Source organism: Rattus norvegicus, chromosome 3 (assembly GCF_036323735.1).
Source record: "Rattus norvegicus strain BN/NHsdMcwi chromosome 3, GRCr8, whole genome shotgun sequence".
Taxonomy (NCBI): domain Eukaryota; kingdom Metazoa; phylum Chordata; class Mammalia; order Rodentia; family Muridae; genus Rattus; species Rattus norvegicus.
Genome location: NC_086021.1, coordinates 119,349,643 through 119,421,731, shown reverse-complemented (window position 1 = coordinate 119,421,731; position 72,089 = coordinate 119,349,643). Strand labels below are relative to the sequence as shown.

General features: G+C 40.1%; 2 protein-coding genes and 1 pseudogene across 2 annotated transcripts; all 3 read right to left on the bottom strand.

The window, feature by feature from the left end:
- Window positions 1–10,306: 10,306 nt before the first annotated feature.
- On the bottom strand, window positions 10,307–11,245 carry Or4f6b (olfactory receptor family 4 subfamily F member 6B). Its single transcript, NM_001000601.1, has one exon. It carries the CDS (start codon window positions 11,243–11,245, stop codon window positions 10,307–10,309), a length of 939 nt encoding a protein of 312 aa, NP_001000601.1.
- Window positions 33,548–34,272, bottom strand: Or4f58c-ps1 (olfactory receptor family 4 subfamily F member 58C, pseudogene 1; annotated as a pseudogene).
- Or4f62 (olfactory receptor family 4 subfamily F member 62) lies at window positions 53,401–54,363 on the bottom strand. Its single transcript, XM_578154.6, has one exon. It carries the CDS (start codon window positions 54,361–54,363, stop codon window positions 53,401–53,403), a length of 963 nt encoding a protein of 320 aa, XP_578154.3.
- Between the last annotated feature and the right edge of the window lie 17,726 nt (window positions 54,364–72,089).

Here is a 72,089-nt window from a genome sequence, read left to right as displayed (position 1 = left end):
AGTAACATATAAAGGCAGACCTATCAGAATCACACCAGACTTCTCGCCAGAAACTATGAAGGCCAGAAGATCCTGGACTGATGTCATACAGACCCTAAGAGAACACAAATGCCAGCCCAGGTTACTGTATCCTGCAGAACCCTCAATTAACATAGATGGAGAAACCAAGATATTCCATGACAAAACCAAATTTACACAATATCTTTCTACAAATCCAGCACTACAAAGGATAATAAAGGGTAAAGCCCAACATAAGGAGGCAAGCTATACCCTAGAAGAAGCAAGAAACTAATCGTCTTGGCAACAAAACAAAGAGAAGAAAAGCACACAAACATAACCTCACATCCAAATATGAATATAACGGGAAGCAATAATCACTATTCCTTAATATCTCTCAACATCAATGGCCTCAACTCCCCAATAAAAAGAAATAGATTAACAAACTGGATAGGCAACGAGGACCCTGCATTCTGCTGCCTACAGGAAACACACCTCAGAGACAAAGACAGACACTACCTCAGAGTGAAAGGCTGGAAAACAACTTTCCAACCAAATGGTCAGAAGAAGCAAGCTGGAGTAGCCATTCTAATATCAAATAAAATCAATTTTCAACTAAAAGTCATCAAAAAAGATAAGGAAGGACACTTCATATTCATCAAAGGAAAAATCCACCAAGATGAACTCTCAATCCTAAATATCTATACCCCAAATACAAGGGCACCTACATACGTAAAAGAAACCTTACTAAAGCTCAAAACACACATTGCACCTCACACAATAATAGTGGGAGATTTCAACACCCCACTCTCATCAATGGACAGATCATGGAAACAGAAATTAAACAGTGATGTCGACAGACTAAGAGAAGTCATGAGCCAAATGGACTTAACGGATATTTATAGAACATTCTATCCTAAAGCAAAAGGATATACCTTCTTCTCAGCTCCTCACGGTACTTTCTCCAAAATTGACCATATAATTGGTCAAAAAACGGGCCTCAACAGGTACAGAAAGATAGAAATAATCCCATGCGTGCTATCGGACCACCACGGCCTAAAACTGGTCTTCAATAACAATAAGGGAAGAATGCCCACATATACTTGGAAATTGAACAATGCTCTACTCAATGATAACCTGGTCAAGGAAGAAATAAAGAAAGAAATTAAAAACTTTTTAGAATTTAATGAAAATGAAGGTACAACATACCCAAACTTATGGGACACAATGAAAGCTGTGCTAAGAGGAAAACTCATAGCGCTGAGTGCCTGCAGAAAGAAACAGGAAAGAGCATATGTCAGCAGCTTGACAGCACACCTAAAAGCTCTAGAGCAAAAAGAAGCAAATACACCCAGGAGGAGTAGATGGCAGGAAATAATCAAACTCAGAGCTGAAATCAACCAAGTAGAAACAAAAAGGACCATAGAAAGAATCAACAGAACCAAAAGTTGGTTCTTTGAGAAAATCAACAAGATAGATAAACCCTTAGCCAGATTAATGAGAGGACACAGAGAGTGCGTCCAAATTAACAAAATCAGAAATGAAAAGGGAGACATAACTACAGATTCGGAGGAAATTCAAAAAATCATCAGATCTTACTATAAAAACCTATATTCAACAAAACTTGAAAATCTTCAGGAAATGGACAATTTCCTAGACAGATACCAGGTATCGAAGTTAAATCAGGAACAGATAAACCAGTTAAACAACCCCAAAACTCCTAAGGAAATAGAAGCAGTCATTAAAGCTCTCCCAACCAAAAAGAGCCCAGGTCCAGACAGGTTTAGTGCAGAATTCTATCAAACCTTCATAGAAGACCTCATACCAATATTATCCAAACTATTCCACAAAATTGAAACAGATGGATCACTACCGAATACCTTCTACAAAGCCACAATCACTCTTATACCTAAACCACACAAAGACACAACAAAGAAAGAGAACTTCAGACCAATTTCCCTTATGAATATCGACGCAAAAATACTCAACAAAATTCTGGCAAACCAAATTCAAGAGCACATCAAAACAATCATCCACCATGATCAAGTAGGCTTCATCCCAGGCATGCAGGGATGGTTTAATATACGGAAAACCATCAACGTGATCCATTATATAAACAAACTGAAAGATAAAAACGACATGATCATTTCATTAGATGCTGAGAAAGCATTTGACAAAATTCAACACCCCTTCATGATAAAAGACCTGGAAAGAATAGGAATTCAAGGCCCATACCTAAACATAGTAAAAGCCATATACAGCAAACCAGTTGCTAACATTAAACTAAATGGAGAGAAACTTGAAGCAATCCCACTAAAATCAGGGACTAGACAAGGCTGCCCACTCTCTCCCTACTTATTCAATATAGTTCTTGAAGTTCTAGCCAGAGCAGTCAGACAACAAAAGGAGATCAAGGGGATACAGATCGGAAAAGAAGAGGTCAAAATATCACTATTTGCAGATGATATGATAGTATATTTAAGTGATCCCAAAAGTTCCACCAGAGAACTACTAAAGCTGATAAACAACTTCAGCAAAGTGGCTGGGTATAAAATTAACTCAAATAAATCAGTTGCCTTCCTCTATACAAAAGAGAAACAAGCCGAGAAAGAAATTAGGGGAACGACACCCTTCATAATAGACCCAAATAATATAAAGCACCTCGGTGTGACTTTAACCAAGCAAGTAAAAGATCTGTACAATAAGAACTTCAAGACACTGAGGAAAGAAATTGAAGAAGACCTCAGAAGATGGAAAGATCTCCCATGCTCATGGATTGGCAGGATTAATATAGTAAAAATGGCCATTTTACCAAAAGCAATCTACAGATTCAATGCAATCCCCATCAAAATACCAATCCAATTCTTCAAAGAGGTAGACAGAACAATTTGCAAATTCATCTGGAATAACAAAAAACCCAGGATAGCTAAAGCTATCCTCAACAATAAAAGGACTTCAGGGGAATCACTATCTCTGAACTCAAGCAGTATTACAGAGCAATAGTGATAAAAACTGCATGGTATTGGTACAGAGACAGACAGATAGACCAATGGAATAGAATTGAAGACCCAGAAATGAACCCACACACCTATGGTCACTTGACTTTTGACAAAGGAGCCAAAACCATCAAACGGAAAAAAGATAGCATTTTCAGCAAATGGTGCTGGTTCAACTGGAGGTCAACATGTAGAAGAATGCAGATCGATCCATGCTTATCACCCTGTACAAAGCTTAAGTTCAAGTGCATCAAGGGCCTCCACATCAAACCAGACACACTCAAACTAATAGAAGAAAAACTAGGGAAGCATCTGGAACACATGGGCACTGGAAAAAATTTCCTGAACAAAACACCAATGGCTTACGCTCTAAGATCAAGAATGGACAAATGGGATCTCATAAAACTGCAAAGCTTCTGTATGGCAAAGGATACTGTGGTTAGGACAAAATGGCAACCAACAGATTGGGAAAAGATCTTTACCAATCCTACAACAGATAGAGGCCTTATATCCAAAATATACAAAGAACTCAAGAAGTTAGACCGCAGGGAAACAAATAACCCTATTTAAGAATGGGGTTCAGAGCTAAACAAAGTATTCACAGCTGAGGAATGCCGAATGGCTGAGAAACACCTAAAGAAATGTTCAACATCTTTAGTCATAAGGGAAATGCAAATCAAAACAACCCTGAGATTTCACCTCACACCAGTGAGAATGGCTAAGATCAAAAACTCAGGTGACAGCAGATGCTGGCGAGGATGTGGAGAAAGAGGAACACTCCTTCATTGTTGGTGGGATTGCAGACTGGTACAACCATTCTGGAAATCAGTCTGGAGGTTCCTCAGAAAATTGGACATTGAACTGCCTGAGGATCCAGCTATACCTCTCTTGGGCATATATCCAAAAGATGCCTCAACATATAAAAGAGACACGTGCTCCACTATGTTCATTGCAGCCTTATTCATAATAGCCAGAAACTGGAAAGAACCCAGATGCCCTTCTTTTTTTTTTTTTTCTGTACAAATGTCTGTGTTTATTCTCATGAAAACACTACATGTTTGTATTTGCCCAGATGCCCTTCAACAGAAGAATGGATACAGACAATGTGGTACATCTACACAATGGAATATTACTCAGCTATCAAAAACAACGAGTTTATGAAATTCGTAGGCAAATGGTTGGAACTGGAAAATATCATCCTGAGTGAGCTAACCCAATCACAGAAAGACATACATGGTATGCACTCATTGATAAGTGGCTATTAGCCCAAATGCTTGAATTACCCTAGATGCCTAGAACTAATGAAACTCAAGACGGATGATCAAAATGTGAATGCTTCACTCCTTCTTTAAATGAGGAAAAAGAATACCCTTGGCAGGGAAGGGAGAGGCAAAGATTAAAACAGAGACTGAAGGAACACCCATTCAGAGCCTGCCCCACATGTGGCCCATACATATACAGCCACCCAATTAGACAAGATGGATGAAGCAAAGAAGTGCAGACCGTCAGGAGCCGGATGTAGATCGCTCCTGAGAGACACAGCCAGAATACAGCAAATACAGAGGCGAATGCCAGCAGCAAACCACTGAACTGAGAATAGGTCCCCCGTTGAAGGAATCAGAGAAAGAACTGGAAGAGCTTGAAGGGGCTCGAGACCCCATATGTACAACAATGTCAAGCAACCAGAGCTTCCAGGGACTAAGCCACTACCTAAAGACTATACATGGACTGACCCTGGACTCTGACCCCATAGGTAGCAATGAATATCCTAGTAAGAGCACCAGTGGAAGGGGAAGCCCTGGGTCCTGCTAAGACTGAACCCCCAGTGAACTAGACTATGGGGCGGAGGGCAGCAATGGAGGGAGGGTTGGGAGGGGAACACCCATAAGCAAGGGGAGGGGGGAGGGGGATGTTTGCCCGGAAACCGGGAAAGGGAATAACACTCGAAATGTATATAAGAAATACTCAAGTTAATAAAAAAAAAAAAAGAAAAAGAAGTGGGGAAGAATCTCGAACACATGTGCACTGGGGAAAATTTCCTGAACAAAACACTAATGGCTTAAACTCTAAGATCAAGAATGGACAAATGAGACCTCATAAAACTGCAAAGCTTCTGTAAGGCAAAGGACACTGTCATTAGGTCAAAACCACAACTAACAGATTGGGAAAAGATCTTTCCTGATCCTACATGTGATAGAGGGCTAATATTCAAAATATGCAAGAGCTCAAGAAGTTAGACTCCAGAGAGCCAAATAACCCTATTAAAAAATGGGCTACAGACCTAAACAAAGACTTCTTAGCTGAGGATTATCGAATGGCTGAGAAGAACCTAAAGAAATGTTCAGTGTTCTTAGTTATTAGGGAAATGCAAATGAAAACAACCCTGAGATTCCACCTCACAGCAGTCAAAAAGGCTAAGATCAAAACCTCAGGTGACAACAGATGCTGGTGAGGATGTGAGAAAGAGGAACACTCCTCCATTGTTGGTGGGATTGCAAGCTGGTACAACCACTCTGGAAGTCAGTCTGGAGGTTCTTCAGAAAATTGGACATTACACTACCTGAGGATCCAGCTATACCTCTCTTGGGCATATACCCAAAAGGTGCTTCAACATACAACAAAGACATATGTTCCACTATGTTCATAGCAGACTTATTTATAGTAGGCAGAATCTGGAAAGAACCCAGATCCCCTTCAACAGAGGAATGAATATAGAAAATGTGGTACATTTACTCAATGGAGTCCTACTCAGCTATCAAAAACAATGAATTCATGAAATTCATAGGCAAATGGATTGAATCAGAAAAATATCATCCGAGTGAAATAATCCAATCACAGTAAAACACACATGGTATGCACTCACTGATAAGTGGATATTACCCCAAAAGGTCAAATTACCCATGATATAATCCACAGACCACATGAAGCTGAAGAAGAAGGATGACCAAAGTGGGGATTCTTCACTCCTTCTTAAAAGGGGAAACAAAAATATTCATAGGAGTGGATATGGAACCAAAGTTTGGAGAAGAGACTGAAGGAATGGCTATTCAGAGTCTGCCTCACATGCGTGTTTCCAGCAAAACTAGACAATATTGATGAAGCCAAAAGTGCATGCTGACAGGAGCCTGATATGGCTGTCTTCTGACAAGCTCAGTCAGATTGTGCCAAATACAGAGGTGGATGCTAGCAGCAAAAACCATTGATCTGAAAATGGGATACCAATTGGAGGAGTTAGAGAAAGGATTGAAAGAGTTGAAGGGGCTAGCAACCCCATAAGAACAACAATGCCAACCAACCAGAGCTCCCAGGGACTAAACCACTACCCAAAGACTATACATGGACTGACTCATGGCTCTAACTGCATATGTAGCAGAGGATGGCCTTGTTGGGCACCAATGGAAGGAGAAGCCCTTGGTCCTGCCAAGGCTGCACTCACCAGTGTAGGGGAATGTCAGGGCGGGGACAAAAATGGAGAAGAGACTGAAGGAAAGGTCAATGACCAGCCCAACCTGGGGTCCTTCTCATGGGGGAGGGGGCACCAAGGTCTGACACTATTATTGATGCTATGATGTACTTACAGAGGGGAGTCTGTCATGGCTGTTGTCTGAGATGCCCTACCAGCACTGACTGAGACAGAAGCAGATATTTACATTCAACCATTGGACTGAAGTCAGGGACTCCTATGGTAGAATTAGGGGAAGGAGTGAAGAAGCCAAACAATAGATCGACCCCATAGGAAGACCAGCAGTGTCAACTAACCCGGACTCCAGGGAGCTCCAAGAGACTGAGCCACCAACCAGGAGCATACACAGGTTGGTCCCAGGCCCTTGGCACAAATGTACCAGAGGCCTACCTGGTCAGCTTCAGTTGGAGAAAATGAGCTTAACCCTGAAGAGACTTGTGGCCCCAGGAAAGGAGGAGACCTGGTGGAGCGCGAGAACCCTCTCAGAGGAAACAGGGAGGAGGAATGGTATGAGGAAATGTGGGAGGGGGACCAAGAGGGAGGGCAGCCCTGGAATGTAAATAAAATAATCATAAAAATGATTACAAGAGGCTCCTTTAGCACAGTGAACACTTCTTGGTTCGTTCTGTGCTGTTGGACTGAGTGTAGGAGGCTAATTTACAGCAACTTTCTTAAATGTGTTTAACAGTTTCATAGTTAGACAATAATTCTTACATATTAGAATTTCTGTTTTCAATAATACTGATGTGGGGAGTTGGGGATTTAGCTCAGTGGTAGAGCGCTTGCCTAGGTAAGCGCAAGGCCCTGGGTTCAGTCCCCAGCTCCGAAAAAAAGAACCAAAAAAAAAAATAATACTGATGTGGTTTGTCTTGTCAAAAATGTCAAGGATGTCAAAGGCCTGCTTTGACTTCCAGGAGATAAATCAAGGCAGTCATTTTGGCATTGGTGATGGGGTCAGTGCTGAAAGCAGACGACAGGAGTCAGAATGAAGAGGGGTTGATGGGGTTAGCCTGTGGCAGCCAGCAATTAGAGAAATTACTCAACAGATTTTCTTTGAGGGAACAAAGCTTGGTTCATTAGGCTTTCACTTCTGTGTCCATTGAAAGCCTCTGAGTTTTTTTTTAAACTCTTAGGGGCTGATAAGAAAGAAACACACACACACACACACACACACACACACACACACACACACACACACACACACTGAGTGGATGAAGCAAAAGGCAGATTCCAATAACTTCACACATACAAATACATACACACATACTTGCATGCATGCTGACAGATCTACAGAAAGACATAAATACACAAAGTCACACATAGAATGACTAAAACAAATTTTTAACAATCATGCTCCAAGCATTTTACACATAAACACACACACGCACATATATATGTATATATACACATATATACATATGCACATACATTCCTGGTGGATGGAGCAAGCTCCAACACTGCCTTTTCTTTCTTGTTTTTAAAAATATTATTTATTTAATGTATGTGAGTACACTGTAGCTGTCTTCAGACACAGCAGAAAAGGGCATTAGATCCCATTACTGATGGTTGTGAGCCACTATGTGTTTCCTGGGAATTGAACTCAGGACCTCTGGAAGAGCAGTCAGTTCTCTTAACTGCTGAGCCATCTCTCCAGCCCTGCTTTTTCTTCCATAGCTTATATATCCCTCTTAAAATTTTAAAGCAATTAAAATAACCATGTGATTACATTCTATTTTTCTTTGAGTGAATGGCTATGAAAAAACAGTGTGTTCCCCAATACCTTTACAAGAAAAACATTACCTTGTACACGTAAAGGTAAAGAAAACACATTATTCCAAAGAACCTATGTACGTTTGTAACTAGGTAACTTGTTATAGATTAACAAAGTGTGAGCAAGCAAGGTAGTTTTCTCAGCTAGTTTCTCTTACCCACAAGAAGCAATTTGTGGTTACAAATAAAGGATTGATTATTTTATTACTAATCTTTAAAGTAATCTTATAAGAATCTTAAAAGAATCACAGATCTAAACTTTTATACAAAAATCAGTCATATATTTTTTAAATCCTCAGTATGCTATCTACTCATCAGCAATTTTTATTAAATCATATTAGAAAGATGAGGGGGAAAATGGGTATAAGAAATCAATCATCACCATTACAGCCTTAGAGAGGCACGTCCCTCAGCCAGTGCTGCCATTGTTCCCTGACATTGTTCTTGTTCTCTGACTTTAAAAAGTTTCTTACTTTAACTATTAAGAGTGTGCCTTCTGGGGCTTGAGACCCCATATGAACAACAATGCCAACCAACCAGAGCTTCCAGGGACTAAGCCACTACCCAAAGACTATACATGGACTGACCCTGGACTCTGACCTCATAGGTAGCAATGAATATCCTAGTAAGAGCACCAGTGGAAGGGGAAGCCCTTGGTCCTGGCAAGGCTGGACCCCCAGTGAACGTGATTGTTGGGGGGAGGACAGTAATGGGGGGAGGATGGGGAAGAGAACACCCATATAGAAGGGGAGGGGATGGGGTTAGGGGGATGTTGACCTGGAAACCGGGAAAGATAATAACAATTGAAATGTAAGTAAGAAATACCCACGTTAATAAAGATGGAGAAAGAAAAAAGAGTGTGCCTTCTGAACTTCAAATTCTTCCTTCAGGTTTCTTTTTTTTTTAGTATTATTTTTATTGGATTTTTATTTACATTTTAAATGTTATCCCCTTTCCTGGTTTTCCCTCCAGAAACCTGCTATTCCAGCTCCCCAAGCCCAGCTTCTGTGAGGCTGCTCCCTCATCCACCCACCCCCTCCCACCTCCCTGCCCTGACATTGCCCAAAACTAGGACATCAAGCCTGGCAAGACTAAGGATCTCTCCTTCCATTGATGCCTGACAAGACCCTCTTCTGCTACATATGCAGATGGAGCTATAGGTCCATTCCCTGTGTTCTCTTGGGGTGGTGGTTTAGTCTCTGGGAGCTCTGCAGTGGGGAGTGGTCTGGGAGTTCTTCAGATTTTTTATATCATAGTCAGTAGCAAAAGCATCTTATCCTTCACTAACAGTTTTATTTGTTCAAATGCTTTCTCAGGGTGGGGGTCATAGCTGACCACTTACACCTCTGTGTTCTTTCCCAGGGTGGTGGCTGAATCATGAATCTGTTCCAGCAGCAATGCCTGAAAGAGATCAGGCACTACTATTGTGAGTGCCAGAGATACTGCCCAGTGAGGGACTGGAAGCCCCTTAGAGCTTTCATACACTTCTCAGATAAGAGGGACGTGAGGGCAGCAAGCAGAGCAGAGCTCCATGACAGCATGACGTCCTCAGGAGTCATCTTTCTCTGAGGCGCAGCCATTGAAACTGAGCTAACTGGTGGGCTGTGTTCCATGAGTTCTAAAGCTTTTTGTTGTTTCTGCCACATGGCCCGCGGCAATGTCTCCTTACTGGACTGTGGAAAAGCCAGGTCATTAAATAAATGTCAGGTAAATAAGAAGCTGAAGGGACAGAAAGTAGATCATCAGGAGAGTAAAATCAGATGAAATAAAAGCTAACGTTTACGTTTAAAGTCTATTTAAATGTAATTTTTACAAATGTACTCTTTAACATTGACCGTTATTGTATTGATCATTATAGTGACATAAAATTATTGGAGAGGTAAGGCTGGAAAAGTCTTTTGTCATCAAGTCTGTTGAATAAACAGTTGATACACTGATATCCAAATCCAATTCAGGCAGAAAACAAGCAAGGGTATATCACATATTAGTACCAGGTGATGTTCTGTTGGATGTAATGTAGTTTACATAGCACACTCCCATCTTAAATTCTACTCTGCATGCTCATATACCTCTGGTATATTTAAGAAAGCTTAATATAATTCATAAACCGAGTGCATAGTCTTTTCATCGCCACCTTCATCTCTTTATTCCTAAGTGTGTATATAACTGGATTTAGAAAAGGAGTAACAATTACATCGAAGATGGCAAGAAATTTATCCAGATGTGATGTTGGAAATGGCCACAAGTAGAAGAAGATTAAGGGTCCAAAGAACAAAACTACCACCATGACATGAGCTGACAGGGTGGAGAGGGCCTTATATAAACTACCCAAAGATTTCTTTTGAACAGTCACCAAAATAAATATGTAAGAGATGATCAGAATTAAAAAGGAGACCACAGAAATGAACCCACTATTGGCAGTAACCATAAACTCCAATGTGTTGGTGTTTATACAGGCAAGTTTAATAAACCGAGGTAGGTCACAGAAAAAGCTGTCTAATTCATTAGGGCCACAGAAGGGCAAGTCTACCACAAAAATCAACTGAGTCACTGAATGAATGAAGCCAATAATCCAAGAAGCAACCAAAATCAAAATGCAGTTTTGTGGGCTCATGATGATCAGGTAATGCAGAGGCTTACATATGGCAACATATCGATCAAACGCCATGGCTATAAGCAGCAGCATCTCAGTGCCACCTACTGCATGGATAAAAAAGATCTGAGTGATGCAACCACCAAAAGAGATGGTTTTGTGCTTTCTCAGAAGGTCAAAAATCATCTTGGGTGCTGTGAATGAGGAACATATCAAGTCAATGATGGAAAGATTGGCTAAGAGGAAGTACATAGGGGAATGTAATTGGGGGTTTGAAGTTACGGTTAGCACAATGAGAAAATTTCCCAACAGACTTGCCATGTAGAACACACAGGAAAAGAGGAAAAGGAATAGCTGGATCATCCATGAGTTGGAGAGTCCCAGGAACACAAACTCAGACACCAAAGAGCGGTTTGTTTTACCCATTGCCTCTGGCGGCTGTGTCAATCCTTATGCTACCTAAGATCGGAGAGTGACAAGAAATTCTGATTTAGGACAGCCATCAGTTATTTGACAAAGTCACAGACCATTTAAATGACCAACATGTCTTTGGAGACAGTGTGAGTAAATATCAATTATTAGTCTACTGGAAAAGGAGAGCTGAGAGCAGGAGAAATAGTTTTCTCCAGGGAAGAGTCCCCCAACTGGTGACCCAATACCAAATGGTCAGCCCTGAGATCACATATTTACAAGCGACACTATATGGATTGAGCAGATTATATTTATGTATTTAAGAATATATATGAATGCATATATACATGGATGTGACATATATATACACACACACATACCCTGAACTTGAAACAAGGTAAGAGGTGATTCATGGAAAGGATTGAAAGGAGAAAAGAGGAAAGTGATGTAATCTTATTATAGTTTCAACAAATAACTAAATATCTCCTTTCACTCCCTCACTTCTTGTCTTCTGCGGCAGGTGGAAGAGCTGGCCTTAGGGTCATGAAATTGAGAGAGCTGACTGCCCCTCACTGGCTGCAGCATTTGGGAGAGTGGCCATTGCACCTCACTGGGGAGCACAGTAGAGCTGACCTTACTGTGTGGTGGGGCACGGCAGAGTTGGTCCAGGCCTCTCTGCCACTTGCTTGCTGTGCCCTGGCATGAACAAGGGAGAGATGCCCTCCCACTTCTTACCCCTTGACACCTAAGGCAGGGGGAAGATCTGGCCCCAAGGTCATGACAGCAGGAAAGCTGGCCCTGTTCCTCATGGGGGGGCTGCAACGCCTAGTGGGCCCTGCACCCAGCCTGGGCAGCACAGTAGAGCTGACCCTGATGGTTCAGACTTTGGGGGCCAGCCCTGAGTGTATGAGGGTAGGAGAGCCAGCTCTGCCCCTTGCTGGCATTGGGTGAGCTAGCTGGTGCAGTGCTGGAGAGCTCACCCTGCTGGTGTGGGTACAGGAAAACTGGTAGGTTAACTGGCTTCCACCCAGGCTCAGATCCACCCCAAAATCTATCCCATTGATGAACTGCTGGATCCCATGAAGGGGCCAGTCCTAAAGATCCAAAGTTGCAGAATCTCCTTTATGCAAAGCATATCTGAAAGAAGTCCTTGTGAGAATCCAGTACTGATAGTGTAGAGGAAGCCAGAAGCCTCTAACTAGACCAATGACTCAGTGCAAGCAAAGAAATGTGGACACAAGGGTGTATTTTGTGGGACAAAATTGGGACATACTGTGATACACACTACAGTTTCCATGAGACTTTTTTTTTCTTTTAAAGGAGAGGTTGCAAGGGTAGAGGGAAGGTACGAAGGAATGTTAAACTAAGAAGTTAAAAAGAAACCTAAAATATATAAGAAAGTGCTTTCTCTAGGTCAAAAAGGAAAAGGAATTCATACAACTCTCATACAGTATACTGAAAGTTAAATCTTTAATGTACTTGGATGAACATATTTGTTATATTTTTAAAAATATAATTTTGTAGGCACATCTTTCAGATGACTCTGAACTAAAAGACTTTTGGATATTAAACGTGAAATTTTAAAGAGACTGTGATTTTCATAATTTGTAAGTTCCTTAGTATATTAATACTATATATGATCATAGTAAAATGCCTATATACATATCAGACCCAGAGATGGACATTTCTCTGTAAACTGAGATGACAAGTTGACAAATGAGGGTGGAGGATGCAGGTTTATCCCACTCACCGTGTGTTTTAGAGAAGTTAAGAAAAGCATGGATACTGTGGAGCAGATTCTGACCGATGCTCGGTGGTTAACAGGCTTCCAATTTCCACACTGAGTTCATTTCTACTGGTTGCTTAGGTTCTCCATATGCTGTATGTGTTCCCACGTGAAAGTCTTATTTTCCTCAAAGTTAGTTTCTATCAGAGGGTTAGAGAGGGGTACAAGGAGAGATGAGATGAGTGGGTTAAAAAGAACAAAGTACAACACACACTACACATGTACACACACACACACACACACACACACATCAATATGAACTTTTCATTCTGTGTGCTAACTAGAGAAAATAATGAAAATCAGCTTCTATCCATCTAGCCCACCTGCATCAGTGTTGGAACGGTCAGGAGTTAGACAACCACCCAAGCCAGCTGAGCTCTAGCCCATGCCATGGCTTGACAGGGAAAGTCAGTGTAACCTCCACAGAGGGAAAGGCAGCTGATCACAGCACTGGAAAGTTACTTCAGTACTGACGGAGAATTCTGAGATTGCCATTCTGAGTCTAGTAGGCCAAGGGAATTGTTTCCAAGAAGCACTGACGTTTGGCCAGAGCCAAAGGGAAAGTGTGGTAATGGGTCACTTGAGGGGAAAGAAGAGAGATGAGGGATTTAGTGTTCAGTTTAGTTTACTGAAGATCTCACAGTTTTACATCCTTTAAATCCCTTTGCCCTGATTTATAAGAAAAGAAACTCCATAAAAATTAAAAAATACTTTCCAAACATGAAAATGTAATTTATCATTTTCCTAAAAAGGTAGGAATGGAGAGATAAAAGTAGTAAAACGTCTTCTTTTAAAAATTTTGATATTTGTTATTGGTTATTTTATTTGTTGACATTTCAAATGTTATCCTGCTTTCCAGTTCCCCTCCATTAAACCCCCTATCCCATCACCCCTCTGCTCCCTCTATGAGGTTTCTCCCCCACAGGTTCACCCATTCCTGCTTCAGTGCCCTAACATTTCCCTACCCTGGGTCATCAAACCTCTGTAGGACCAAGGGACTGGCTCCCTTCCCAGTGATGCCCAATAAGGCCATCCTCTGCTACATATCCAGCTGGAGTCATGGGTAACCCCTGTGTACTCTTTGGTTGGTGGTTTAGTCCCTCGGAGCTCTGGGGGATCTGGTTGATTGATATTGTTCTTCCTATGGAGTTGCAAACCCCTTCAGCTACTTCAGTCCTTTCTCTAACTCCTCCTTTAGGATCCCCGTATTCAGTTCAATAGTTGGCTGCATGCATTCGCATCTGTATTGGTCAGGCTCTGGCAGAGCCTTTCAGGGGACATCCATATCAGGCTCCAGTCAGCAAGCACTTCTTGGCATCAGCTATAGTGTCTGGTTTGGTGACTGCAGATGGGATGGATCCTTAAGTGGGGCAGTCTCTGGATGGCCTTTCCCACAGTCTCAGCTTCATTCCTTGTCCCTGAAGTTCCTTTGATAGGAGGAATTCTGGATTAATATTTTTGAGGTGGTGGGTGGTCACATCTCTCAACTGGGAGCCATGCCTATCCACTGGATATGGTCTCTACAGGTTCTATCTCCCCTTGGTTGGGTATTTTGGTTACTGTCCTCCCTGTTGGTTCTGGGAACCTCTTGGGTCCCTGGCATCTGGAACTTTTTAGTGGCTAGTTCCCCCTCTCCCACTGCTACTCTCCTTTCAAGACCCTGACCCTCTAAACTTCTTCCCCATCTCCTCCCATATCTGAACCGGTCCCCCTTTTTCCCTACCCCTCTTCTCTCCTTCACAGATCCTTCTCTCCTTCTACCTCCCAAGATTATCTTCTTCCCCCTTCTGAGTAGAACTGTAGCATCCAAACTTTGGTGTAGTCTTCTTTCTTCTTGGGTTTCATATGGTCTGTGAGTTGTATCATGGGTATCTTGAGCTTCTTTTTGTCTAATATCCACTTATCAGTGAGTACATACCACGTGTGTATTATTTCTTGTGTGTGTGTGTGTGTGTGAGAGAGAGAGAGAGAGAGAGAGAGAGAGAGGGAGAGAGAGAGAGAGAGAGAGAGAGAGAGAGAGAGAGAGAGAGAGAGAGAGAGAGAGACTGGGTTACCTCACTCAGGATGATTCTTTCTTTTTTTTTTAATTGCATTTTTTATTTCCATTTTAAATGTTATCCCCTTTCCCGGTTTTTCCTCCAGAAACCCGCAATCTCCCACTGCTTCTATGAAGGGGCTCCCCCCATCTGCCCACCCACTCCTTCCAACCTCCCCTTCACCCTGGCATTCCCCTACAGTGGGGAATCAAGCCTTCCCAGGAACAAGGGCTGCTCCTCCATTGATACTCAACAAGGCCATCCTCTGATACATATGCTGCTGGGACCATAGGTCCATCCCTGTGTACTCTTGGAATGGTGGTTTAGTCCCTGGGAGCTCTGGGGAGTCTGGTTGGTTGATACTTATGGGGTTGCATACCCCTTCAGTTCCTTCAGTCCTTTCTCTAACTCCACTGGGGACCCCATTCTCAGTTCAATGGTTGGCTGCGAGCATCTGCCTCTGTGTTTGTCAGCCTCTGGAAGAATCTCTCAGGAGACAGCTATATCAGGCTCCTGTCAGCATACACGTCTTAGCATCCTTAATAGTGTCTGGGTTTGGTGTTTGTATATGGGATGGATCCCCCAGGTGGGGCAGTCTCTGGATGGCCTTTCCTTCAGTCTCTGCTCTACATTTTGCCTTCATATTTTCTCCTGTGCTTATTTTTGTTCCCCCCTTTAGGAAGACCTGAAGCAGGAACAGTTTGGTCTTTCTTGTTTTCTTCTTCTTCTTCTTCTTCTTCTTCTTCTTCTTCTTCTTCTTCTTCTTCTTCTTCTTCTTCTTCTTCTTCTTCTTCTTTTCTTCTCTTCTTCTTCTTCTTTCTTCTTCTTCTTCTTCTTCTTCTTCTTTTCTTCTCTTCTTCTTCTTCTTCTTTCTTCTTCTTCTTCTTCTTCTTCTTCTTCTTCTTCTTCTTTTCTTCTCTTCTCTTCTTCTTCTTCTTCTTCTTCTTCTTCTTCTTCTTCTTCTTCTTCTTCTTCTTCTTCTTCTTCTTCTTCTTCTTCTTCTTCTTCTCTTTACTAAATTGGGTATTTCTTTTTTTCTCCATCTTTATTAACTTGAGTATTTCTTATTTACATTTCGATTGTTATTCCCCTTCCCGGTTTTCCGGCCAACATCCCCCTTACCAATTCCCCTCCCTTCTATATGGGTGTTCCCCTCCCCATCCTCCCCCCACTACCGACCTCCCCCCAAAAATCACTTTCACTGGGGGTTCAGTCTTGGCAGGACCCAGGGCTTCCCCTTCCACTGGTGCTCTTACTAGGATATTCATTGCTACCTATGAGGTCAGAGTTCAGGGACAGTCCATGTATAGTCTTTAGGTAGTGGCTTAGTCCCTGGAAGCTCTGGTTGCTTGGCATTGTTGTACACATGGGGTCTCGAGCCCTTTCAAGCTCTTCCAGTTCTTTCTCTGATTCCTTCAACGGGGGTCCTATTCTTAGTTCAGTGGTTTGCTGCTGGCATTCGCCTCTGTATTTGCTGTATTCTGGCTGTGTCTCTCAGGAGCGATCTACATCTGGCCCCTGTCGGCTTGCACTTCTTTGCTTCATCCATCTTGTCTAATTGGATGGCTGTATATGTATGGGCCACATGTAGGGCAGGCTCTGAATGGGTGTTCCTTCTGTGTCTGTTTTAATCTTTGCCTCTCTATTCCCTGCCAAGGGTATTCTTGTTCCCCTATTAAAGAAGGAGTGAAATATTTACATTTTGATCATTCGTCTTGAGTTTCATTTGTTCTAGGCATCTAGTAATTCAAGCATTTGGGCTAATAGCCACTTATCAATGAGTGCATACCATGTGTGTTTTTCTGTGATTGGGTTACCTCACTCAGGATGATATTTTCCAGTTCCAACCATTTGCCTACGGATTTCATAAAGTCATTGTTTTTGATAGCTGAGTAATATTCCATTGTGTAGATATACCACATTTTCTGTATCCATTCCTCTGTTGAAGGGCATCTGGGTTCTTTCCAACTTCTGGCTATTATAAATAAGGCTGAGATGAACATAGTGGAGCACGTGTCTTTTTTTATATGTTGGGGCATCTTTTGGGTATATGCCCAAGAGAGGTATAGCTGGATCCTCAGGCAGTTAAATGTCCAATTTTCTGAGGAACCTCCAGACTGATTTCCAGAATGGTTGTACCAGTCTGCAATCCCACCAACAATGGAGGAGTGTTCCTCTCTCTCCGCATCCTAGCCAGCATCTGCTCTCACCTGAGTTTTTGATCTTAGCCATTCTCACTGGTGTGAGGTGAAATCTCAGGGTTGTTTTGATTTGTATTTACCTTATGACTAAAGATGTTGAACATTTCTTTAGGTGTTTCTCAGCCATTCGGCATTCCTCAGCTGTGAATTCTTTGTTTAGCTCTGAGCCCCATTTTTTAATAGGGTTATTTGTCTCCCTGCGGTCTAACTTCTTGAGTTCTTTGTATATTTTGGATATTAGGCCTCTATCTGTTGTAGGATTGGTAAAGATCTTTTCCCGCCTGGTCAGGTGGGCACTCCTGAGGCTGCAGAGCGGAAGAGACCACCAACACTGCTCACTCCTGCCCACATCCCTGGCCCAAGAGGAAACTGTATAAGGCCTCTGGGCTCCCGTGGGGGAGGGCCCAGGAGCGGCAGGACCCCTGCCAGAGACACCGCCGGACCCTGAAGGAAACAGACCGGATAAACAGTTCTCTGCACCCAAATCCCGTGGGAGGGAGAGCTAAACCTTCAGAGAGGCAGACAAGCCTGGGAAACCAGAAGAGACTGCTCCCTGCACACACATCTCGGACGCCAGAGGAAAAAGCCAAAGACCATCTGGAACCCTGGTGCACAGAGGCTCCCGGAAAGAGCAGCGCAGATCTTCCCGGTTGCTGCCGCCGCGGAGAGGACTTAGGCAGTACCCCACGAGCAAACTTGAGCCTCGGAACCACAGGTAGGACCAACTTTTCTGCTGCAAGAAACCTGCCTGGTGAACTCAGGACACACAGAGGCAAAATTCCTCTAGGACCGGGAACTTCCTGTGTTTACCAGAAATCCCACACCCGCGGATCCCGGCCCGCAGCAGCTCTCTGCTCCCAAACCCCATGGGAGAGACCTCACCGCCTGGCCAGGTGGGCACTCCTGAGGCTGCAGAGCAGAGGAGACCACCAACACTGCCCACCCCTGCCCACATCCCTGGCCCAAGAGGAAACTGTATAAGGCCTCTGGGTTCCCGTAGGGGAGGGCCCAGGAGTGGCAAGAGCCCTGCGCCTGAGACACCGCCGGAACCTGAAGGAAACAGACAGATAAACAGTTCTCTGCACCCAAATCCCGTGGGAGGGAGAGCTAAACCTTCAGAAAGGCAGACACGCCTGGGAAACCAGAAGAGACTGCACTCTGCAAACACATCGTGGACGCCAGAGGAAAACACCAAACGCCATCTGGAACCCTAGTGCACAGAAGCTCCGGGAAAGGGCGGCGCAGATCTTCCTGGTTGCTGCCGCCGCAGAGAGCACGTGGGCACCACCCCGCGAGCAAACTTAAGCCTCGGGACCACAGGTAAGACCAACTTTTCTGCTGCAAGTGACCTGCCTGGTGAACTCAAGACACAGGCCCACAGGAACAGGTGAAGACCTGTAGATAGGAAAAACTACACACCCGAAAGCAGAACACTCTGTCCCCATAACTGGCTGAAAGAAAACAGGAAAACAAGTCTACAGCACTCCTGACACACAGGCTTATAGGACAGTCTAGCCACTGTCAGAAATAGCAGAACAAAGTAACACTAGAGATAATCTGATGGCGAGAGGCAAGCGCAGGAACCCAAGCAACAGAAACCAAGACTACATGGCATCATCGGAGACCAATTCTCCCACCAAAATAAACATGGAACATCCAAACACACCAGAAAAGCAAGATCTAGTTTCAAAATCATATTTGATCATGATGCTGGAGGACTTCAAGAAAGACGTGAAGAACTCCCTTAGAGAAACACAAGAAAACATTAATAAACAAGTAGAAGCCTACTGAGAGGAATTGCAAAATCCCTGAAAGAATTCCAGGAAAACACAATCAAACAGTTGAAGGAATTAAAAATGGAAATAGAAGCAATCAAGAAAGAACACATGGAAACAACCCTGGATATAGAAAACCAAAAGAAGAGACAAGGAGCTGTAGATACAAGCTTCACCAACAGAATACAAGAGATGGAAGAGAGAATCTCAGGATCAGAAGATTCCATAGAAATCATTGACTCAACTGTCAAAGATAATGTAAAGCGGAAAAAGCTACTGGTCCAAAACATACAGGAAATCCAGGACTCAATGAGAAGATCAAACCTAAGGATAATAGGTATAGAAGAGAGTGAAGACTCCCAGCTCAAAGGACCAGTAAATATCTTCAACAAAATCATAGAAGAAAACTTCCCTAACCTAAAAAAAGAGATACCCATAGGCATACAAGAAGCCTACAGAACTCCAAATAGATTGGACCAGAAAAGAAACACCTCCCGTCACATAATTGTCAAAACACCAAACGCACAAAATAAAGAAAGAATATTAAAAGCAGTAAGGGAAAAAGGTCAAGTAACATATAAAGGGAGACCTATCAGAATCACACCAGACTTCTCGCCAGAAACTATGAAGGCCAGAAGATCCTGGACTGATGTCATACAGACCCTAAGAGAACACAAATGCCAGCCCAGGTTACTGTATCCTGCAAAACTCTCAATTAACATTGATGGAGAGACCAAGATATTCCATGACAAAACCAAATTTACACAATATGTTTCTACAAATCCAGCACTACAAAGGATAATAAATGGTAAAGCCCAACATAAGGAGGCAAGCTATACCCTAGAAGAAGCAAGAAACTAATCGTCTTGGCAACAAAACAAAGAGAAGAAAAGCACACAAACATAACCTCACATCCAAATATGAATATAACGGGAAGCAATAATCACTACTCCTTAATATCTCTCAATATCAATGGCCTCAACTCCCCAATAAAAAGACATAGATTAACAAACTGGATAGGCAACGAGGACCCTGCATTCTGCTGCCTACAGGAAACACACCTCAGAGACAAAGACAGACACTACCTCAGAGTGAAAGGCTGGAAAACAACTTTCCAAGCAAATGGTCAGAAGAAGCAAGCTGTAGTAGCCTTTCTAATATCAAATAAAATCAATTTTCAATTAAAAGTCATCAAAAAAGATAAGGAAGGACACTTCATATTCATCAAAGGAAAAATCAACAAAGATGAACTCTCAATCTTAAATATCTATGCCCCAAATACAAGGGCACCTACATACGTAAAAGAAACCTTACTAAAGCTCAAAACACACATTGCACCTCACACAATAATAGTGGGAGATTTCAACACCCCACTCTCATCAATTGACAGATCATGGAAACAGAAATTAAACAGTGATGTCGACAGACTAAGAGAAGTCATGACCCAAATGGACTTAACGGATATTTATAGAACATTCTATCCTAAAGCAAAAGGATATACCTTCTTCTCAGCTCCTCATGGTACAATCTCCAAAATTGACCATATAATTGGTCAAAAAACGGGCCTCAACAGGTACAGAAAGATAGAAATAATCCCATGCGTGCTATCGGACCACCACAGCCTAAAACTGGTCTTCAATAACAATAAGGGAAGAATGCCCACATATACGTGGAAATTGAACAATGCTCTACTCAATGATAACCTGGTCAAGGAAGAAATAAAGAAAGAAATTAAAAACTTTTTAGAATTTAATGAAAATGAAGATACAACATACTCAAACTTATGGGACACAATGAAAGCTGTGCTAAGAGGAAAACTCATAGCGCTGAGTGCCTGCAGAAAGAAACAGGAAAGAGCATATGTCAGCAGCTTGACAGCACACCTAAAAGCTCTAGAACAAAAAGAAGCAAATACACCCAGGAGGAGTAGAAGGCAGGAAATAATCAAACTCAGAACTGAAATCAACCAAGTAGAAACAAAAAGGACCATAGAAAGAATCAACAGAACCAAAAGTTGGTTCTTTGAGAAAATCAACAAGATAGATAAACCCTTAGCCAGACTAATGAGAGGACACAGAGAGTGCGTCCAAATTAACAAAATCAGAAATGAAAAGGGAGACATAACTACAGATTCGGAGGAAATTCAAAAAATCATCAGATCTTACTATAAAAACCTATATTCAACAAAATTTGAAAATCTTCAAGAAATGGACAATTTCCTAGACAGATACCAGGTACCGAAGTTAAATCAGGAACAGATAAACCAGTTAAACAACCCCATAACTCCTAAGGAAATAGAAGCAGTCATTAAAGCTCTCCCAACCAAAAAGAGCCCAGGTCCAGACGGGTTTAGTGCAGAATTCTATCAAACCTTCATAGAAGACCTCATACCAATATTATCCAAACTATTCCACAAAATTGAAACAGATGGAGCCCTACCGAATTCCTTCTATGAAGCCACAATTACTCTTATACCTAAACCACACAAAGACACAACAAAGAAAGAGAATTTCAGACCAATTTCCCTTATGAATGTCGACGCAAAAATACTCAATAAAATTCTGGCAAACCGAATTCAAGAGCACATCAAAACAATCATCCACCATGATCAAGTAGGCTTCATCCCAGGCATGCAGGGATGGTTTAATATACGGAAAACCATCAACGTGATCCATTATATAAACAAACTGAAAGAACAGAACCACATGATCATTTCATTAGATGCTGAGAAAGCATTTGACAAAATTCAACATCCCTTCATGATAAAAGTCCTGGAAAGAATAGGAATTCAAGGCCCATACCTAAACATAGTAAAAGCCATATACAGCAAACCAGTTGCTAACATTAAACTAAATGGAGAGAAACTTGAAGCAATCCCACTAAAATCAGGGACTAGACAAGGCTGCCCACTCTCTCCCTACTTATTCAATATAGTTCTTGAAGTTCTAGCCAGAGCAATCAGACAACAACGGAGATCAAAGGGATACAGTAGGGAAAAGAAGAGGTCAAAATATCACTATTTGCAGATGACATGATAGTATATTTAAGTGATCCCAAAAGTTCCACCAGAGAACTACTAAAGCTGATAAACAACTTCAGCAAAGTGGCTGGGTATAAAATTAACTCAAATAAATCAGTTGCCTTCCTCTATACAAAAGAGAAACAGGCCGAGAAAGAAATTAGGGAAACGACACCCTTCATAATAGACCCAAATAATATAAAGTACCTCGGTGTGACTTTAACCAAGCAAGTAAAAGATCTGTACAATAAGAACTTCAAGACAATGAAGAAGGAAATTGAAGAAGACCTCAGAAGATGGAAAGATCTCCCATGCTCATGGATTGGCAGGATTAATATAGTAAAAATGGCCATTTTGCCAAAAGCAATCTACAGATTCAATGCAATCCCCATCAAAATACCAATCCAATTCTTCAAAGAGTTAGACAGAACAATTTGCAAATTCATCTGGAATAACAAAAACCCAGGATAGCTAAAGCTATCCTCAACAATAAAAGGACTTCAGGGGGAATCACTATCCCTGAACTCAAGCAGTATTACAGAGCAATAGTGATAAAAACTGCATGGTATTGGTACAGAGACAGACAGATAGACCAATGGAATAGAATTGAAGACCCAGAAATGAACCCACACACCTATGGTCACTTGATTTTTGACAAAGGAGCCAAAACCATCCAATGGAAAAAAGATAGCATTTTCAGCAAATGGTGCTGGTTCAACTGGAGGGCAACATGTAGAAGAATGCAGATCGATCCATGCTTATCACCCTGTACAAAGCTTAAGTTCAAGTGGATCAAGGACCTTCACATCAAAGCAGACACACTCAAACTAATAGTAGAAAAACTAGGGAAGCATCTGGAACACATGGGCACTGGAAAAAATTTCCTGAACAAAACACCAATGGCTTACGCTCTAAGATCAAGAATGGACAAATGGGATCTCATAAAACTGCAAAGCTTCTGTAAGGCAAAGGACACTGTGGTTAGGACAAAACGGCAACCAACAGATTGGGAAAAGATCTTTACCAATCCTACAACAGATAGAGGCCTTATATCTAAAATATACAAAGAACTCAAGAAGTTAGACCGCAGGGAAACAAATAACCCTATTAAAAATGGGGTTCAGAGCTAAACAAAGAATTCACAGCTGAGGAATGCCGAATGGCTGAGAAACACCTAAAGAAATGTTCAACATCTTTAGTCATAAGGGAAATGCAAATCAAAACAACCCTGAGATTTCACCTCACACCAGTGCGATTGGCTAAGATCAAAAACTCAGGTGACAGCAGATGCTGGCGAGGATGTGGAGAAAGAGGAACACTCCTCCATTGTTGGTGGGGTTGCAGACTGGTAAAACCATTCTGGAAATCAGTCTGGAGGTTCCTCAGAAAATTGGACATTGAACTGCCTGAGGATCCAGCTATACCTCTCTTGGGCATATACCCAAAAGATGCCTCAACATATAAAAGCGACACGTGCTCCACTATGTTCATCGCAGCCTTATTTATAATAGCCAGAAAATGGAAAGAACCCAGATGCCCTTCAACAGAGGAATGGATACAGAAAATGTGGTACATCTACACAATGGAATATTACTCAGCTATCAAAAACAACGAGTTTATGAAATTCGTAGGCAAATGGTTGGAACTGGAAAATATCATCCTGAGTGAGCTAACCCAATCACAGAAAGACATACATGGTATGCACTCATTGATAAGTGGCTATTAGCCCAAATGCTTGAATTACCCTAGATCCCTAGAACAAACGAAACTCAAGACGGATGATCAAAATGTGAATGCTTCACTCCTTCTTTAAATGAGGAAAAAGAATACCCTTGGCAGGGAAGGGAGAGGCAAAGATTAAAACAGAGACTGAAGGAACACCCATTCAGAGCCTGCCCCACATGTGGCCCATACATATACATACAGCCACCCAATTAGACAAGATGGATGAAGCAAAGAAGTGCAGGCAGACAGGAGCCGGATGTAGATCGCTCCTGAGAGACACAGCCAGAATACAGCAAATACAGAGGCGAATGCCAGCAGCAAACCACTGAACTGAGAATAGGTCCCCTATTGAAGGAATCAGAGAAAGAACTGGAAGAGCTTGAAGGGGCTCGAGACCCCAAAAGTACAACAATGCCAAGCAACCAGAGCTTCCAGAGACTAAGCCACTACCTAAAGACTATACATGGACTGACCCTGGACTCTGACCCCATAGGTAGCAATGAATATCCTAGTAAGAGCACCAGTGGAAGGGGAAGCCATGGGTCCTGCTAAGACTGAACCCCCAGTGAACTAGTCTATGGGGGGAGGGCGGTAATGGGGGGAGGGTTGGGAGGGGAACACCCATAAGGAAGGGGAGGGGGGAGGGGGATGTTTGCCCGGAAACCGGGAAAGGGAATAACACTCGAAATGTATATAAGAAATACTCAAGTTAATAAAAAAAAAATTAAAACATAAAAAAAAAAAAGATCTTTTCCCAATCTGTTGGTTGCCATTTTGTCCTAACCACAGTGTCCTTTGCCTTACAGAAGCTTTGCAGTTTTATGAGATCCCATTTGTCCTTTCTTGATCTTAGAGCATAAGCCATTGGTGTTTTGTTCAGGAAAGTTTTTCCAGTGCCCATGTGTTCCAGATGCTTCCCTAGTTTTTCTACTATTAGTTTGAGTGTGTCTGGTTTGATGTGGAGGTCCTTGATGCACTTGAACTTAAGCTTTGTACAGGGTGATAAGCATGGATCAATCTGCATTCTTCTACATGTTGACCTCCAGTTGAACCAGCACCATTTGCTGAAAATGCTATCTTTTTTCCATTGGATGGTTTTGGCTCTTTTGTCAAAAATCAAGTGACCATAGGTGTGTGGGTTCATTTCTGGGTCTTAAATTCTGTTCCATTGGTCTATCTGTCTGTCTCTGTACCAATACCATGCAGTTTTTATCACTATTGCTCTGTAATACTGCTTGAGTTCAGGGATAGTGATTCCCCTGAAGTCCCTTTATTGTTGAGGATAGTTTTAGCTATCCTGGGTTTTTTGTTATTCCAGATGAATTTGCAAATTGTTCTGTCTAACTCTTTGAAGAATTGGATTGGTATTTTGATGGGGATTGCATTGAATCTGTAGATCGCTTTTGGTAAAATGGCCATTTTTACTATATTAATCCTGCCAATCCATGAGCATGGGAGATCTTTCCATTTTCTGATGTCTTCTTCAATTTCTTTCTTCAGTGTCTTGAAGTTCTTATTGTACAAATCTTTTACTTGCTTGGTTAAAGTCACACCGAGGTACTTTATATTATTTGGGTCTATTATGAAGGGTGTCGTTTCCCTAATTTCTTTCTCGGCTTGTTTCTCTTTTGTGTAGAAGAAGGCTACTGATTTATTTGAGTTAATTTTATACCCAGCTACTTTGCTGAAGTTGTTTATCAGCTTTAGCAGTTCTCTGCTGGAACTTTTGGGATCACTTAAATATACTATCATATCATCTGCAAATAGTGATATTTTGACTTCTTCCTTTCCAGTCTGTATCCCCTTGACCTCCTTTTGTTTTCTGATTGCTCTGGCTAGAACTTCAAGAACTATATTGAATAAGTAGGGAGAGAGTGGGTAGCCTTGTCTAGTCCCTGATTTTAGTGGGATTGCTTCAAGTTTCTCTCCATTTAGTTTAATGTTAGCAACTGGTTTGCTGTATATGGCTTTTACTATGTTTAGGTATGGGCCTTGAATTCCTATTCTTTCCAGGTCTTTTATCATGAAGGGGTGCTGAGTTTTGTCAAATACTTTCTCAGCGTCTAATGAAATGATCATGTGGTTTTGTTCTTTAGGTTTGTTTATATAATGGATCACGTTGATGGTTTTCCGTATATTAAACCATCCCTGCATGCCTGGGATGAAGCCTACTTGATCATGGTGGATGATTGTTTTGATGTGCTCTTGGATTCGGTTTGCCAGAATTTTATTGAGTATTTTTGCGTCGATATTCATAAGGGAAATTGGTCTGAAGTTCTCTTTCTTTGTTGGGTCTTTGTGTGGTTTAGGTATAAGAGTAATTGTGGCTTCATAGAAGGAGTTCCTTAGTGCTCCATATGTTTCAATTTTGTGGAATAGTTTGGATAATATTGGTATGAGGTCTTCTATGAAAGTCTGATAGAATTCTACACTAAACCCGTCTGGACCTGGGTTCTTTTTGGTTGGGAGATCTTTAATGACTGCTTCTATTTCCTTAGGAGTTATGGGGTTGTTTAACTGGTTCATCTGTTCCTGATTTAACTTCGGTACCTGGTATCTGTCGAGGAAATTGTCCATTTCCTGCAGATTTTCAAGTTTTGTTGAATATAGGCTTTTATAGTAAGATCTGATGATTTTTTGAATTTCCTCTGAATCTGTAGTTATGTCTCCCTTTTCATTTCTGATTTTGTTAATTTGGACACACTCTCTGTGTCCTCTCGTTAGTCTGGCTAAGGGTTTATCTATCTTGTTGATTTCTCAAAGAACCAACTTTTGGTTCTGTTGATTCTTTCTATGGTCTTTTTTGTTTCTACTTGGTTGATTTCAGTTCTGAGTTTGATTATTTCCTGCCTTCTACTCCTCTTGTGTGTATTTGCTTCTTTTTGTTCTAGAGCTTTTAGGTGTGCTGTCAAGCTGCTGACATATGCTCTTTCCTGTTTCTTTCTGCAGGCACTCAGCGCTATGAGTTTTCCTCTTAGCACAGCTTTCATTGTGTCCCATAAATTTGGGTATGTTGTACCTTCATTTTCATTAAATTCTAAAAAGTCTTTAATTTCTTTCTTTATTTCTTCCTTGACCAGGTTATCATTGAGTAGAGCATTGTTCAATTTCCACGTATATGTGGGCATTCTTCCCTTATTGTTATTGAAGACCAGTTTTAGGCCGTGGTGGTCCGATAGCACGCATGGGATTATTTCTATCTTTCTGTACCTGTTGAGGCCCGTTTTTTGACCAATTATATGGTCAATTTTGGAGAAAGTACCATGAGGAGCTGAGAAGAAGGTATATCCTTTTGCTTTAGGATAGAATGTTCTATAAATATCCGTTAAGTCCATTTGGCTCATGACTTCTCTTAGTCTGTCGACATCACTGTTTAATTTCTGTTTCCATGATCTGTCCATTAATGAGAGTGGGGTGTTGAAATCTCCTACTATTATTGTGTGAGGTGCAATGTGTGTTTTGAGCTTTAGTAAGGTTTCTTTTACGTATGTAGGTGCCCTTGTATTTGGGGCATAGATATTTAGGATTGAGAGTTCATCTTGGTGGATTTTTCCTTTGATGAATATCAAGTGTCCTTCCTTATCTTTTTTGATGACTTTTAGTTGAAAATTGATTTTATTTGATATTAGAATGGCTACTCCAGCTTGCTTCTTCTGGCCATTTGCTTGGAAAGTTGTTTTCTAGCCTTTGACTCTGAGGTAGTGTCTGTCTTTGTCCCTGAGGTGTGTTTCCTTTAGGCAGCAGAATGCAGGGTCCTCGTTGCGTATCCAGTTTGTTAATCTATGTCTTTTTATTGGGGAGTTGAGGCCATTGAAGTTGAGAGATATTAAGGAATAGTGATTATTGCTTCCTTTTATATTCATATTTGGATGTGAGGTTATGTTTGTGTGCTTTTCTTCTCTTTGTTTTGTTGCCAAGATGATTAGTTTCTTGCTTCTTCTAGGGTATAGCTTGCCTCCTTATGTTGGGCTTTACCATTTATTATTCTTTGTAGTGCTGGATTTGTAGAACGATATTGTGTAAATTTGGTTTTGTCATGGAATATCTTGGTTTCTCCATCTATGTTAATTGAGAGTTTTGCAGGATACAGTAACCTGGGCTGGCATTTGTGTTCTCTTAAGGTCTGTATGACATCAGTCCAGGATCTTCTGGCCTTCATAGTTTCTGGCGAAAAGTCTGGTGTGATTCTGATAGGTCTGCCTTTATATGTTACTTGACCTTTTTCCCTTACTGCTTTTAATATTCTTTCTTTATTTTGTGCGTTTGGTGTTTTGACAATTATGTGACGGGAGGTGTTTCTTTTCTGGTCCAATCTATTTGGAGTTCTGTAGGCTTCTTGTATGCCTATGGGTATCTCTTTTTTTAGGTTAGGGAAGTTTTCTTCTATGATTTTGTTGAAGATATTTACTGGTCCTTTGAGCTGGGAGTCTTCACTCTTTTCTATACCTATTATCCTTAGGTTTGATCTTCTCATTGAGTCCTGGCTTTCCTGTATGTTTTGGACCTGTAGCTTTTTCTGCTTTACATTATGTTTGACAGTTGAGTCAATGATTTCCATGGAATCTTCTGCTCCTGAGATTCTCTCTTCCATCTCTTGTATTCTGTTGGTGAAGCTTGTATCTTCAGCTCCTTGTCTCTTATTTTGGTTTTCTATATCCAGGGTTGTTTCCATGTGTTCTTTCTTGATTGCTTCTATTTCCATTTTTAATTTCTTCAACTGTTTGATTGTGTTTTCCTGGAATTCTTTCAGGGATTTTTGCGATTCCTCTCTGTAGGCTTCTACTTGTTCTCTAAGGGAGTTCTTCACTTCTTTCTTGAAGTCCTCCAGCATCATGATCAAGTATGATTTTGAAACTAGATCTTGCTTTTCTGGTGTGTTTGGATATTCCATGTTTGTTTTGGTAGGAGAATTGGGCTCTGATGATGCCATGTAGTCTTGATTTCTGTTGCTTGGGTTCCTGCGCTTGCCTCTCACCATCAGATTATCTCTAGTGTTACTTTGTTCTGCTATTTCTGACAGTGGCTAGACTGTGCTATAAGCCTGTGTGTCAGAAGTGCTGTAGACCTGTTTTCCTGTTTTCTTTCAGCCAGTTATGGGGACAGAGTGTTCTGCTTTCGGGCATGTAGTTTTTCATCTCTACAGGTCTTCAGCTGTTCCTGTGGGCCTGTGTCTTGAGTTCACCAGGCAGGTCACTTGGAGCAGAAAAGTTGGTCTTACCTGTGGTCCCGAGGCTCAAATTCACTTGTGGGGTGTTGTTTATGAGCTCTCCGTGGCGGCAGCAACCCGAAAGATCTGCGCTGCCCTTTCCAGGAGCCTCCGTGCACCAGGATTCCAGATGGCGTTTGGTGTTTTCCTCTGGCGTCTGAGATGTGTGCAGAGTGCAGTTTCTTCTGGTTTCCCAGGCATGTCTGCCTCTCTGAAGGTTTAGCTCTCCCTCCCATGGGATTTGGGTGCAGAGAACTGTTCATCCGGTTTGTTCCTTCAGATTATGGCGGTGTCTCAGGCGCAGCGGTCCTCCTGCTCCTGGGCCCTCCTCTGCGGAACCCAGAGGCCGTGTACAGTTTCCTCTTGGGCCAGGGATGTGGGCAGGGGGTGGGCAGTGTTGGTGGTCTCTTTCACTCTGCAGCCTCAGGAGTGCCCACCTGATCAGGCGGTGAGGTCTCTTTCCCACGGGGTCTGGGAGCAGAGAGCCTGAACCCATTTTTTAATAGGGTTATTTGTCTCCCTGCAGTCTAACTTCGTGAGTTCTTTGTATATTTTGGATATAAGGCCTCTATCTGTTGTAGGATTGGTAAAGATCTTTTCCCAATCTGTTGGTTGCCGTTTTGTCCTAACAACAGTGTCCTTTGCCTTACAGAAACTTTGCAGTTATGAGATCCCATTTGTCGATTCTTGATTTAGAACATAAGCCATTGGTGTTTTGTTCAGGAAATTTTCTCCAGTGCCCATGTGTTCAAGGTGTTTCCTCACTTTTCCTTCTATTAGTTTGAGTGTATCTGGTTTGATGTGGAGGTCCTTGAACCACTTGGACTTAAGCTTTTTACAGGGTGATAAGCATGGATCGATCTGCATTCTTCTACATGTTGACCTCCAGTTGAACCAGCACCATTTGCTGAAAAGGCTATCTTTATTCCATTGGATGATTTTGGCTCCTTTGTTGAAAATCAAGTGACCATAGGTGTGTGGGTTCATTTCTGGGTCTTAAATTCTATTCCATTGGTCTATCTGCCTGCCTCTGTACCAATGCGATACAGTTTGTTTATTTATTTATTTGTTTATTTATTTATTTATTTTTTATCACTATTGCTCTGCAATACTGCTTGAGTTCAGGGATAGTGATTCCCCTGGAAGTCCTTTTATTTTTGAGAATAGTTTTAGTTATTCTGGGTTTTTTTTGTTATTCCAAATGAATTTGCAAATTGTTCTGTCCAACTTTCTGAAGAATTGGATTGGTATTTTGATGGGGATTTCATTGAATCTGAAGATTGCTTTTGGTAAAATCCATTTTTACTATATTAATCCTGCCAATCAATGAGCATGGGAGATCTTTCCACCTTCTGAGGTCTTCTTCAATTTCTTTCTTCAGAGGCTTGAAGTTCTTATCATACAGATCTTTTATTTGCTTGGTTAAAGTCACACTGAGGTATTTTATATTATTTGGGACTATTATGAATGGTGTCGTTTCCCTACTTTCATTCTTGGATTGTTTCTCTTTTTTGTAGAGGAAGGCTACTGATTTATTTGAGTTAATTTTATACCCAGCCACTTTGCTGAAGGTGTTTATCAGGTTTAGTAGTTCTCTGGTGGAACTTTTCGGATCACTTAAATATACTATCATATCATGTGCAAATAGCGATATTTTGACTTCTTCCTTTCCAATCTGTATCCCTTTGAACTCCTTTTGTTGTTGGATTTCTCTGGCTAGGACCTTGAGAACTATATTGAACAAGTAGGGAGAGTGTGGGCAGCCTTGTCTAATCCCTCATTTTTGTGGGATTTCTTCAAGTTTCTCTCCATTAGTTTAATGTTAGCTACTGTTTTGCTGTATATGGCTTTTACTATGTTTAGGTATGGGCCTTGAATTCTTGTTCTTTCCAGGACTTTTATCATGAAGGGGTGTTGAATTTTATCAAACAGTTTTTCAGCATCTAATGAAATGATCATGTGGTTTTTATCTTTCAGTTTGTTTATATGGTGGTTATGTTGATGGTTTTCCATATATTAAACTATCTCTGCATACTTGGAATGAAGCCTACTTAATCATGGTGGATGATTGTTTTGATGTGTTCTTGGAGTGGGTTTGCAAGAATTTTATTGAGTATTTTTGCGTCGATATTCGCCAGGGAAAGTGGTCTGAAGTTCTCTTTTTTTGTTGGGTCTTTGTGTGGTTTAGGTGGAAGAGTAATTGTGGCTTCATAGAAGGAATTCTGTAGCACTCCATCTGTTTCAATTTTGTGGGATAGTTTGGATAATATTGGTATGAGGTCTTCTATGAAGGTCTGATAGAAATCTGCGCTGAACCCTTCTGGACCTGGGCTCTTTTTGGTTGGGAGACTTTTAATGACTGGTTCTATTTTTTTAGGAGTCATGGGGTTGTTTACATTGTTTATCTGTTCCTGATTTAACTTCAGTACCTGGTATCTGTCTAGGAAATTGTCCATTTCCTGCAGATTTTCAAGTTTTGTTGAATATAGGCTTTTATAGTAAGATCTGATGATTTTTTGAATTTCCTCTGAATCTGTAGTTATGTCTCCCTTTTCATTTCTGATTTTGTTAATTTGGACACACTTTCTGTGTCCTCTCGTTAGTCTGGCTAAGGGTTTATCTATCTTGTTGACTTTCTCAAAGAACCAACTTTTGGTTCTGTTGATTCTTTCTATGGTCCTTTTTGTTTCTACTTGGTTGATTTCAGTTCTGAGTTTGATTATTTCCTGCCTTCTACTCCTCTTGTGTGTATTTGCTTCTTTTTGTTCTAGAGCTCTTTTTTAAAAAGATTTGTTTATTTTATGAATATGAGTACACTGTCCCTGTCTTAAAACGTATCAGAGGAGGGCATCAGATCCCATTACAGATAGTTTTGAGCAACAGTGTGGTTGCTGGGAATTGAACTCACGACCTCTGGAAGAACAGTCAGTGCTCTTAACCATGGAGCCACCTCCCCATCCCTGTTCTAGAGCTTTTAGCTTTCAAGCTGCTGACATATGCTCTCTCCTGTTTCTGCAGGCACTGAAGAGCTACGAATTTTTCTCTTACTACAGCTTTCATCGTGTCCCACAAGTTTGGGTATGTTGTACCTTCATTTTCATTAAATTCTAAGAAGTCTTTAAGTTTTATCTTTACTTCTTCTTTGACCCAGTTATCATTGAGTAGAACATTTTTCAACTTCCATGTATATATGGGCATTCTTTCTTTATTGTTATTGAAGACCAGCTTTAGCCCATGGTGGTCTGATAGAATGCATGGGATTATTTCTATCTTTCTGTATTTGTTGTGGCCTGTTTTTTGCCTGATTATATGGTCAGTTTTGGAGAAATTACCATGAGGTGGTGAGAAGTAGGTATATCCTTTTGCTTTAGGATAGAATGTTCTATAAATATCTGTTAAGTCCATTTGATTCATAACTTCTATTAGTCTGTCTATGTCTCTGTTTAATTTCTGTTTCCACAATCTGTCCAATGATGAGAGTTGGGTCCTGAATTCTCCTCCTACTATTGTGTGAGGTACAATGTGTGCTTTGAGCTTTAGTAAGGTTTCTTTTATGTATGTAGGTGCCTTTGTATTTGGACCATAGATATTTAGGATTGAGAGCTCATATTGGTCGATTTTTCCTTTGATGATTATGAAGTTTTCTTCCTTATCTTTTTTGATGAATTCAGAAAAGTTTTTGTGTCACCCAAGGGGATAAATACCACCTGCAGAACATACAATTTCCAAGCTTTTACTTTAAGAAATACTTATATGGAACCTCGCTGATCAAGAAAGACATGAAGAACTCCCTTAGAGAAATGCAGGAAAACATAAATAAATAAGTAGAAGCCTATGGAGAGGAATCCTAAAAATCCTTGATAGAATTCCAGGAAAACAATCAAATAGGTGAAGGAATTGAAAATGGAAATAGAAACAATAAAGTAAGCACAAAGGGAAATAACCCTGGATATAGAAAACCAAAGGAAGAGACAAGGAGTCGCAGATACAAGCATCACCAATAGAATACAAGAGATAGAAGAGAGAATCTCAGGAGCAGGAGATTCTATAGAAATCATCGACACAACGGTCAAAGATAATGTAAAATGGAAAAAGCTACTGGTCCAAAACATACAGGAAATCCAGGACTCAATGAGAGATCAAACCTAAGGATAATAGGTATAGAAGAGATTGAAGACTCCCAGCTCAAAGGACCAGTAAATATCTTCAACAAAATCATATGATTTGAGGTATTTTTACATAGCAGTCATAAAAGGAACAATCATAAATTTAAGGAAAATATTCCTTAATTTATTTTGAAAAATCATCAAGGTAAATACCGTGCACAATTACCCTGACTATTAATACTTTATATGAAGCATATGGCACAGAGTCTGAGGCATAAAAACTCCAGTTCTAAGTCCCCTTATCTGTGTTGATTAAGGTACTAGAGATGGTAACTTGGTAAACTCCTAAATGTATCCTGGAACATAAACTTTTTAATAGAGAGCTGAACTGTCACCATGATGTAATATAAATGTTTCCATTGTAACTGAGTGTTGAACTGCCTTTGTTGTTTTAATAAAGCATTTAGGATGCCTTCCTGTAATTCACAACCTGGGAGCAGAGTTTCCTCATTGCTGCCTTCATCTCCTTGTTCCTGAATAGTGTAGATGACTGGATTCAGAGAAGGGGTGAGGACTGCCTCAAAAATGGCAAGAAATTTGTCTAAGTGTGATGAAGGGAAGGGTCAGGTGTAAAAGAAGATTAATGGTCCAAAGAACAAAACCACCACAGTCACATGAGCTGACCAAGTAGAGAGGGCCTTGGATATGCCACCTGAAGAATGTTTCCTAACGGTCACCAAAATGAAGATATAAGAAATGATGAGTATGAAGAAGGAGCCCACAGAGATAAGGCCACTGTTGGCTGTGACCATGAACTCCAGTAAATTGGTCTCTGCAAGCAATTTTAAAAAGCTGAGGGAGATCACAGTAAAAGCTGTCCAATATATTAGGTCCACAGAAAGGCAAGTCTACAACAAAAGCTAGTTGCGTCACTGAGTGAATAAGTCCAAGGATCCAGGATACTGCCAAAATTAAAATGCATATTTGTGGTCTCATGATGGGCAAGTACTGAAGAGGTTTACATATGGCTACATACTTGTCAAAGGCCATGGCTATGAGAAGCACCCTTTCTGTGCCCCCAATAGCATGAATAAAGGAGATCTGAGTTATACAACCTCAGAATGAGGTGGCTTCTTGCTGCTGGGGGTGGGGTTGGTGGGGGTGGGGAAAGCAGCCCTGGCGGGGCATCTTTCTTGTCCATTCTTTTTGAGGCAGCGAAAGGGGAAGAGTGTCTGGGGAGGGTAAGACTTTGTCTTATGAGATATTTAGGGTTGCTGTATAATAAAAAGTTTACTTATCTAAGTCTAAATTCCTATGCTACTGTAGCTGACTTGCCCCTGCGTTCCTCTTAGGACAGAAACTGCAGTCCCTGGCACTTAGCACTTCTTCCTAAATCAGCAGAGGATTAAGTAATTAGCTTTTGTGCTATCTCAGCAGGAACTGCTGGCCTCTAACATTCAGCCTGCTAGTTGGGAGTTGCAGGAAGAAAAAGGGACACTTAGAAAAGTGATTATAATCAGAGAAAGGACTGAAAGAGCTTGAAGGGGCTTGAGACCCCATATGAACAACAATGCCAAGCAACCAGAGCTTCCAGGGACTAAGCCACTACCCAAAGACTACACATGGACTGACCCTGGGCTCCAACCTCATAGGTAGCAATGAATAGCCTAGTAAGAGCACCAGTGTAAGGAGAAGCCCTTGGTCCTGCTAAGACTGAACCCCCCAGTGAACGTGATTTTTGGGGGGAGGGCGGTAGTAGGGGGAGGATGGGGAGGGGAACACCCATATAGAAGGGGAGGGGGAGGAGCTAGGCGGATGTTGGCCTGGAAACCGGGAAAGGGAATAACATTTGAAATGTAAATAAGAAATACCAATTTAATAAAGATGGAGGGAAAAAAAAAAGAATACCAACCAACCAGTGCTCCCAGGGACTAAACTACCATCCAAAGAGTACACTGGACAGACCCATGGCTCCAGCTGCATATGTAGCAGAGGATGACCTTGTTGAGCAGAAGCCCTTGGTTCTGCCAAGGCCAGATCCCCCAGTGTAGGGGGAATGTATGGGTGGGGAGTTGTGAAGGGAGGATGGTGGGGGAGGGTAACGCTCTTATAGAAGAAGGGGGAGGGGGATGGATAGGGGGCTTATGGCTGGGAAACTGGAAAAGGGAATAACATTTGAAATGTAAATAAAAATATCTAATTGAATAAAAGAAAAAAGAGAAAAGTGATTATAGAGTTTATTACTAAGTTGTAAAAAGTTTCCTATGAAAGCACTCTAAGGGGAAAAGCAGAAAGATACTAAGTGGGAAAAGGGAAAAATTCTTCTAAGGGAAAAAAGTTCATTCTATCTCCACAGGGAAAGGGAAAAATATCTTTTAAGGGAAAAAAGGTTCCTCCTTCCTCTCTTTGTCCTCAGTACTTAGATCTTTCAGAATACATAATAACATGTTACAAAATTCAACACAAGTTCACACAAAAAAATCAAATCATAAACTGAAATAGAAATTTACAACAGGAAATGTTTACATGCACTTCCGTTAGGAGTAATTATGTGGCTAAGCATCCATTACCTGTCTCAGCTGCACAGGTTGACCAATGGTTTAAAACCATAACTAAGTTATCAGTGAAGTTTTGCATAGGTAAACCCAGTCAATATTTTATCCTCTGTCCTAGCACCTAAAATAAATTGTCAACTCCCTTTTTATGACCTTAGGTTAATTATTTTACAACTTCTTGGAATGTGCTCTGATTAGGAGAAAGTCTGGTTATCATCTAAGAGCAATTAACTGGTGACACTTGGGAGACTGGCAGAGTTCTTACTGCATCTTTGACAATCCGAAAAAGACCTAATAGTAGTCTCACTATAAAAGAGCTTAATAATAACTGATAAAATTTTAGGAATTCTTATAGGATCATCATTGAGATTTAAGAAGTCATCTATTTGTCTATATAGCATCACTACAAGTCAGTACATCTTCATAGATCTGCTCCAAAGGGGAGTACTATTACTTTATGATTGTTATACATGTTTAATAATAATAGGAAAAGCATTTTAATAGCAAGAATCTTTCCTAAAATGAATCCCTTATAGCCTTGCTAAATAAGGGCAAGCCGGTCTCAGATTATATAATAATCTGAGGCAGGCCATCTCAGGATGATCACCTGCTAGTTATTAGCTTGTCACATAATGGAAACAAGTAGAAGCCTATAGAGAGGAATCACAAAAATCCCTAAAAGAATTCTAGGAAAACACAATCAAAAAGTTGAAGGAATTAAAAATGGAAATAGAAGCAATAAAGAAAGAACACAGGGAAACAACCCTGGATATAGAAAACCAAAAGAAGAGACAAGGAGCCGTAGATACAAGCATCACCAACAGAATACAAGAGATAGAAGAGAGAATCTCAGGAGCAGAAGATTCCATAGAAATCATAGACACAATTGTCAAAGATAATGTAAAACTGAAAAAGCTACTGGTCCAAAACATACAGGAAATCCAGGACTCAATGAGAAGATCAAACCTAAGGATAATAGGTATAGAAAAGAGTGAAGACTCCCAGCTCAAAGAACCAGTAAAAATCTTCAACAAAATCATAGAAGAAAACTTCCCTAATGTAAAGAAAGAGATGCCCATAAACATACAAGAAGTCTACAGAACTCCAAATAGGTTGGACCAGAAAGAAACTCTTCCCGTCACATAATAGTCAAAACACCAAATGCACAGAATAAAGAAAGAATATTAAAAGAAGTAAGGGAAAAATGTCAAGTAACATATAAAGGCAGACCTATCAGAATCACACCAGACTTTTCGCCAGAAACTATGAAAGCCAGAAGATCCTGGACAGATGTCATACAGACCCTAAGAGTACACAAATGCCAGCCCAGGTTACTGTATCCTGCAAAACTCTCAATTAACATAGATGGAGAAACCAAGATATTCCATGACAAAAACAAATTTACACAATAACTTTCTACAAATCCAGTGCTACAAAGGATAATAAATGGTAAAGCCCAACATAAGGAGGCAAGCTACACCCTAGAAAAAGCAAGAAACTAATCGTCTTGATAACAAAACAAAGAGAAAAAAAGCACACAAACATAATCTCATATCCAAATATGAATATAACAGGAAGCAATAATCACTATTCCTTAATATCTCTCAACATCAATGGTCTAAACTCCCCAATAAAAAGACATAGATTAACAAAGTATGGGGAGAGGAACACCTATAGAGAAGTGGAGGTGGAGGGGTTAGGGGGATGTTGGCCCGGAAACCGGGAAAGGGAATAACAATTGAAATGTAAAGAAGAAATTCTCAAGTTAATAAAGGAAAAAAATAAAAAAAAATATAGAAGAAAATAGAAAGAAAACTTCCCTAACCTAAAGAAAGAGATGCCCATAAACATATAAGAAGCCTACAGAACTCCAAATAGATTGGACCAGAAAAGAAATTCCTTCCATCACATAATATTCAAAACACCAAATGTACAAAACAAAGAAAGAATATTAAAAATGGTAAGGGAAGGCCTGAGACACCGCCGGAACCTGAAGGAAACAGACCGGATAAACAGTTCTCTGCACCCAAATCCCGTGGGAGGGAGAGCTAAACCTTCAGAGAGGCAGACACGCCTGGGAAACCAGAAGAGACTGCACTCTGTGCACATCCAGACGCCAGAGGAAAACACCAAATGCCATCTGGAACCCTGGTGCACGGAGGCTCCCGGAAAGAGCAGCGCAGATCTTCCCGGTTGCTGCCGCCGCGGAGAGGACTTAGGCAGTACCCCACGAGCAAACTTGAGCCTCTGGACCACAGTTAGGACCAACTTTTCTGCTGCAAGTGACCTGCCTGGTGAACTCCAGACACAGGCCCACAGGAACAGCTGAAGACCTGTAGAGAGGAAAAACTACATGCCCGAAAGCAGAACACTCTGTCCCCATGACTGGCTGAAAGAAAACAGGAAAACAGGTCTACAGCACTTCTGACACACAGGCTTATAGGACAGTCTAGCCACTGTCAGAAATAGCAGAACAAAGTAACACTAGAGATAATCTGATGGTGAGAGGCAAGCGCAGGAACCCAAGCAACAGAAATCAAGACTACATGGCATCATCAGAGCCCAATTCTCCCACCAAAATAAACATGGAATATCCAAACACACCAGAAAAGCAAGATCTAGTTTCAAAATCATACTTGATCATGATGCTGGAGGACTTCAAGAAAGAAGTGAAGAACTCCCTTAGAGAACAAGTAGAAGCCTACAGAGAGGAATCGCAAAAATGCCTGAAAGAATTCCAGGAAAACATAAATAAACAAGTAGAAACCCATAGAGAGGAGACACAAAAATCCCTGAAAGAATTCCAGGAAAACACAATCAAACAGTTGAAGGAATTAAAAATGGAAATAGAAGCAATCAATAAAGAACACATGGAAACAACCCTGGATATAGAAAATCAAAAGAAGAGACAAGGAGCTGTAGATACAAGCTTCACCAACAGAATACAAGAGATGGAAGAGAGAATCTCGGGAGCAGAAGATTCCATAGAAATCATTGACTCAACTGTCAAAGATAATGTAAAGCGGAAAAAGCTACTGGTCCAAAACATACAGGAAATCCAGGACTCAATGAGAAGATCAAACCTAAGGATAATAGGTATAGAAGAGAGTGAAGACTCCCAGCTCAAAGGACCAGTAAATATCTTCAACAAAATCATAGAAGAAAACTTCCCTAACCTAAAAAAAGAGATACCCATAGGCATACAAGAAGCCTACAGAACTCCAAATAGATTGGACCAGAAAAGAAACACCTCCCATCACATAATAGTCAAAACACCAAACGCACAAAATAAAGAAAGAATATTAAAAGCAGTAAGGGAAAAAGGTCAAGTAACATATAAAGGCAGACCTATCAGAATCACACCAGACTTTTCGCTAGAAACTATGAAGGCCAGAAGATCCTGGACAGATGTCATACGGACCCTAAGAGAACACAAATGCCAGCCCAGGTTACTGTATCCTGCAAAACTCTCAATTAACATAGATGGAGAAACCAAGATATTCCATGACAAAACCAAATTTACACAATATCTTTCTACAAATCCAGCACTACAAAGGATAATAAAGGGTAAAGCCCAACATAAGGAGGCAAGCTATACCCTAGAAGAAGCAAGAAACTAATCGTCTTGGCAACAAAACAAAGAGAAGAAAAGCACACAAACATAACCTCACATCCAAATATGAATATAACGGGAAGCAATAATCACTACTCCTTAATATCTCTCAACATCAATGGCCTCAACTCCCCAATAAAAAGACATAGATTAACAAACTGGATACGCAACGAGGACCCTGCATTCTGCTGCCTACAGGAAACACACCTCAGAGACAAAGACAGACACTACCTCAGAGGGAAAGGCTGGAAAACAACTTTCCAACCAAATGGTCAGAAGAAGCAAGCTGGAGTAGCCATTCTAATATCAAATAAAATCAATTTTCAATTAAAAGTCATCAAAAAAGATAAGGAAGGACACTTGATATTCATCAAAGGAAAAACCCACCAAGATGAACTCTCAATCCTAAATATCTATGCCCCAAATACAAGGGCACCTACATACGTAAAAGAAACCTTACTAAAGCTCAAAACACACATTGCACCTCACACAATAATAGTGGGAGATTTCAACACCCCACTCTCATCAATGGACAGATCATGGAAACAGAAATTAAACAGAGACGTAGACAGACTAAGAGAAGTCACGAGCCAAATGGACTTAACAGATATTTATAGAACATTCTATCCTAAAGCAAAAGGATATACCTTCTTCTCAGCTCCTCATGGTACTTTCTCCAAAATTGACCACATAGTTGGTCAAAAAACGGGCCTCAACAGGTACAAAAAGATAGAAATAATCCCATGCGTGCTATCGGACCACCACGGCCTAAAACTGGTCTTCAATAACAATAAGGGAAGAATGCCCACATATACGTGGAAATAGAACAATGCTCTACTCAATGATAACCTGGTCAAGGAAGAAATAAAGAAAGAAATTAAAAACTTTTTAGAATTTAATGAAAATGAAGGTACAACATACCCAAACCTATGGGACACAATGAAAGCTGTGCTAAGAGGAAAACTCATAGCGCTGAGTGCCTGCAGAAAGAAACAGGAAAGAGCATATGTCAGCAGCTTGACAGCACACCTAAAAGCTCTAGAACAAAAAGAAGCAAATACACCAAGGAGGAGTAGAAGGCAGGAAATAATCAAACTCAGAGCTGAAATCAACCAAGTAGAAACAAAAAGGACCATAGAAAGAATCAACAGAACCAAAAGTTGGTTCTTTGAGAAAATCAACAAGATAGATAAACCCTTAGCCAGACTAACGAGAGGACACAGAGAGTGCGTCCAAATTAACAAAATCAGAAATGAAAAGGGAGACATAACTACAGATTCAGAGGAAATTCAAAAAATCATCAGATCTTACTATAAAAACCTATATTCAACAAAACTTGAAAATCTTCAGGAAATGGACAATTTCCTAGACAGGTACCAGGTATCGAAGTTAAATCAGGAACAGATAAACCAGTTAAACAACCCCAAAACTCCTAAGGAAATAGAAGCAGTCATTTAAGGTCTCCCAACCAAAAAGAGCCCAGGTCCAGACGGGTTTAGTACAGAATTCTATCAAACCTTCATAGAAGACCTCATACCAATATTATCCAAACTATTTCATTAAATTGAAACAGATGGAGCCCTACCGAATTCCTTCTACGAAGCCACAATTACTCTTATACCTAAACCACACAAAGACACAACAAAGAAAGAGAATTTCAGACCAATTTCCCTTATGAATATCGACGCAAAAATACTCAATAAAATTCTGGCAAACCGAATTCAAGAGCACATCAAAACAATCATCCACCATGATCAAGTAGGCTTCATCCCAGGCATGCAGGGATGGTTTAATATATGGAAAACCATCAACGTGTTCCATTATATAAACAAACTGAAAGATAAAAACGACATGATCATTTCATTAGATGCTGAGAAAGCATTTGACAAAATTCAACACCCCTTCATGATAAAAGTCCTGGAAAGAATAGGAATTCAAGGCCCATACCTAAACATAGTAAAAGCCATATACAGCAAACCAGTTGCTAACATTAAACTAAATGGAGAGAAACTTGAAGCAATCCCACTAAAATCAGGGACTAGACAAGGCTGCCCACTCTCTCCCTACTTATTCAATATAGTTCTTGAAGTTCTAACCAGAGAAATCAGACAACAAAAGGAGATCAAGGGGATACAGATCGGAAAAGAAGAGGTCAAAATGTCACTATTTGCAGATGATATGATAGTATATTTAAGTGATCCCAAAAGTTCCACCAGAGAACTACTATAGCTGATAAACAACTTCAGCAAAGTGGCTGGGTATAAAATTAACTCAAATAAATCAGTTGCCTTCCTCTATACAAAAGAGAAACAAGCCGAGAGAGAAATTAGGGAAACGACACCCTTCATAATAGACCCAAATAATATAAAGTACCTCGGTGTGACTTTAACCAAGCAAGTAAAAGATCTGTACAATAAGAACATCAAGACACTGAGGAAAGAAATTGAAGAAGACCTCAGAAGATGGAAAGATCTCCCATGCTCATGGATTGGCAGGATTAATATAGTAAAAATGGCCATTTTACGAAAAGCAATCTACAGATTCAATGCAATCCCCATCAAAATACCAATCCAATTCTTCAAAGAGTTAGACAGAACAATTTGCAAATTCATCTGGAATAACAAAAAACCCAGGATAGCTAAAGCTATCCTCAACAAGAAAAGGACTTCAGGGGGAATCACTATCCCTGAACTCAAGCAGTATTACAGAGCAATAGTGATAAAAACTGCATGGTATTGGTACAGAGACAGACAGATAGACCAATGGAATAGAATTGAAGACCCAGAAATGAACCCACACACCTATGGTCACTTGATTTTTGACAAAGGAGCCAAAACCATCCAATGGAAAAAAGATAGCATTTTCAGCAAATGGTGCTGGTTCAACTGGAGGTCAACATGTAGAAGAATGCAGATCGATCCATCCTTATCACCCTGTACAAAGCTTAAGTCCAAGTGGATCAAGGACCTCCACATCAAACCAGACACACTCAAACTAATAGAAGAAAAACTAGGGAAGCATCTGGAACACATGGGCACTGGAAAAAATTTCCTGAACAAAACACCAATGGCTTATGCTCTAAGATCAAGAATGGACAAATGGGATCTCAAAGAACTGCAAAGCTTCTGTAAGGCAAAGGACACTGTGGTTAGGACAAAACGGCAACCAACAGATTGGGAAAAGATCTTTACCAATCCTACAACAGATAGAGGCCTTATATCCAAAATATACAAAGAACTCAAGAAGTTAGACCGCAGGGAGACAAATAACCCCATTAAAAATGGGGTTCAGAGCTAAACAAAGAATTCACAGCTGAGGAATGCCAAATGGCTGAGAAACACCTAAAGCAATGTTCAACATCTTTAGTCATAAGGGAAATGCAAATGAAAACAACCCTGAGATTTCACCTCACACCAGTGAGAATGGCTAAGATCAAAAAGTCAGGTGACAGCAGATGCTGGCGAGGATTCGGAGAAAGATGAACACTCCTCCATTGTTGGTGGGATTGCAGACTGGTACAACCATTCTGGAAATCAGTCTGGAGGTTCCTCAGAATATTGGACATTGAACTGCCTGAGGATCCAGCTATACCTCTCTCGGGCATATACCCAAAAGATGCCCCAACATATAAAAAAGACACGTGCTCCACTATGTTCATCGCAGCCTTATTTATAATAGCCAGAAGCTGGAAAGAACCCAGATGCCCTTCAACAGAGGAATGGATACAGAAAATGTGGTACATCTACACAATGGAATATTACTCAGCTATCAAAAACAACGGCTTTATGAAATTTGTAGGCAAATGGTTGGAACTGGAAAATATCATCCTGAGTGAGCCAAACCAATCACAGAAAGACATACATGGTATGCACTCACTGATAAGTGGCTATTAGCCCAAATGATTGAATTATCCTAGATGCCTAGAACAAATGAAACTCAAGACGGATGATCAAAATGTGAATGCTTCACTCCTTCTCTAAAAGGGGAACAAGAATACCCTTGGCAGGGAAGAGAGAGGCAAAGATTAAAACAGAGACTGAAGGAACACCCATTCAGAGCCTGCCCCACATGTGGCCCATACATATACAGCCACCCAATTAGACAAGATGGATGGTGCAAAGAAGTGCAGACTGACAGGAGCCGGATGTAGATCGCTCCTGAGAGACACAGCCAGAATACAGCAAATACAGAGGCGAATGCCAGCAGCAAACCACTGAACTGAGAATAGGACCCCCGTTGAAGGAATCAGAGAAAGAACTGGAAGAGCTTGAAGGGGCTCGAGACCCCATATGTACAACAATGCCAAGCAACCAGAGCTTCCAGGGAGTAAGCCACTACCTAAAGACTATACATGGACTGTCCCTGAACTCTGACCTCATAGGTAGCAATGAATATCCTAGTAAGAGCACCAGTGGAAGGGGAAGCCCTGGGTCCTGCTAAGACTGAACCCCCATGAACTAGAATGTTGGGGGGAGGGCGGCAATGGGGGAGGGTTGGGAGGGGAACACCCATAAGGAAGGGGAGGGGGGGTGGTGGATGTTTGCCCGGACACCAAAGAATAATTATTAAGTATTAAATAAATTAAAAAAATGGTAAGGGAAAAAGGTTATGTAAAATATAAAAGCAGACATATCAGAATTTTACCGAACCTCTGAACCGAGACTATGAAAGCTAGACAATCCTGTACAGATGTCATACAGACCCTAAGAGAACACAAATGCCAACCCAGGCTATTATATCCAGCAAAACTCTCAATTAACAGAGATGGAGAAACCAAGATATTCCATGACAAAAAAATTTACATACCGTTTCCCAAATACTGTCCTACAAAGATAATAGATGGAAAACTCCAACACAGGGAGAGAAACAACACCCTAGAAAAATCAAGAAAGTAATCTTCTTTCAACCAACACAAAAGAAAAGAGCCACACTAACAGAATTTCACCTCTAACAACAAAAGAAATAGGAAACAACAATCATTGGCCCCTAATATCTCTCAACATCAATGGACTCAATTCTCCAATAAAAAGACATAGACTAATAGACTGAATATTTAAACAGGACCTATCATTTTGCTGCATACATGAAATGCATCTCAGTGGCAAAGACAGATTCTTTCTCAGAGTAAAAGGCTGGGAAAAAATTTCTAAGCAAATGGTTCCAAGAAACAAGCTGGAATAGCCATACTAATATCAAATACAATTGACTTTCAACCAAAAGATATCAAAAAAGGTAAGGAAGGACACTTCATATGTCTCAAAGGAAAAGTCAGACAAGATGAAGTCTCAATTCTCAACATCTATGCTTCAAATGCAAGGGCACCCATATTCATAAAAGAAACTACTAAAGTTCAAAACATACATTGTACCTCACACAGTAATAGTGGGAGAATTCAACATCCCACTTTCAGCAATGGACATATCATGGAAACAGAAACTAAATAGAGACATAGTGAAACTAACAGAAGTTATAGACCAAATGGATTTAACAGATATCTATAGAACATTTCATTCTAAATCAAAAGAATATACCTTCTTCATAGTACCTCATGGATACCTTCACCAAATTTGACTGTATAGTCAGTCACAAAATAGCCCTCAACAGATGTAAGATGATAGAAATAATCCCATACATCTTATCAGCTCACCATGGACTAAGGTTGGTCTTCAATAACAACAAAAACAACAGAAAGTCAAACATACACATAGAAGTTGAACAATGCTCTAATCAATGAAACTTGGTCAAGGAAGAAATAAAGAAATAAATTAGAACCTTTTTAGAAGTTAATGAAAATGAAGGCACAACATAACCAAACTTATGGGACACAATAAAAGCAGTGCTAAGAGGAAAACTCATAGCTCTGAGTGCCTCCAAAAAGAAACTGGAGAGAGCATACATTAGCAGTTAGACAGCACATCTAAAAGCTCTAGAACAAAAGAAGCAAATACACTCAAGAGGAGTAGAAGGCAGGAAATAATCAAACTTAGGGCTGAGTTCAACCAAGTAGAAACAAAAAGGACTATACCAAGAATCTGCAAAACCAGGAGCTTGTTTTTTGAGGAAATCAATAACTAGCTAACCAGAAGGCATAGAGACAGTATCCAAATTTGCATAATCAGAAATGAAAAGGGAGATATAACAACAGAAACTGAAGAGATCAAAAAAAAATCATCAGATTTACTACACAAGTCAATACTCAACAAAACAGGAAAATCTGGACGAAATGGACAATTTTCTAGAAAGACATCAGGTAGGAAAGTTAAATCAGGATCAGATAAACCCCCAAAGAAATAAAAGCAGGCATTAAAAGTCTCCCAACCAAAAAAGCCCAGTACCAGATGGGTTTAGTGCTGAATTCTTTCAGACCTTCAATGAAGACCCAATACCAATACTCTCCAAACTATTCCACAAAATAGAAACAGACAGAGCACTACCAAATAAATTCCTTCTATGAAGCCACAATTATGTTTATACCTAAACCAGAGAAAGACCCAACAAAGAAAGAGAACTTCAGACCAATTTTTCTTTATGAATATCGATGACAAGATACTCAGTAAGATTCTCGCAAACTGTATCCAAGAATATATCAAAACAATCATTCACCATGATCAAGGAGCCATCGTCCCAGGGATGAAGGGGTGGTTCAATATAATGAACTCTATCAAAATAATCCACTGTATAAACAAACTTAAAAAAACTCACATGATCATCTCATTTATGCTGAGAAAGCATTTGACAAAATTCAACACCTCTTCATGATAAAAGTCTTGGAAAGATCAGGAATTCAAGGCCCATACCTAGACATATAAAAGCAATATATAGCAGACCAGTAGCCAACATCAAGCTGAATGGAGAGAAACTTGAAGCAATCCCACTAAAATTAGGGAGTAGACAAGGTTGCTCACTCTCTCCCTACCTATTTAATATTCTACTTGAAGTCCTAGTCAGAGCAATTAGACTACAGAAAGAGGTCAAAGGGAAAGAAATTGGAAAACAAGAAGTCAAAGCATCATTAAGTGACCCCAATAATTCCATCAGAGAACTCCTTCAGCTGATAGACAACTTCAGCAAAGTGGCTGGGTATAAAATTATCTCAAACATACCAGTAACCTTCCTCTACTCAAAGAATAAACAGACTGAAAAAGAAATTAGGGAAATGTTACCCTTTACAATAGTTACAAATAGTATTCAATACCTTTTCATGACTCTTTCAAGATCTGAATGACAAGAACTTCAAGTCATTGAACTTGGAAAGGTCCCCCATGCTCATGGATTGGTAAGATGCATGTAATAAAAATGGCCATCTTGACAAAAGTAATCTACAGATTCAGTGCAATCACCATGTAAACTCCAACTCAATTCTTCATGGAGTTAGATGGAGAAATTTTCAAATTCATTTGGAATAACAAAAAACCCAGGATAGCAAAAACTATACTCAACAATAAAAGAACTTCTGGGGGAAATCAGCCCCCCAACCTCCAGCTGTATTACAGAACAATTGTGATTAAAATCTACATGATATTGACCAGAGATAGGCAGGTTAATCAGTGGAATAGAATTGAAGACCCAGAAATGAACCCTCCCAACCAATGGTCACTTGATCTTTGACAACGGAGCTAAAACCATCCAATGGAAAAATGCCAGCATTTTGAACAAATGGTGCTGGTTCAATTGGAGGTTAGCATGTAGAAGAATGCAAATCAATCTATTCTTATCACCTTGTACAAAGCCAAAGTTCAAATGGATCAGGGACCTCCACATCAAACCAGATACACTCAAACTAATAGAAGAAAAAGTGGGGAAGCATCTCAAATACATGGGCACTAGAGAAAATTTCCTGAACAAAACACCAATGGCTTATGCTCTAAGATCAAGAATCGACAAATGGGACCTCATAAAATTTCAAAGCTTCTGTAAGGCAAAGGACACTGTCGTTAGGACAAAATGACAACCAAAGATTGGGAAAAGATCTTTACCAATCCTACATCTGATAGAGAGCTAATATCCAATATTATACAAAGGATTCAGTAAGTTAGACTCTAGAGAATCAAGTAACCCTATTAAAAATGGGGGGTACAGATCTAAACAAGAATTATCAGCAATGGAATATTGAATGGCTGAGAAATATTCAACATCTTTAGTAATCAGGGAATGCAAATCAAAACAACCTGAGATTCTACCCCACACCAATCAAAATGGCTAAGATCAAAATTCAAGTGACAGCAGATGCTGGTGATGTTGTGGAGAAAAAGAAACACTCCTCCATTATTGGTGGGATTACAAGCTGGTACAACCACTCTGGAAATCAGTCTGGCAGTTCCTCAGAAAAGTGGAAATAGTACTACCTCAGGACACAGGTATGCCACTCCTGGGCATATACCTGAAAGATGCTCCAATAAATAACAAGTACTCCTGTTTCACTGTGTTCATAGCAGCCTTATTTATAATAGCCAGAAGCTGGAAAGAACCCAGATGCCCTTTAACAGAGGAAAGGATACAGAAAATGTGATACATTTATACAATGGATTAATTCTCAGGTATTAAAAACAATGACTTTATGAAATTCTTAGGCAGATGAATGGAATTAGAAAATATCATCCTTAGTGAGATAACCCAATCACAAAAGAACACACATTGCACTCACTGATAAGTGGATATTAGCTCAAAAGCATGGAATACCCAAGATACAATTCACCAGCCAAGTGAAGCTCAAGAAGAAGAAGGACGAAGTGAGGAAACTTCAGTATTTCTTAGAAGTGGGAGCAAAAGCATTCAAAGGAGGAAATATGGAGATAAAGTATGGAGCAGAGACTACTTCACCTGGGGGATCCATCCCATGTATAGACACCAAACCTAGACAATGTTGAGAATGTCAAGAAGTTCATGCTGACAGGAGCCTGATATAGCTGTCTCCTGAGAGACTCCTCCAGAACCTGACAAATACAGAAGCAAATTCTCATAGCCGACCATTGAACTAAGAATGGGGTCCCCAATGGAGGAGTTAGTGAAAGGACTGAAGGAGCTGAAAGCGTTTGCAACCCCATAAGAAGAAGAACAGTATCAACCAACCAGACCCCTAGTTCTCCCAGTGGCTAAACCACCATACCAAGAGTGTACACAAGGATAGACATATGGTTCCAGTTGCATATTTAGCAGATGATGGCCTTGTGGGCACCAGTGGGAGGAGAGGCTTGGTCTCTGCTTGGTGCCCCAGTGTAGGGGATTGCTAGAATAGGAAGGTGGGATGGAGTGGGTTTGTAGGTGAGAGTACCCTCATAGAAGCAGGCAGAGGCCTGCCAAGACTGAACCCCAGTGAACGTAATTGTTGGGGGGAAGGTGGTAATGGGAGGAGGATGGGGAGGGGAAGCCCACATAGAAGGGGAGGGGCAGGGGTTAGGGGGATTTTGGCCCGGAAACCGGGAAGGGGAAGAACAATAGAAATGTAAATAAGAAATACTCAAGTTAATAAAGATTAAAAAAAAATCAGGCAGAGGGTGATGGGATAATTGGTGTTTGGAAAAAGAATAATAAAAAGGTATGATACTTAAGATGCAGGTAAAAAGTATGGATTATGTGAATAAAAATATTAAATATGATTTTTGTCATAAGGTTTATTAAGAAGTTTACAAGATTGACAATTGTAGTTCATTTTTATAGTGTTTTATTTTAATACTTCAATGCATGGTAGAAAGCACACTGAATTTGAAGTCAGAAAACATAATCAGTGCCCAAGCCCAGGTCTTTGAGAACTTAAGGAAACATTCCTTTTTCTATCTCTTTCACCCTTCACTCACTGCCTGACTCCCACTTCATTGTCTGTACACGTTATGGGGCCAAGTGCAGATGAGAAATAATCATCCCAAGTTTAACATTTTGATTGTTTTATAATAGACAGAACTCTTAAATATTCCATTTTAGCATGCACAATGTAGATAATGAAAATGTACCTCGTATGATTGTCAAGCAAGTAATGTGCTCTGATAACTTTTGTGAAATAAAAAGATCCCTATAAGTCAGACTGATGAGGGTTGTTATGTGAAGGAAATCAGAATCTGTGCTAGAGATTAAGACGTTCTTTTCTGGTCCAATCTATTTGGTGTTCTGTAGGCTTTTTATACATTTATGGTCATTTTTTTCTTTAGGTTAGGGAAGTTTTCTTCTATCATTTTATGGAATATGTTTTCTGGCCCTTTGTATTGGGAATCTTCTGTCTTATTTCTATTATTCTTAGACTTGGTCTTTTCATTGTGTCCAGGATTTCCTAGACGTTTTGGATTAGAAAGGTTTTGCATTTTTCATTTTCTTTGACTGTTGTGTCAATGTCTATGGTGTCTTCTCTGCTGGAGATTCTCTCTCCTATCTCTTGGAGATACTTGCATCTGTGACACCTGACCTCTTTCCTAGATTTTACATCTCTAGGGTTGTCTCCCTTTGTGATTTCTTTATTGTTTCTATTTCTAAGTTTTAGATTTTTGATTGTTTTGTTCAGTTTGTTCACCCGTTTGATGTGTTTTCCAGTATTTCTTTTTCTTTTTTCAGTATTTCTTTAAGGGATTTATTTGTTTCCTCTTTAGGGGTTTCTACCTGTTTACCTGTGTTGCCCTGTATTTCTTTAAGGGAGTTATTTATGTCCTCTTTAAAGCCATCTATCATCTTCATGAGATGGAATTTCAACTTAGAATCTTGCTTTTTAGGTATGGGTATTGGGTATCCAGGGTTTGCTATGGTAGGAGAACTGGTTTCTGATGCTTCCAAGTGGGATTGGTTTCTATTGCTTATGTTCTTGTGAATGCCTCTTGCCATCTGGTTATCTCTGGTGTTAACTGGCCTTGCTGTATCTAACTGGATCTTGTCCCTCCTGTGAGCCTCTGAGCCTTTGAGTCTGTGAGCCTGGTTGTGATGGGTGGGGTGGGGTGGGGGGCTGAAGCACATGATCTGCCCCCATGCATAGTTGCAGATTGGAAGAAGGATATGTCAAGCAGGGCAGGAGGTCCTGTGTCCTCTGTGCCCTGGGATGTGGGGGGAATACAAATTAGGCCAGCTAGGCCAGGTATTGGGGCAGTGTGGGGAGTGGGGTGGGGTGCCTCTCACTTGTGAGCCTTGATGTGATGGGCCTCCTGGGAGTCAAGCTGTCTCTGGGTGTGGGTGAATGGGTGAGGTCTGCTGGAGCACATGATTTGCCCAGGGCACAATTGTGGACTGGAAGAAGTATGTGTTTCTGGCATGACAGGAGGTCCCGTGTCCTCTGGGCAGGGTGGTGGGGTGGTGGTGGTATCCCTGTTAAGCCAGGCATTGGGGCAGGAGAGGGGGGTCTCATCTGTGAGTCTAGTTGTGATTGGCATGGGGAGGGAGGAGGCTGGAGCACACAATCTGCCCCAAGTTGGCACAGTTGCTGACTAGAAAAATGTCTCGAGCAGGGCAGGAGGTCCTGAGTTCAGCAAACACTGATTTTTTTTATCTTTATTAACTTGAGTATTTCTTATTTACAGTTTGATTGTTATTCCCCTTCCCGGGGTTCTGGGCCAACATCTCCCTAACCCCAGTCCTCCCTTTCTATATGGGCTTCCCCTCCCCATCCTCCCCCATTACCACCCTCCCCCCAACAATCACGTTCACTGGGGGTTCAGTCTTGGCAGGACCAAGGGCTTCCCCTTCTACTGGTGCTCTTACTAGGCTGTTCATTGCTACCTATGAGGTTGGAGCCCAGGGTCAGTCCATGCATAGTCTTTGAATAGTGGCTTAGTCCTGGAAGATCTGGTTGGTTGGCATTGCAAACACTGATTCTTAAAACTACTCACTGTTGCCACAAATGCCAAGCTTTTTGGTAAAGAGCGCATATGGTTCCCCAATATGAAATCTCAATATATTCATTTAATCGAAACATCAATGTCTCATCACTTCTACAGAAGAAATGTAGAGGAGGGGAAGAATTGGAATCCTCTATAGTTCTAGGGTAGAAGGTTATCAAGAGGAATTACATGATCAGATTTACAGAAAATCTTTGGTAGATTTACTAAAAGGCTCAATTCTGAGATGGAATCAGGACATTAAGAAAAGGCATTGAAAAGTGAGATGAAAAGACACAATGCAATGTTAGAAAGAACTGACAGAAGACTAGGGACACAGCTCACTGGTGTACTTGGCCAATGCAAACAAGGTTTAATTGCTAATGCAGAGTGCTGGGGACTTATCATGCTGTCTAAATGAATGCCTAGCTTCTTAGAAATCCTGGGATTAATTCCCAATGTGCTGAGTGTCCAGTGTGATGTGCTATGTGTCCACTGTACTGTGCTGTGTATTTGTTTGTGAGTGTATATGTTTATGAGTGTGCTTGTGTGTTTCTGTGTGCATTTGTGTGTATGTATGTGTTTGTGTACGTATGTGTGTGTTTGAGGGTATGTATGTGTGTGTGAATATTCGTGTGTATGAGTACGTGTTTTTGTGTGTGTATGTATGTGTCTGTGCATGTGTCTGTATGAGTGCATGCATGTGTGCATGTGTGTGTGTGTCTGCAAAACAAAAAGCCAAATCCAAGAAAAACCAAGGCAGACCAAAACAAAGAAAAAAGGATCCTAGGAATGGAGAACAGAATCTAGATTTTTTTTGCCACTAAAATTGATAGCTATACCAAGTTAAAGACAAGTAGAAGAGTCAGGGCATTATGGGAAAGTGACAATCTTATTATTATGCTATACATGCAATTTCTCTTTCAATATTGTTGCCTGGAGTTCAAGACAGAAACCATTGGAGCCTTTGGAGGATATTTCAGAGGGATTTTGAAGTAGTTGGCTCTGAAAAGGAGTGGTTTTTCTTGGATTTGGCTTTTTGTTTTGCAGACATACACACACATACATACACATGCAGGCACACATACATACATGCACAAACACATGCATACATACACAAATCATATGTTCTATGAAAAGCAGAATGTATTTCTTATCTCATATTAACATTTTTATTTGTCCATAGCTTGTAATATTTTCTATTCTAATTTCTGTACTTTTTACATAGTTATAGGCAAAATAATATTATTTTGCATTTTATTGATAATACAGTATATTCAATTTTTAGCTACAACATATTAAAAGTATTTATATTGACCTACAAGTCACACATTTTTTTTGTCAAAACAATGACTAGACAAAGATAGGATGCAGTATTTTCATATAAATATGTGTAATAGTAATCTACATCATCTAGTCTCAAAAATATGTACTGTTTAAAATTACAAGATTTTTCTTGTTATTCTCTGTAATTGATCACAAAGCTTACTTTTCAGTTCTAACTACATGTAAAACTGTTAGAAATAGTCAAATCTGCTTGTCAGTGAACTAATTCAGAAAATGAAAGTCTTGAATACGTATATTTATTTAGCTAAAACAAATCCTTATTTTGTGTATTTCTGTTGCTGTAAAGAAACTGAGCAATTCACAAGGTTTGAATCCAGGTTGCTGTGCAGTTTGGAAGGAGCTACCTCTGTCTCTTGGGACCAGTGACGTTTCCAAATTCGAGATGGTAACGAAGTGTGTTCAGTGTGTGAGGTTCCAGAAGTTGCCATCTCTTCCATAAAAGACAGGCATCTGATGCAAACCATATTTTGGATGAATTTACTGCTTTTTGATACTTTCAGAATTCAAAAGTTCTTTAGCAAAAACTGATAAAATCTGCAGAGAATACTTGATGAGGTACTTAACAGTAGCTATTTAAAACACTAAGTTGAAGAGACTTTAGAAAGTGTTTTTTAGAACTAAATAAAAATATTTTATTAAAGATATATTTAACTAAACTACAGTTGTGTCATTACTTTCTTCTCATAACTGTCTCATGTCTGACAACTCTTCCCTATCAAATTCAAGGCCTCATCTTCTTTTATTATTTTCACATAGACATAAAAATTTTACACACACATACAGACACACATATATTTGTATTTATACATACATACATACATACATGTATATATGTATATGTATTCATATGTATATATTTCTATACCCTTATCTCTACATATATATGAATCTATACTTACCGTATGACATGTAAATACCATCTGCTGGGTCCATTCAATTTGCTTCCATGTGTGTTTCTATGGAGGGACGTGCAGTACAGGATTAAAAGACGTTTTATCTTCAAGAATGTTCTAGTTTAATTTGAATCTCTTAAACTGTCAATGAAAGAATTTTTGAAACTTAAAGCCCTAAAAAAGAGTTTCCTCACTGCAACCTTCATCTCATTATTTCTCAGCGTGTAGATGACGGGATTCATAAAAGGAGTGATAATGACATCAAAAATCGCTAAAAATTTATCTATGGGTAAAGTAGGGAAAGGCCACACATAGACAATAATGCAAGGACCAAAGAAGAAAATCACCACAGTGATGTGAGCCGAGAGAGTGGAGAGGGCCTTGGAGGAGGCACCTGAGGAGTGTTTACGAACCGTGACCAGGATGAAGAGGTAAGACACAATCAGGATGAAGAAAGTGGCCATGGAGATGAAACCACTGTTGGCAGTGACCAGGAACTCCAGTCTGTACGTATCTGTACATGCAAGCTTGATGAACCGAGGAAAATCACAATAAAAGCTGTCCATTTTATTAGCTCCACAGAAGGGTAAACTTACAACAAAAGCCAGCTGGGCCACAGAATGGATCAGGCCAATGGTCCAAGCAAGAGCCACAAGAACAATGCACATTCTGAGACTCATGATGGTGAGGTAGTGGAGGGGCTTACAGATAGCAGTGTACCTGTCATAGGCCATGACTATGAGCAACACCATCTCTGTTCCCCCAACAGTGTGAATGAAGAACATCTGAGTGATGCACCCGTTCAAGGAGATGGCTTTGTGCTTTCTGAAGAGGTCAGAAATCATCTTTGGAGTAGCGATGCTGGACACACCTGTATCAATGAAGGAGAGGTTTGCCAGCAGGAAGTACATGGGGGAGTGCAGGTGATGGTCTGAGATGATTGTGAGCACAATGAGCAGATTTCCCAGCATGCTTGCTACATAAAATACTGTGAAGAACAGAAAAAGGAGAATCTGAATTCTCCATGAATTGGTGAGGCCTAGCAACAAAAATTCTGATACCACTGAGTGATTTCCTCCATCCATCAACTTGTGCAAGCCTGACAACGAGCTGACTATTACCTGAAGGGCACAAGAGAGGAAAATTAATTTTTATGCAAAAGGGTTTTTTCTTGGTTGTAAAACAATGACCCAAATACAGAAAAACTAAAACAACCTGTTGTTTTACAAAGAGACTATATAGAATCATAGAGAGATGAGGTACAGAACTTTTCTATGCTTACATATTTAGGGCACCTGATCATTTAAACCTACATTTAGTTTGATAGTGTATAATCAAGAGAGGAAAAAGAAGCAAAGCACTTGAGCATCTAAGGTGAGTCAAACAAGCCGTACAGGCCCTTGTCTTCACCAACATCTCCATGAGAAGTTAATGTTTTACATGGATGTACACTAAAAGAAATTCGCACTTTCAGCCCTTGTGCCTTGTTTCCTTATTTTGTTCTGGAATTCATTCATTCATTCATTTATTTATTTTAAAATTACAATACATCTTTTTTTCTCAGTTTTGCAATATTCTCTTCAATGAAGAAGACAATTTTAAAAATATTAAATCTTTGCTTAGTTAACCTAGTGCTTTTTCATTAATTAAATCTGTTCTTAGACAATTTTATGCATGTATAAATGCATACTGACCACTCTCATCCCCATCCCTCACTGTATTCCTTACATCCCATTCACACCCCCAACAAATTCTTTCAGTGTTCCTATATATATATATATATATGCATATATATATGTAGATATATATATTGTTTTGTGACACCCTTATTTTAATTAGGTCCACATGTGTTTCTATGTGTCTGCAGCTCTCTTTTGGGGGCTGGTGTGCTCAGTAGTGGGTACACAACTGGAAGTACTTCCTTTCCTACACTTCCTTTCCTAGAATCTATCAATAGCCAAAAAATAGTACCCCCAAGAGCCTCTTAGCCTTCCATGAAAATTGTATTGAGAAAGTTATGTGGAATATAAAATATAAAAATATTATGCACTTTTCTCATGTAATGCCTTTTTTTGTGATAAGTATTCTACCTTTAGTTCATAGCCAGCTTGAAGCCTCCTGTAAACATCTTCTCCAAAAGCATGAGCAAAAGTCACACATGCTCATTCAATCCTCTTCTTTCTGTTTCTACAACACACAAAGGAAACATGTCAAGAATAAATTGTAGCTTAATATGAAGCCAAATAATTTATGACCAATAGTTGTAGGCAGATCCTCTGTCCATAGGTAGTTTGGACTGATATCTACTGTGAACCGTGTGTTCACACATGTGTTTTAGTTACATGGCAATGCTTTAAGGTGAGAGTTTCTCCAGGTTTAGAGGAGGATAACTTCAATTCTGACTGAGAGCATCACCCTTTCCAAAACAAAGAGCCTTATGTTGTTTTTCCTCAGCAAAAAGCTTCTAATTATTGTAGTCCACTGAGTCTAGATTGTCACCCAGGGAATAAAAAGGACAAAAGACATGAAGAACAAAACAGCTCATAATTCAGAATAATTTTTGCTTCAGTATGAGTTGTTAAAGTCACTGATGAAAAAGTCAACTCAGAAATTTGAGAGGAGGAGATGCTAGACAAAAAAGTCAACTACTTATTGTAGAATTAGCATGAAAACTCAAAAAATTAGAAACTAGGGTATGCCAAGCTGTCATTCACTCTGCCCATCTCTATCGTCCAGTTCCATACAGTCGCAAACCTCAGATCTTAGGCTGTATTTTCCATCAGAAAGGCAGTCAAATAATTGAGTGTTATATTAAGTTTCACCCATCATAACTATTTATCTATATACTGTTTCTGATTATTCTGCTATAAAATATTAAGACAGAAATCTATTACTTCAAAACATCACTTTATCTGGAGTTTGTTTTTTTTCATGCACTAGGGGAACCAAGCCTATGGAATGGTGCCACCTACATTCAAGGGGAGTCTTTGCATCTCACTTACTTTAAGCTAGATCACCCTTCACACTCATGCCCAGGTTTGTTTCTTAAATGATTCTATATCCTGGTAGCTGACAATCAATGTTAAACATCATCTTCTATAATGAAATCAAAATAAAAAATTTTTATAATTTTATATACGGACAAATATCTATGGATTATTCAAAATCCACAGAAACAATTGTGTATATTCATATATAAAATGAAATTCTTAAATATGATTTAAATATGAAAAATAGAAAGTATGTTTCTGGCTAATAACATATATTGTTTTCCACAGTTTTATACAATGTTTCCAAATCACACAGATTCCAAGTAATCTTAGTTTCCATGTAATGTCTCTATTGTACTTCTATTAATAATGCAAATAAAATAATATAATAGAAATATTAAGTAGTATTGTTATGCCTCAATATTTTCAGACAATTCTGTGACAATATTGAAGAAGAATTTCCCCCACATTTTATTTTATTTTATTTTATTTATTTTTTTGTGCTTTAATAATTTATTTTTTTTTCATTTTTTTATTATTAACTTGAGTATTTCTTATTTACATTTCGAATGTTATTCCCTTACCCGGTTTCCGGGCAAACAATCCCCTAATCCCTCCCCCTCCCCTTCTTTATGGGTGTTCCCCTCCCCCCTCCCCCCCATGGCCGCCCTCCCCCCAAAAATCACGTTCACTGGGGGTTCAGTCTTAGCAGGACCAAGGGCTTCCCCTTACACTGGTGATCTTACTAGGATATTCATTGCTACCTATGAGGTCAGAGTTCAGGGTCAGTCCATGTATAGTCTTTAGGTAGTGGCTTAGTCCCTGGAAGCTCTAGTTGCTTGGCATTGTGGTTCATAAGGGGTCTCGAGCCCCTTCAAGCTCTTCCAGTTCTTTCTCTGATTCCTTCAACGGGGGTCCTATTCTCAGTTCAGTGGTTTGCTGTTGGCATTCGCCTCTGTATTTGCTGTATTCTGGCTGTGTCTCTCAGGAGAGATGTACATCCGGCTCCTGTCGGCCTGCACTGCTTTGCTTCATCCATCTTGTCTAATTGGATGGCTGTATATGTATGGGCCACATGTAGGGCAGGCTCTGAATGGGTGTTCCTTCTGTCTCTGTTTTAATCTTTGCCTCTCTATTCCCTGCCAAGGGTATTCTTGTTCCCCCTTTTAAAGAAGGAGTGAAGCATTCACATTTTGATCATGTCTTGAGTTTCAGGTGTTCTATACACCTAGGGTAATTCAAGCATTTGGGCTAATAGCCACTTATCAATGAGTGCATACCATGTGTGTTTTTCTGTGATTGGGTTACCTCACTCACGATGATATTTTCCAGTTCCAACCATTTGTCTATGAATTTCATAAAGGCATTGTTTTTGATAGCTGAATAATATTCCATTGTGTAGATGTACCACATTTTCTGTATCCATTCCTCTGTTGAAGGGCATCTGGGTTCTTTCCAGCTTCTGGCTATTATAAATAAGGCTGCTATGAACATAGTGGAGCACGTGTCTTTTTTATATGTCGGGGCACCTTGTGGGTATATGCCCAAGAGAGGTATAGCTGGATCTTCAGGTAGTTCAATGTCCAATTTTCTGAGGAACCTCCAGACTGATTTCCAGAATGGTTGTACCAGTCTGCAATCCCACCAACAGTGGAGGAGTGTTCCTCTTTCTCCACATCCTCGCCAGCATTTGTTGTCATCTGAGTTTTTGATATTAGCCATTCTCACTGGTGTGAGGTGAAATCTCAGGGTTGTTTTGATTTGCATTTCCCTTATGACTAAAGATGTTGAACATTTCTTTAGGTGTTTCTCAGCCATTGGGCATTCCTCAGCTGTGGATTCTTTGTTTAGTTCTGAACCCCATATTTTAATAGGGTTATTTGACTCCCTGCGGTCTAACTTCTTGAGTTCTTTGTATATTTTGGATATAAGTCCACTATCTGTTGTAGAATTGGTAAAGATCTTTTCCCAACATGTTGGTTGCCGTTTTGTCCTAACCACAGTGTCCTTTGCCTTACAGAAGCTTTGCAGTTTTATGAGATCCCATTTGTCGATTCTTGATCTTAGAGCATAAGCCATTGGTGTTTTGTTCAGGAAATTTTCTCCAGTACCCATGTGTTCGAGATGCTCCCCTAGATTTTCTTCTATTAGTTTGAGTGTATCTGGTTTGATGTGGAGGTCCTTGATCCACTTGGACTTAAGCTTTGTACAGGGTGATAAGGATGGATCGATTAGCATTCTTCTACATGTTGACCTCCAGTTGAACCAGCTCCATTTGCTGAAAATGCTATCTTTTTTCCATTGAATGGTTTTGGCTCCTTTGTCAAAAATCAGGTGCCCATAGGTGTGTGGGTTCATTTCTGGGTCTTCCATTCTGTTCAATTGGTCTATCTGTCTGTCTCTGTACTAATACCATGCAGTTTTTTATCACTATTGCTCTGTAATATTGCTTGGCGTCAGGGATAGTGATTCCCCCTGAAGTCCTTTTATTGTTGAGAATAGTTTTCGCTATCCTGGGTTTTTTGTTATTCCAGATGAATTTGCAAATTGTTCTGTCTAACTCTTTGAAGAATTGGATTGGTATTTTGATGGGGATTGCATTGAATCTGTAGATCGCTTTTGGTAAAATGGCCATTTTTACTATATTAATCCTGCCAATCCATGAGCATGGGAGATCTTTCCATCTTCTGAGGTCTTCTTCAATTTCTGTCTTCAGAGTCTTGAAGGTCTTATTGTACAGATCTTTTACTTGCTTGGTTAAAGTCACACCGAGGTACTTTATATTGTTTGGGTCTATTATGAAGGGTGTCATTTCCCTAATTTCGTTCTCGGCTTGTTTCTCTTTTGTGTAGAGGAAGGCTACTGATTTATTTGAGTTAATTTTATACCCAGCCACTTGCCTGAAGTTGTTTATCAGCTTTAGTAGTTCTCTGGTGGAACTTTTGGGATCACTTAAATATACTATCATATCATCTGCAAATAGTGATATTTTGACTTCTTCTTTACCGATCTGTATCCCCTTGATTTCCTTTTGTTGTCTGATTGTTCTGGCTAGAACTTCAAGAACTATATTGAATAAGTAGGGAGAAAGTGGGCAGCCTTGTTTAGTCCATGATTTTAGTGGGATTGCTTCAAGTTTCTCTCCATTTAGTTTAATGTTAGCAACTGGTTTGCTGTATATGGCTTTTACTATGTTTAGGTATGGGCCTTGAATTCCTATTCTTTCCAGGACTTTTATCATGAAGCGGTGTTGAATTTTGTCAAATGCTTTCTCAGCATCTAATGAAATGATCATGTCGTTTTTATCTTTCAGTTTGTTTATATAATGGATCACGTTGATGGTTTTCCGTATATTAAACCATCCCTGCATGCCTGGGATGAAGCCTACTTGATCATGGTGGATGATTGTTTTGATGTGCTCTTGAATTCGGTTTGCCAGAATTTTATTGAGTATTTTTGCGTCGATATTCATAAGGGAAATTGGTTTGAAGTTCTCTTTCTTTGTTGTGTCTTTGTGTGGTTTAGGTATAAGAGTAATTGTGGCTTCGTAGAAGGAGTTCCTTAGTGCTCCATCTGTTTCAATTTTGTGGAATAGTTTGGATAATATTGGTATGAGGTTTTCTATGAAGATCTGATAGAATTCTGCACTGAACCCATCTGGACTTGGGCTCTTTTTGGTTGGGAGACCTTTAATGACTGCTTCTATTTCCTTAGGAGTTATGAGGTTGTTTAATTGGTTTATCTGATCCTGATTTAACTTCGGTGCCTGGTATCTGTCTAGGAAGTTGTCCATTTCCTGCAGATTTTCAAGTTTTGTTGAATATATGCTTTTATAGTAAGATATGATGATTTTTTGAATTTCCTCTGAATGTATAGTTATGTCTCCCTTTTCATTTCTGATTTTATTAATTTGGACACACTCTCTGTGTCCTCTGGTTAGTCTGGCTAAGGGTTTATCTATCTTGTTGATTTTCTCAAAGAACCAACTTTTGGTTCTGTTGATTCTTTTTATGGTCCTTTTTGTTTCTACTTGGCTGATTTCAGCTCTGAGTTTGATTATTTCCTGTCTTCTACTCCTCTTGTGTGTATTTGCTTCTTTTTGTTCTAGAGCTTTTAGGTGTGCTGTCAAGCTGCTGACACGTGCTCTCTCCTGTTTCTTTCTGTAGGCACTCAGCGCTATGAATTTTCCTCTTAGCACAGCTTTCATTGTGTCCCATAAGTTTGGGTATGTTGTACCTTCATTTTCATTAAATTCTAAGAAGTCTTTAATTTCTTTCTTGACCAGGTTATCATTGAGTAGAGCATTATTCAACTTCCACGTGTATGTGGGCGTTCTTCCCTTATTGTTGTTGAAGACCAGCTTTAGGCCGTGGTGGTCTGATAGCATGCATGGGATTATTTCTATCTTTCTGTACCTGTTGAGGCCCATCTTTTTTTTTATTAACTTGAGTATTTCTTATATACATTTCAAGTGTTATTCCCTTTCCCGGTTTCCGGGCAAACATCCCCCTCCCCCCTCCCCTTCCTTATGCATGTTCCCCTCCCAACCCTCCCCCCATTGCCGCCCTCCCCCCACCAGTCTAGTTCACTGGGGGTTCAGTCTTAGCAGGACCCAGGGCTTCCCCTTCCACTGGTGCTCTTACTAGGATATTCATTGCTACCTATGGTGTCAGAGTCCAGGGTCAGTCCATGTATAGTCTTTAGGTAGTGGCTTAGTCCCTGGAAGCTCTAGTTGCTTGGCATTGTGGTTCATAAGGGGTCTCGAGCCCCTTCAAGCTCTTCCAGTTCTTTCTCTGATTCCTTCAACGGGGGTCCTATTCTCAGTTCAGTGGTTTGCTGTTGGCATTCGCCTCTGTATTTGCTGTATTCTGGCTGTGTCTCTCAGGAGAGATGTACATCCGGCTCCTGTCGGCCTGCACTTCTTTGCTTCATCCATCTTGTCTAATTGGATGGCTGTATATGTATGGGCCACATGTAGGGCAGGCTCTGAATGGGTGTTCCTTCTGTCTCTGTTTTAATCTTTGCCTCTCTATTCCCTGCCAAGGGTATTCTTGTTCCCCCTTTTAAAGAAGGAGTGAAGCATTCACATTTTGATCATGTCTTGAGTTTCAGGTGTTCTATACACCTAGGGTAATTCAAGCATTTGGGCCAATAGCCACATATCAATGAGTGCATACCATGTATGTCTTTCTGTGATTGGGTTAGCTCACTCAGGATGATATTTTCCAGTTCCAACCATTTGCCTACGAATTTCATAAACTCGTTGTTTTTGATAGCTGAGTAATATTCCATTGTGTAGATGTACCACATTTTCTGTATCCATTCCTCTGTTGAAGGGCATCTGGGTTCTTTCCAGCTTCTGGCTATTATAAATAAGGCTGCGATGAACATAGTGGAGCACGTGTCTTTTTTATATGTTGGGGCATCTTGTGGGTATATGCCTAAGAGAGGTATAGCTGGATCCTCAGGCAGTTCAATGTCCAATTTTCTGAGGAACCTCCAGACTGATTTCCAGAATGGTTTTACCAGTCTGCAATCCCACCAACAATGGAGGAGTGTTCCTCTTTCTCCACATCCTCGCCAGCATCTGCTGTCACCTGAGTTTTTGATCTTAGCCATTCTCACTGGTGTGAGGTGAAATCTCAGGGTTGTTTTGATTTGCATTTCCCTTATGACTAAAGATGTTGAACATTTCTTTAGGTGTTTCTCAGCCATTCAGCATTCCTCAGCTGTGAACTCTTTGTTTAGCTCTGAACCCCATTTTTTAATAGGGTTATTTGTTTCCCTGGGGTCTAACTTCTTGAGTTCTTTGTATATTTTGGATATAAGGCCTCTATCTGTTGTAGGATTGGTAAAGATCTTTTCCCAATATGTTGGTTGCCTCTTTGTCCTAACCACAGTGTCCTTTGCCTTACAGAAGCTTTGCAGTTCTTTGAGATCCCATTTGTCCATTCTTGATCTTAGAGCATAAGCCATTGGTGTTTTGTTCAGGAAATTTTTTCCAGTGCCCATGTGTTCCAGATGCTTCCCTAGTTTTTCTTCTATTAGTTTGAGTGTGTCTGGTTTGATGTGGAGGTCCTTGATCCACTTGGACTTAAGCTTTGTACAGTATATAAGGATGGATCGATCTGCATTCTTCTACATGTTGCCCTCCAGTTGAACCAGCACCATTTGCTGAAAATGCTATCTTTTTTCCATTGGATGGTTTTGGCTCCTTTGTCAAAAATCAAGTGACCATAGGTGTGTGGGTTCATTTCTGGGTCTTCAATTCTATTCCATTGGTCTATCTGTCTGTCTCTGTACCAATACCATGCAGTTTTTATCACTATTGCTCTGTAATACTGCTTGAGTTCAGGGATAGTGATTCCCCCTGAAGTCCTTTTATTGTTGAGGATAGTTTTAGCTATCCTGGGTTTTTTGTTATTCCAGATGAATTTGCAAATTGTTCTGTCTAACTCTTTGAAGAATTGGATTGGTATTTTGATGGGGATTGCATTGAATCTGTAGATCGCTTTTGGTAAAATGGCCATTTTTACTATATTAATCCTGCCAATCCATGAGCATGGGAGATCTTTCCATTTTCTGACGTCTTCTTCAATTTCTTTCTTCAGTGTCTTGAAGTTCTTATTGTACAAATCTTTTACTTGCTTGGTTAAAGTCACACCGAGGTACTTTATATTATTTGGGTCTATTATGAAGGGTGTCGTTTCCCTAATTTCGTTCTCGGCTTGTTTCTCTTTTGTGTAGAGGAAGGCTACTGATTTATTTGAGTTAATTTTATACCCAGCCACTTTGCTGAAGTTGTTTATCAGCTTTAGTAGTTCTCTGGTGGAACTTTTGGGATCACTTAAATATACTATCATATCATCTGCAAATAGTGATATTTTGACTTCTTCCTTTCCAGTCTGTATCCCCTTGACCTCCTTTTGTTTTCTGATTGCTCTGGCTAGAACTTCAACAACTATATTGAATAAGTAGGGAGAGAGTGGGTAACCTTGTCTAGTCCCTGATTTTAGTGGGATTGCTTCAAGTTTCTCTCCATTTAGTTTAATGTTAGCAACTGGTTTGCTGTATATGGCTTTTACTATGTTTAGGTATGGGCCTTGAATTCCTATTCTTTTCAGGTCTTTTATCATGAAGGGGTGCTGAGTTTTGTCAAATACTTTCTCAGCGTCTAATGAAATGATCATTTGGTTCTGTTCTTTAGGTTTATTTATATAATGGATCACGTTGATGGTTTTCCATATATTAAACCATCCCTCCATGCCTGGGATGAAGCCTACTTGATCATGGTGGATGATTGTTTTGATGTGCTCTTGGATTCGGTTTGCCAGAATTTTATTGAGTATTTTTGCGTCTATATTCATGAGGGAAATTGGTCTGAAGTTCTCTTTCTTTGTTGGGTCTTTGTGTGGTTTAGGTATAAGAGTAGTTGTGGCTTCATAGAAGGAATTCGGTAGCGCTCCATCTGTTTCAATTTTGTGGAATAGTTTGGATAATATTGGTATGAGGTCTTCTATGAAAGTCTGATAGAATTCTACACTAAACCCGTCTGGACCTGGACTCTTTTTGGTTGGGAGATCTTTAATGACTGCTTCTATTTCCTTAGGAGTTATGGGGTTGTTTAACTGGTTTATATGTTCCTGATTTAACTTCGGTACCTGGTATCTGTCTAGGAAATTGTCCATTTCCTGCAGATTTTCAAGTTTTGTTGAATATAGGCTTTTATAGTAAGATCTGATGTTTGTTTGAATTTCCTCTGAATATGTAGTTATGTCTCCCTTTTCATTTCTGATTTTGTTAATTTGGACACACTCTCTGTGTCCTCTCGTTAGTCTGGCTAAGGGTTTATCTATCTTGTTGATTTTCTCAAAGAACCAACTTTTGGTTCTGTTGATTCTTTCTATGGTCCTTTTTGTTTCTACTTGGTTGATTTCAGCTCTGAGTTTGATTATTTCCTGCCTTCTACTCCTGTTGTGTGTATTTGCTTCTTTTTGTTCTAGAGCTTTTAGGTGTGCTGTCAAGCTGCTGACATATGCTCTTTCCTGTTTCTTTCTGCAGGCACTCAGCGCTATGAGTTTTCCTCTTAGCACAGCTTTCATTGTGTCCCATAAATTTGGGTATGTTGTACCTTCATTTTCATTAAATTCTAAAAAGTCTTTAATTTCTTTCTTTATTTCTTCCTTGACCAGGTTATCATTGAGTAGAGCATTGTGCAATTTCCACGTATATGTGGGCATTCCTCCCTTATTGTTATTGAAGACCAGTTTAAGGCCGTTGTGTTCCGATAGCACGCATGGGATTATTTCTATCTTTTTGTACCTGTTGAGGCCCATTTTTTGACCTATTATATGGTCTATTTTGGTGAAAGTACCATGAGGAGCTGAGAAGTAAGTATATCCTTTTGCTTTAGGATAGAATGTTCTATAAATATCCGTTAAGTCCATTTGGCTCATGACTTCTCTTAGTCTGTCGACATCACTGTTTAATTTCTGTTTCCATGATCTGTCCATTGATGAGAGTGGGGTGTTGAAATCTCCCACTCTTATTGTGTGAGGTGCAATGTGTGTTTTGAGCTTTAGTAAGGTTTCTTTTACGTATGTAGGTGCCCTTGTATTTGGGGCATAGATATTTAGGATTGAGAGTTCATCTTGGTGGATTTTTCCTTTGATGAATATGAAGTGTCCTTCCTTATCTTTTTTGATGACTTTTAGTTGGAAATTGATTTTATTTGATATTAGAATGGCTACCCCAGCTTGCTTCTTCCGACCATTTGCTTAGAAAGTTGTTTTCCAGCCTTTTACTCTGAGGTAGTGTCTGTCTTTGTTTCTGAGGTGTGTTTCCTGTAGGCAGCAGAATGCAGGGTCCTAGTTGCATATCCAGTTTGTTAATCTATGTCTTTTTATTGGGGAGTTGAGGCCATTGATGTTGAGAGATATTAAGGAATAGTGATTATTTCTTCCTGTTATATTCATATTTGGATGTGAGGTTATGTTTGTGTGCTTTTCTTCTCTTTGTTTTGTTGCCAAGACAATTAGTTTCTTGCTTTTTCTAGGGTGTAGCTTGCCTCCTTATGTTGGGCTTTACCATTTATTATCCTTTGTAGTGCTGGATTTGTAGAAAGATATTGTGTAAATTTGGTTTTGTCATGGAATATCTTGGTTTCTCCATCTATGTTAATTGAGAGTTTTGCAGGATACAGTAACCTGGGCTGGCATTTGTGTACTCTTAGGGTCTGTATGACATCTGTCCAGGATCTTCTGGCTTTCATAGTCTCTGGCGAATATCTGGTGTGATTCTTATAAGTCTGCCTTTATAAGTTACTTGACCTTTTTCCCTTACTGCTTTTAATATTCATTCTTTATTTTGTGCATTTGGTGTTTTGACTATTATCTGTCGGGAGGTGTTTCTTTTCTGGTCCAATCTATTTGGAGTATGTAGGCTTCTTGTATGCCTATGGGTATCTCTTTTTTTAGTTTAGGGAAGTTTTCTTCTATGATTTTGTTGAAGATATTTACTGGTCCTTTGAGCTGGGAGTCTTCACTCTTTCTATATCTATTATTCTTAGGTTTGATCTTCTCATTGAGTCCTGGATTTCCTGTATGTTTTGGACCAGTAGCTTTTTCCGCTTTACATTATCTTTGACTGTTGAGTCGATGATTTCTATGGAATCTTCTGCTCCTGAGATTCTCTCTTGTATTTCTTGTGTTCTGTTGGTGATGCTTGTATTTACGGCTCCTTGTCTCTTCCTTTGGTTTTCTATATCCAGGGTTCTTTCCATGTGTTCTTTCTTGGTTGCTTCTATTTCCATTTTTAATTCCTTCAATTGTTTGATTTGTTTTCCTGGAATTCTTTCAGGGATTTTTGTGATTCCTCTCTGAAGGCTTCTACTTGTTTATTTATGTTTTCCTGGAATTCTTTCAGGGAGTTTTGTGATTCCTCTCTGAAGGCTTCTACTTGTTTATTTATGTTTTCCTGTGTTTCTCTAAGGGAGTTCTTCATGTCCTTCTTGATGTCCTCCAGCATCATGATCAGATATGATTTTGAAACTAGATCTTGCTTTTCTGGTGTGTTTGGATATTCCGTGTTTGCTTTGGTGGGAGAATTGGGCTCCGATGATGCCATGTAGTCTTCGTTTCTGTTGCTTGGGTTCCTCGCTTGCCTCTCGCCATCAGATTATCTCTAGTGTTACTTTGTTCTGCTATTTCTGACAGTGGCTAGGCTGTCATATAAGCCTGTGTGTCAGGAGTGCTGTAGACCTGTTTTCCTGTTTTCTTTCAGCCGGTTATGGGGACAGAGTGTTCTGCTTTCCGGCGTGTAGTTTTTTCTATCTACAGGTCTTCCTGTGGGCCTGTGTCTTGAGTTCACCAGGCAGGTTGTTTGGAGCTGGAAGGTTTATCTTACCTGTGGTCCCAAGGCTCAAGTTTGCTTGTGGGGTGTTGCTTATGAGCTCTCTGCAGCGGCAGCAACCAGGAAGATCTGTGCCGCCCTTTCTGGGAGCTTCCGTGCACCAGGGTTCCAGATGGTGTTCGGTGTTTTCCTCTGGAGTCAGAGATGTGGGCAGAGTGTAGTCTCTTCTGGTTTCCCAGGCGTGTCTGCCTCTCTGAAGGTGTAGCTCTCCCTCCCACGGGATTTGGGTGCAGAGGACTGTTTATCTGGTCGGTTCCTTCAGGTTCCAGCAGTGTCTCAGATGCAGCGGATTTCCTGCTCCTGTGCCCTTATCCAAGGGAACCCAGAGGCCATATACAGTTTCCTCTTGGGCCAGGGATGTGGGCAGGGGTGGGCAGTGTTGGTGGTCTCTTCTGCTCTGCAGTCTCAGGAGTGCCCACCTGTGTTGGCGGTGAGCTCTCTCTCCCATGGGGTTTGGGAGCAGTGAGCTGGAGGCAGGGAGGGTGAGATTGGGACTCCTGCTAAAAACCGGAAGTTTCCAGTCCTAGAGGAATTTTGCCTCTGTGTGTCCCAAGGCCACCAATCAGATCGCTTTTAGCAGGAAAGTTGGTCTTACCTGCGGTCCCGAGGCTCACGTTTGCTTGTGGGGTGTTGCTTATGAGCTCTCTGCAGCGGCAGCAACCAGGAAGATCTGTGCCGCCCTTTCCTGGAGCTTCCGTTCACCAGGGTTCCAGATGGCGTTCGGTGTTTTCCTCTGTGGGCAGAGTGTAGTCTCTTCTGGTTTCCCAGGCATGTCTGCCTCTCTGAAGGTTTAGCTCTCCCTCCCACGGGATTTGGGTGCAGAGGACTGTTTATCTGGTCGGTCCCTTCAGGTTCCAGTGGTGTCTCAGACGCAGCGGATTTCCTGCTCCTGTCAGATATATTTCTTTACTTACATTTCAAACATTATTCCCCTTCCCGGTTTCCTGTCCATAGAGTGTAGTACTCTATTGTGTAAATGTACTATATTTTCTGTATCCATTCCTCTATTGAAGGGCATCTGGGTTCATTCCAGCTTCTGGCTATTATAAATAAGGCTGCTATGAACATAGTGGAGCATGTGTCCTTGCTATATGTTGGAGTATCTTTTGGGTATATGCCTAGGAGTGGTATAGCTGGGTCCTCAGGTAGTACTATGTCCAATTTTCTGAGAAACCTCCAGCCTGATTTCCAGAGTGGTTGTACCAACTTGCAATCCCACCAGTGGAGGCGTGTTCCTCTTTATACTCATTCTTGCCAGCATCTTCTGTTACTTGAGGATTTTTTTTTTTATCTTAGCTATTCTGATTGGTGTGAGGTGGAATCTTAGGATTGTTTTGATTTGCATTCCCTGATGACTAAGGATATTGAATATTTATTTAGGTACTTCACTGACATTCTTTATTCCCCAGTTGAGAATTCTTTGTTTAGCTATGTACCCCATTTTTTTAAATTTACATTTTCTTTATTAACTTGAGTATTTCTTATTTACATTTCGAATGTTATTCCTTTCCCGGTATCCGGGCAAACAATCCCCTAATCCCTCCCTCTCCCCTTCTTTATGGGTGTCCCCCTCCCCCCTCCCCCCATTGCCGCCCTCCCTCCCAACAATCACGTTCACTGGGGGTTCAGTCTTAGCAGGACCAAGGGCTTCCCCTTCCACTGGTGATCTTACTAGGATATTCATTGCTACCTATGAGGTCAGAGTCCAGGGTCAGTCCATGTATAGTCTTTAGGTAGTGGCTTAGTCCCTGGAAGCTCTAGTTGCTTGGCATTGTTGTTCATAAGGGGTCTCGAGCCCCTTCAAGCTCTTCCAGTTCTTTCTCTGATTCCTTCAACGGGGGTCCTATTCTCAGTTCAGTGGTTTGCTGTTGGCATTCACCTCTGTATTTGCTGTATTCTGGCTGTGTCTCTCAGGAGAGATGTACATCCGGCTCCTGTCGGCCTGCACTTCTTTGCTTCATCCATCCTGTCTAATTGGATGGCTGTATATGTATGAGCAACATGTGGGGCAGGCTCTGAATGGGTGTTCCTTCTGTCTCTGTTTTAATCTTTGCCTCTCTATTCCCTGCCAAGGGTATTCTTGTTCCCCCTTTTAAAGAAGGAGTGAAGCATTCACATTTTGATCATCTGTCTTGAGTTTCAGGTGTTCTATGCATCTAGGATAATTCAAGCATTTGGGCTAATAGCCACTTATTAATGAGTGCATACCATGTGTGTTTTTCTGTGATTGGGTTACCTCACTCAGGATGATATTTTCCAGTTCCAACCATTTGCCTACGGATTTCATAAAGTCATTGTTTTTGATAGCTGAGTAATATTCCATTGTGTAGATGTACCACATTTTCTGTATCCATTCCTCTTTTGAAGGGCATCTGGGTTCTTTCCAGCTTCTGGCTATTATAAATAAGCCTGCTATGAACATAGTGGAGTACGTGTCTTTTTTTATATGTTGGGGCACCTTGTGGGTATATGCCCAAGAGAGGTATAGCTGGATCTTCAGGTAGTTCAATGTCCAATTTTCTGAGGAACCTCCAGACTGATTTCCAGAATGGTTGTACCAGTCTGCAATTCCACCAACAGTGGAAGAGTGTTCCTCTTTCTCCACATCCTCGCCAGCATTTGTTGTGACCTGAGTTTTTGATCTTAGCCATTCTCACTGGTGTGAGGTGAAATCTCAGGGTTGTTTTGATTTGCATTTCCCTTATGACTAAAGATGTTGAACATTTCTTTAGGTGTTTCTCAGCCATTGGGCATTCCTCAGCTGTGGATTCTTTGTTTAGTTCTGAACCCCATTTTTTTATGCTTTGAATTTTTATTTATTTTTTAAATATAAATATATTAAAAAATTTAGACAATGTATTTTGGTCACAGTTTCTCTTCCTCAATGTATCTCACATCCTCATGTCTTCCCAGATACCCAATCCATGACCTTCCTTTATTCTCTCTTTTGAAAGAAAAAAAAATGCCAGTAACAATAACAACAACCAAAAAAAACCCCAAAAGAATAAAATTAAAAAACATACCAGCAAGAAGAAATTCCTTAAGAATAACAACAACAATAAAAAAAAATTAAAAAAACAAAAACAAAATGCCCTTTGAAACATAAAACATGCCAACATAAAAACAAACCAATAAACATGCCAAATCTATATACAAGCAAAAGACCTGTAATGTAACAAGTTTTTAAGCAAAACAATACAAGGCCAGAAGCGTACAAAAATACCACTGATTCCATTTCTGCTTTGCATCTAGGGGAATGGTGCTATTCTTAACTGTGCTTTATATATTCAGTGAGAATCCATTAGAGAAAAATAATTTACCTTTACAAGCTGGTGTTCTTTGCAGATATTTTCTTGCTTAGGGATTGAAATTTCTGTCCACTTCCCCTTTCTTTGTTGCTTTCCTCTTAAATAAGTCAGGATATCAGAATAACCTAAACCAGCAAAGCAAATGATATCTCATGGTGATTAGGATATAGGAAAATGTAAACAGCTGGTGGAAGTAAAAACTCTTACAACACTGTGGAAATCTGTGTGGAGGTTTGTCAGAAAACTAGGAATATGATCTACCTGAAGATGCAACTATATTACTTTTGGTGAACCCCATTTTTTAATAGGGTTATTTGACTCCCTGCGGTCTAACTTCTTGAGTTCTTTGTATGTTTTGGATATAAGCCCTCTATCTGTTGTAGGATTGGTAAAGATCTTTTCCCAATCTGTTGGTTGCTGTTTTGTCCTAACCACAGTGTCCTTTGCCTTACAGAAGCTTTGCAGTTTTATGAGATCCCATTTGTCGATTCTTGATCTTAGGGCATAAGCCTTTGATGTTTTGTTCAGGAAATTTTTCCAGTGCCCATGTGTTCAGGATGCTGCCCTAGTTTTTCTTCTATTAGTTTGAGTGTATCTGGTTTGATGTGGAGGTCCTTGATCCACTTGGACTTAAGCTTTTATGTACTCCATTTTTAGTAGGTTTATTTGATTTTCCAGAGTCTAACTTTCTGAGTTATATATATATATCATCCCAATATATATAATGATATTAGCCCTCTATTGAATGTAGTATTGGTAAAGATATTTTCCCAATCTGTTGGTTGCTGTTTCCTCCTACTGACAGTATTCTTTGCATTACAGAAACTTTGCAATTTTATGAGGTACCATTTGTTGATTCTTGATCTTAGAGCATAAGCTACTGGTGTTCTGTTCAGGAAAAATTCCCCTGTGCCTATGTGTTTTCGAGACTCTTCCCCACTTTCTCTTCTATTAGTTTCAGTGTATCTGGTTTTATGTGGAGATTCTTGATCCACTTGGACATGATCTTTGTACAAGGAGATAGAATGGATAGATTTGCATTCCTTTACATGCTTACCACCAGTTGAATCAGCACCATTTTTTGAAAATGTCTTATTCTACTGGAGAATTTTAGCTCCTCTGTCAGTGATTAAGTGACTGTAGGTGTGTGGGTTCATTTCTGGGTCTTCAGTTCTATTCAGTTGATCTACCTGACTGTCTCTGTTCTAATATCATACAGTTTTTTTCATGATTGCTCTGTAATAGAGCTTGAGGTCATGGATGGTGATTCCCTGAGAATTCCTTTTACTATTGAGAATAGTTTTTGCTATCCTGTTTTTTTTTTTTGTTATTCCAAATGAACTTGCCAATTGCTCTTTCTAACTCTATGAAGAATTGAGTTGGAATTTTCATGGGGATTGCATTGGATTTGTAGAATGCTTTCAGCAAGATGGCCATTTTTACTATATTAATCCTGCCAATCCATGAGCGTGGGAGATCTTTCCATCTTTTGAGATCTTCAATTTTTTCAGAAATTTGAAGTTTTTGTCATACAGCTCTCTTTCAGTTCCTTGGTTAGAATCACAGGAAAGTATTTTATATTATTTGTGACTATTAATTTTTTAAATCTTGTTTATCCTTTGAGTAGATGAAGGGTACAGATTTGTTTGAATTAATTTTATATCCAGCCATTCTATATATATATCTATTCAATCCATTGGGTTCATAATTTCTGTTAGTTTCACCGTGTCTCTGTTTAGTTTCTGTTTCCATGATCTATCCATTGATGAGAATAGGGTTTTTAAGTCTCCCACTATTGTTATGTGAGGTACATTGTGTGCTTTGAACTTCAGTAAAGTTTCTTTTATGAATGTGGGTACCCTTGCATTTAGAGCATAGATCTTCTGAATTTAGAGTTAATTTTGTTAGATTTTTTTCTTTGATTAGTATGAAGTGTTCTTCCTTATCTTTTTTGATAACTTTTGGTTTAAAGTCGATTTTATTCATATTAGAATGACTACTCCATCCTGTTTATTGAGACCATTTGCTTGGATTTTTTTTCCAACATGTTACTCTGAGGTAATGTCTGTCTTTGTCACTGAAGTGTGTTTCCTGTATACAGCA

Coding starts and splice junctions, on each gene's coding strand:
- Or4f62 (XM_578154.6), bottom strand. CDS start 54,363: ATGGATGGAGGAAATCACTCAGTGGTATCAGAATTTTTGTTGCTAGGC.
- Or4f6b (NM_001000601.1), bottom strand. CDS start 11,245: ATGGGTAAAACAAACCGCTCTTTGGTGTCTGAGTTTGTGTTCCTGGGA.